The sequence below is a fragment of the Peromyscus californicus genome, unplaced genomic scaffold (genome assembly GCF_007827085.1).
Source record: "Peromyscus californicus insignis strain IS unplaced genomic scaffold, ASM782708v3 Scaffold_4__1_contigs__length_199733344, whole genome shotgun sequence".
NCBI lineage: Eukaryota > Metazoa > Chordata > Mammalia > Rodentia > Cricetidae > Peromyscus > Peromyscus californicus.
This window is the reverse complement of record NW_026294562.1, coordinates 14,591,356-14,652,303: the sequence shown is the minus strand read 5'-3', so window position 1 is coordinate 14,652,303 and position 60,948 is coordinate 14,591,356. Positions and strand designations below refer to the sequence as shown.

Below are 60,948 nucleotides of genomic sequence, written 5' to 3'. Positions count from 1 at the left end.
AACTCCATGCAGATCCTATTTAGCCGAGACCCTTCCGAGCACAGGGAAGACAGCTGGCTGTGTCATCCCTGTGAGTGAGGCGGCACCAGAGGTCGGAGGAGGCCAGGACAGGAAGGGATCTCCAGTTTGAACTCTGGCTTGTGACTGTAGAACCGCTCATCCACATAGGGTGGAACAGCTCCTGGGCCCGAGGGATTTCCAGCTGAGCCATCCCGACTCTGTGACGTCAAAAGCCAGCACAGCAGACTCAGGCAGATGTACCCTCTGTGAAATGACTGTAATTAACTCCAAATCTCTCTCCATACTTTATTTCTGCTGGCTGGATCTACCATTTGATGTTAGAACAAGCCTACTACATAACTCAGATGTTTTCTCTACCTTGTCATTCTGAGCAAAAGTACGACTCCGCCACCTGTCTGGGCACATACCAAGTCTTCGTCTGGATGGCAAGTTCTGCACACTCAGCAGCAACCTGGGAAATAACAGCACCAGCCAGACAACCAGCTGGCAGCCTCTTCCATCTTCAGGGGCACCAAGGGACCACACATTCAGCTGTGCACCTCCTGGAGTGCAGGAAAATGTTCTGAGACAACTTTCAAGTCATAGGGAAAGAATCAAAATGCCAGCCGAGTCTCAGATCCTTTTTGTGTCCAGGGTAGATCTGAAAACCTCAGCATCCCAGGTCTTCGGCCTCACTGCTAGTGCTGCAGCCTCAGGAACCAGAGGCAAATGTCAATCACTCCAGGAGACTATGTCCCTATGTCAGCTTTTAACACACAGGGAAGCCAGTGGGAATGTATCTGGTAGCACGGAGTCTGAAAAAGTTTTCAAGCAATGTTGTCTGGCCATTGCCTCTCCAGTTCCAGATGTGCAGGAGCCTCTACCCTAGGATGTCCCTCTATCAAGATAGGGTCCCTAAGTTCAGACACAGTGATTAAGCCAGCAACACTGTTTACTCCCATTCTGTTCTGAGTGACACTAAGTCCAGCCAGGAGGTGACAAGGACAGCTTGTGTATGTCATGGCTGATATCAAAGCCATTTATCCCAGGGACATAGCAAGTAGAAGGAAGCCAAATCCTATTTTCCCAGTGACTATAATAGAATTTATTATGAGGTTAAATATATACACGTAAGTCCCTGTACAATGCCTGTGAGTAGAACCCGGGGTAAAGCCGCCTAGCTTTGGTCCGCAGTTCTGCTCAGAAGGCAGTATAGTAGTGAGCTCCAGTGCTCACGATGTCACTCTGGTCCTCCAGGAACTCCAGCACCTGCTGCAGCACAGCCTTGTTCAGGTCCCAGCGGAGGTTCAGGTGCACGCAGCTCAGGATATGCATCAAGTGGCATCCCTTCTCCACATCTATGGGCAAACACGACCGTGATGTCAGGCCCTCCTCCATCCCTTTCCAGGCCTCCTGAGCCAGCACTGGCATCACGGCAAGATCCAGGATGATTCTTCTCGAATCAAGGTCTGAGGTGTACTGGTCTATGTGATCACACAGCCAGAACCAGGTCCAGGCTCTACATGCATGCCTCCACACTGACAGAGCCTACTTCTCAACGCTCTGATCCTCCATATTCAAGGACTCCAACCAGTAACTGTATGTCCTGACAAACCCTTTCCTCTGGTACATGGCACCGCACCCCTGGCTTCACAGGAAGTGGCCTCTGGAGACTCACAGCAGAGCTGGTCTTTCTTAGAGGTCCTGACTTGATGGGGTCCCACAGCCAAAGGATTCCTACGTTTAGGAAACATGCCTGTCCATGTTTCCTCTCCTGGCTCCCACTGGGTCATATCTGTAACAACTATAGTTTAGTGACCTTTGCCTTTTGACCCCAAACTAAGGCCATTGGGTACCCAATGATGAAAGCTGAGGGCTGACAACCCCCTTCCTTGGCTTTCCTCCTGAGAGTTGGGGCCCTCGGGGATCATTAATTCTACTTTCATGGGTTAGCATTCTTTTTTTTTCCTACCAAGGAGACTAGAATAGACTAGAACAACAGAAAGTGAGAATGCACTGCATTATGTTTTGTCACGTTACTTAGTGCAGATGTCTTGTGACATAAACATTATCCTGAGTCAAAAAGAAAGGCTGGAGAGATGGCTCAGAGGTTAAGGGCACTGGCTGCTCTTCCAGAGGACCTGAGTTCAATTCCCAGCAACCACATGGTGGCTCACAACCATCTGTAATGAGATCTGGTGCCCTTTTCTGGTCTACAGGCATACATGCAGACATAACATTGTATATATAATAAATAAATCTTAAAAAAAGAGAAAGAGAGAGAGAGAGAGAGAGAGAGAGAGAGAGAGAGAGAGAGAGAGAGAGAGAGAGAGAGTCCTTCCCTTGGAGCTCCAGCTCTGGCATGAACCAGCTGATGGGCATTCATGTGGTAACAAAAGGGCCTGAGGTCCCAGGATGGCACTCAGTGAAGCATAGTTTGACCCTCATGTGCTTTGCAGCTTTGAGCAAGTCAGAGCACCCCACAAAACCAGTTCTCTTCTGTTTGTTGGTTGTGGGACAGGGACAATCTTTTTGTGGTCCTCCCATGGGCTAAGGTCCTGAGCTAACAAAAATTAGATTGCGACCTCTAGTGGCTGTGCCCACTCATTACTCCCCAAATGCTGTCATTTTAGAAGCCCCAGCAGTTCCACTGTCTGGATACATGGGTGTCCTTGGGTTGAAGGGCTGACGTCTTCCAGTGAATCTAAATGAGAAGAAGCTTATGTGCATGTTTTGTGCTTAGTTTTTCTACTCGTGAGAACATTTTCTGAGTAAAAAGACATTTTCAATGTAGAACTCTTTTTAGGATAATTTACCACTGTTATACCACGCTTAAAGCTGAAATCCAGGGTTTTTAACCTCTAAGCCACCTATAATAGAGAAAAATCTACACAAAGATTCCGCCTGAAATTGCTAGTCCCTGTTTCAATATTCAGCTAAGGGGTAGAGAGCGAAGATGACCCTTCAGGACCCTAGGCTAGAGGTAAGGGCTATCAGTCACTGTCCCACGGGCAAAGAGAACCTCACTTTTCTCAGCTCTCTCCAGCCTAAATTAGGACTCAACAACTTGTGACCTTATTCTCATAATGATCCTTCAGGTAGACACCACTGTCACCTGTTCTGTAGCTAGGTTCTTTCTGATGCCACATGCTGCCCACTTTCAGACAAACCCCTCTCAAGGGGACCTAAAACAGGTTTAGTGTAGACACTTTCCCTGCTGTGGTCTCAGCCTTTGTTCAGACACCATAAATGAACAAGGGGCTCCAGCCCAATGCTTATTTTATATGAAAGGTAAGAGATGAACTAAAGGCCCAGCAGGAATGACTAAACAAATGGCCAGCTAACCTCTCTGGACAACCGTGGAAACCATGCAGCTGTTTACAAGTTTGAGGCCCTTTTCTATGTACAGTGGAATTGCCAATGAGCTCTAGAAGTCAATGCTGGGTGGAAAATGCAAGGTGGAGACAATACAGATTACAGGCTAACCTTGAGTTTCTAAAAAAAGACAGACTCTGTGTTTGCCAGTGCCTGGAACATCCCTGGATGGATGCTGGCTTGGTGCAAGTGCACGGAGATCCCTGGACAGATGCTGGCTGGGTGCAAGGGCACAGAGCATCCCTGGATGGATGCTGGCTGGGTGCAAGTGCACGGAGCATCCCTGGACAGATGCTGGCTGGGTGCAAGTGCACGGAGCATCCCTGGACAGATGCTGGCTGGGTGCAAGTGCACGGAGCATCCCTGGGTGGATGCTGGCCTGGTGTGGAGAGGGTATGGTATCTGACTTCTCTGTGCAGTTTCACACTGTCTGACATTTTAGGATCTGCATACATTATTATTTAGGAACAATCCTCTTTAGTGCCACCAGTCATGACAACAGGAAGACAAGTGGTCACAGCCAACACTAAGAGTTTCTGTGAGGTCTTGCACCAGGACTTTGTAACCTAGAATTAAGTTGCTGGCTACACAGATAGTGTAAGGGTCATTTGGACTATTAGGTGTCTCCACTCCTGGTTGTGAGCTTAGGAGAGCCCCTGACTATAAGGGTCATTTAGATTACTAGCCACTGCAGTCTTGGTTGTAGGAACTTGATGTAGCCTGCCCCAACAGATAATGTCAATCACTGGGATGTTATTTGAGCTAGGTGATTGGCCTATAGCTCTTAGAGGCCCTCATGTGTTGGGAGCACAGCATGAAGGTCCTTGAGCCCACAGATCTCCAGGAAAACCAGAATGTTAAGCGTGCAGGATTGTCTATCCAATGAGAAAGATGTAAAGCTTGTTTTTCCACTCAGAAATCAGGGAATTGGAGGAGATTAACAGCCCAGTGACTGGCATTATCACCAGGCTGTAGGTCCACCCAAGAAAGAAAGTGTGAATCCCTTTCATTTACTTTACAGGTGCCAAGCTATAAGCTTTTCGTCTCAATTTCAACCTAAGCTGAGGGGCCTGGGATTCAGAGTAGAGGGATGATTCTTGGGACCACAGCACCTCCTCACCCCTTCTGGCTGGGAACTGTGCAAAGCACTACTCCTTAGACAGTGGACATGCTTCCTCTCTTAACTAAAGGGGGTGGGGACAGAGACTGTAACCCCAGCACTGTGTGAGTGTGTGTGTGTGTGTGTGTGTGTGTGTGTGTGTGTGTGTGTGTGTGTGCGCGTGTGGAGAGCGGGGGTGGGGACAGGAGATAGCTGGAGCACGTTGGTTGCCAGCCCACCTCCAGATTTAGGGAGAAAGAGAGAGAGCAGGACACCGAGAGTCTTCTTTGGAGTCCATGCACACACACGTGCACACACGGGTGCACACACACCCCAGAACGGGGAGGGAGGAAGAAGGAGATGGGGAGGGAGAGAAAGAGAGTGTGTGTCTCACTCTGTTATCCCTGGCTGCCCTTGAGCACTCACCATCCTGCCTCAGCCTTCTCAGTGCTGGGGTTACAGGTCCACACTACCATGCCTGCTTTGGGTGCTTTTATTATTATTCTGAATAAACTGAACAACACTCATTTACTAAAATAAGAGATTGCTTTGAGTTTTTTTGTTGTTTTTTTAAATATTTACTTATATTTTATGTGAATTGGTATTTTGCCTGCATATATGTCTGTGTGAGGGTGTCAGATCCCCTGGAACTGGAGTTACAGACAGTTGTGAGCTGCCATGTGGGTGCTGGGAATTGAACCTGGGACCTTCGGAAGAGCAGCTAGTGCTCTTACATGCTGAGACATCTCTCCAGCTCTGGTTGTTTTATTAAAAGACTGGTTGTTACACACATTGGGTTCTGATCTCACTGGGTCCTAAACAACAGGGTGGGTGACGCAACCCCACTCTACCTGTGACTCAGCCTGTCTGTCTGGGTCTGAAGGGAGTGATGTCTTCTCCAGAGAGAAAGGAAACAGGATGGGGGCCTAGGGCTAACAACCCTTCCTGTTTCAGGATCATGATGACATAAGGATTTGTTACTGGCATATGTTTACAAGGTAGGCTCTGAAAAGTCACCTTGAAGACTGACAAATCCATACAGACTCAAAGGTAAGACCCATGTTTTCTTTGTAATGAGCGTGAAATTCTTAGCCATGTTGTCACACTAGCTACAGTGTCGGTGTCTGGCCGCTAGAGGCTGATATTTGTAATGAGTGTGAAATCTGTACCCATGTTGTCACACTAGCTACAGTGTCAGTGTCTGGCCACTAGAGGCTGACCTAACCCCACAAAACCAGACTACTTTCCAAGCCATTTCATTTATAACTTACCAGTTTCCAAGATGACTGAATTTCATTATTCATGAGCCATAATATCGAGAACCAGTCTGCCCCACCCTAAAAGGCCTTGATGTTTGAAATGAGGGGAAATGTCAAGTTAATGTTTAAAGGCACGGGTAACAAACATTGCAACTGAAGACATGGGGACGAGGAGCCCATCTCAAAGCTAAGCATGGCGGCTCGCTTCAGTGTGTCAGAAATCCCGGGGAGCTTAGCTGTCAGCCTCCAGCTTGTTCCCTACAGGATCAGAAACCCCACGGGTGTTTAAAGGTGCTCTAGTGTTGACTTCTCCATCTAACCAAAGTCCAAGTGACTATTCGAGGAGAACGTGTGTGTTAAAGGAGAGGAAACTGAGGCTCGGAGAGGACAGAAGCCCTGGCTGTCTTCTTCCTGAACATCCTGATTCCATCTAGTTCTGGGGAGGGAACCCTGGATGCACCAGCTCATCACCATCTGTACCTTATGCCACTTACGATTTGGTTTCTGGCACTCTTCCTTAACGATCTGGTAGATCTTTTGGTGCAGGTCTTTGTCCTTGTTGGTCACCTGGAGAGTCCAGCAAGAAAACATGGTTTGGGAACACAGCAGTGTGTCAATCAGAATTCAAATGAACATGAGGAACAGTTCTGCAGATTCCATGAAAATTACTGCCCCCGCCTGCCTCCCCACCCCCCCACCCCCAGATTGTGGTCCTGATGTTAGGCTTGGGCAACTCAGCTCTGTCCCTAGGTATCTGAGTCACTCTCAGGAGCCAGTTCATCGGGGCCAGAAGGTAGAGAACAACTAGAATTCTGTGCCTTGAAGGGGCAGTTTTCTTCGTACACACTTGTAACCCACTCACAACATTTCCCTTATTGCTGTGGTGTTTTTGAAGGAGCACAAGTGCTCAAAGCCTCTGGCCTTCATCCCAGCACTCCTCCCTCTCCATCCCCATCATCCCAGCACTCCTCCCTCTCCATCCCCATCATCCCAGCACTCCTCCCTCTGTCCCCATCATCCCAGCACTCCTCCGTCCCCATCATCCCAGCACTCCTCTGTCCCCATCATCCCAGCACTCCTCCCTCTCCGTCCCCATCATCCCAGCACTCCTCTGTCCCCATCATCCCAGCACTCCTCCCTCTCCATCCCCATCATCCCAGCACTCCTCCCTCTGTCCCCATCATCCCAGCACTCCTCCCTCTCCATCCCCATCATCCCAGCACTCCTCCCTCTGTCCCCATCATCCCAGCACTCCTCCCTCCGTCCCCATCATCCCAGCACTCCTCCCTCTCCGTCCCCATCATCCCAGCACTCCTCTGTCCCCATCATCCCAGCACTCCTCCCTCCGTCCCCATCATCCCAGCACTCCTCCCTCCGTCCCCATCATCCCAGCACTCCTCCCTCCGTCCCCATCATCCCAGCACTCCTCCCTCTCCGTCCCCATCATCCCAGCACTCCTCCCTCTCCGTCCCCATCATCCCAGCACTCCTCCCTCTCCATCCCCATCATCCCAGCACTCCTCCCTCTGTCCCCATCATCCCAGCACTCCTCCCTCTCCGTCCCCATCATCCCAGCACTCCTCCCTCTCCGTCCCCATCATCCCAGCACTCCTCCCTCTGTCCCCATCATCCCAGCACTCCTCCCTCTCCGTCCCCATCATCCCAGCACTCCTCCCTCTGTCTCCATCATCCCAGCACTCCTCCCTCTGTCCCCATCATCCCAGCACTCCTCCCTCTCCGCCCCCATCATCCCAGCACTCCTCCCTCTCCGCCCCCACGCCTGTCTTGTATTTCTTTAGTTTCTCTTCTTCTAAACACAAGGAAGAATTAAAGAAGAAGTGGGCATGAGAAAGCTAGCAAGGCAGAACATCTAGTTTATCGAAAACGCCCTCTGTCCTCGTAGGCAGACACAACCATGGTTCTTTCTGAATGAGCAGCAGGTTTCACGCTCAGGTCCAGCAGGAAATACAGTAACAGAAGAGACGGGGGGGGGGGTGGGGGGGGGCAAAAGGGAAGGAAGGAAAGAGGAAGAGGGAGGAGGGAAGACAAAGGGAAGGCGGGGGAGGGAGGGAGGGAGGGGAAGAAGGTAGGAGGGGAGTGGCGAGGAAGGACGGAAACAGCATATAAAAGGGGGGAGGAAGAGTCCAGCCTGTGACAGCTCAAGCCCTGGGCGGTAGAGAAGCCCACGGACGGACGCCTGTGAGACCTGACTTACAGAGCAGGCCACGGGATGACTTTTAACTGAGGAGGTTAGTGTGAAAAGAGTGTGCGGGCAGACAGAAGTGTGGGTACTGCTATGATAACTATGTCCAGCAGGGCCTCAGGAGAAAGGAAACGCACAAATCAGGCGTGAGTGGAAGGGGAGGGTCAGTCACAGAAGGGGACACGGGATCTGTTCCTGTTTGACTACCCTTCCAGCTCACGGTGATTCACAGGAGGAAGTGCCCAGCCCTGCCACACCTCGCCTGGGCAGCTGCCCTGGCTCCTGCTGCTTCACAGGGAGGGCTGCTCTCTACAGACCCTCAGAGAGGCCACCCCAGAGAGCAAGGAGGCACAAGTGTCCAAGAGGACTCCAGCTGAGCTTCCCTGCTTGGCTTGACAACGGCCAGCCGCCATGTCCTCCCATCCTTGGGTGGACAGCACTCCTGTAAGAGCAGACTGCCTCCCCCACAAGTTACTCAACACAGTGGAAAACCCCTCCCACTGAAACAAAGGAAGAGGAAATGCCCTGCTGAGGAAACCCCTAGTGAGTCTGACAGCAGTGAGGCCCTCCAGCCTGTCTCCAGGAGGTTCCCCTTCAGCCACCTCTGCAGAGGACATGGGTGGTTCCAGGAGGCCTAGCATAGTGCCTCCAATATCAAAGGTAGGCAGCAAGAGGCAAACTTTTAACTTCAAAAGAACGAGGCAAACGAGCAGCCATGCCCGTTCTCTGTGGGGAGGCAAGGCCTTCAGGGAGGCTGACCGGAGGTGCCACCCGAAAACGCTCTCCTTCCTGGGTCAGTCGTGGGAATTCTGACTGAATTCACAGAGACAGCCACGGAGCTAGGCCAGGCAACACTATTTGTGATAACAAAAGTCACACAACACCCTAGTGTTTGTCAAAAAAGAATGGCTAGAAAGTCCTGGTGAATACTCATAGTGCAGAACCAAGGGTATCAGGAAGAGCGGGGTAGATTCACAGGTACTGGCGTGCCAGGGTGATGGGGGTGGACCACGGTTCCAAAAGAGGTGCCGCGTGTTACTGCAGCAGTGGGACATCTCGTAATGCCTAAGGCCGGTTTTGGTTGTCCAAACATGGGAGATGCTTGGTGCTGAGTGGGTAAGGCCAGGGATGCTGGTACGCACTCTACAGTGTGCAGGAGAGTCCCTGACTCTCATCTGACCAGTGCTGCTGAGGATAAGGATTTCTGAGTTAGAAGATGATTGCTTTTTCAAAAAATAAAACAAAAAAGCCATAGGAACATATTTCTAAATTATTCATCTGTCAATGCACAAATAAATATTTAGAAGGATACTAGGTTTCAAGAGGCTGCATGGGTCGGGTGTAGTGGCACATGCCTACAATCCCAGCACTGGAGAGATGGAGGCAGAAGGTTATGAGTTCAAGGCCAACCTGGGCTACAGCTCAAGACTGTTTCACAAAACCAGTGGTAAGAGTTAGATTTCGAAGAGGTAAAAGCTAACATGCACTTCTGACTTCTACGCCTCCTGAAGATTATTTTAGAAACAAGTAGGTAGGCGTTCCTAAGTAGCAATGTGTATGTAATGGAAACTACAAAGAGGAACTTAAGCTGCAGATCTCTTACGTAGTACAGCTTATCATAGCCACCATCTTTCTGGAACAGGAGTCCCTTTTCCCGCAGCAGCTGTATAGCATTCTTAAACACACTGTGAACTGTGTTGGAAGTGGTGCTGCTCTTGGATCCCACCTGCACAGGGAGGAAACAGAAGTTAAGTTTCATCTTCCATCACCTACGACTAACTCCCCAGACTGACTGGTTTATGAATTCACCCAACAGGCTTTGCTTGTGCTGAGTCAGCGCACTCTAGGCCTGTGTCCGCTGAGCAGGCCGGTATTTAGGCACTGCCGGAAGTCTCTCTGGAGGGTCACACCTGCTAACTGTTCCGTGCCTCAGTTTTGATGTGTCTGTTCACAGCTTTGCCTTCACACTGCTGGACAATCTCACATGCGCATCAGCTCCCTCCTCTGAGAGGCTGGGATAGCCGGAGGAGGGCATGCAGGCCTAGGGGAGCAAAGGAGGCTCAGCCGTGACAGGGAGGGCAAAGCAGACTCCATCGGCTCTCGGCAACTACAAACAACACGGAAACATCCTTCCAGAGACACTTGCCTCACGTGACTTCAGGACGTGCTTCCCAGGCTGGTTTAAAGACCTCCGTCCTGGGAGCAGGGCCTCCAGGGGTCTCTTCTGGAAAGCCAGCAGCTTCCTGGACTGAGATCTGTGTTTTGCTTGTCATTTTCAAAGGAACAATGACAGACATGTGCGATTCAGGAAACCAAAATTGCTCACAGAGTGAAGCAGTGTCTTGGGGCTCAGGCCCTGCAGGAACCGGGTGGCTTCCTGAAATATATATAGTCTGCACTCCCAAACAAACTCAGCATTCATCCAGCTGTCAGAGAAACAATGGTTTTGCAAGATCTGCTTATCAGGTTTCTGGATTTGCTAAGAAGGGTGATGCTTAAAAAAAAAAAATCAGAAGAAAGAAAGAGAAAGGGACTTGAGCTTCCGTGAGTGATAATGGGACCGCCCAAGGCTCTCGGGTTTCTGTGTCGTTGTGAGCATCTGCGGTCTCCCAGGGTGCTGCTAAATGGAATTCAGGTGAGTGACACTGACCTCCCAAGCAGTGCAATTCAACCGACTGATTCATAATTGATGGAAGAAATCGTTTTCAAAGAAAAACAAATGCAGCACCGGATTGGATTCCTTTCTTTTTAAATACGCAGCACTGGGCAGGCACAATTTTCTGCCCTAAGCTTCTTCTAAAAGATACCACTCCACAACTCCCCCATTGCCCATTCTGACTGGGGGTCCTTAAGTCTTCCTAGTTCATTGTAGGCATCGTGGCTCCACATGAAGGTGGGCTTCACTACTTAGTAATGTTTCCTCGTAGCGGGCGTGGTAGCACATACATGAAGTCCTAAAACATAAGAGGCTGATGCAGAAGGACCATGAATTTGAAGCTAGCCTAAGTTATATAGCAAGTTCCAGGACAGCCTGGACTATAGAACAAGATCATGTCTCAAAAGAAAAGGAGGGCCTGTGAGATGCTGAGCGGGGAAAGGTGCTTGCCTCCAAGTGAAGGTGTAGTAGAATATTGTTTGAAGGGGTGTGGCTTTTGTTTATGTTGTATTTGTTTAACTCTGTGAAGCTGTGTTACTGTGCCTGTCTAAAACACCTGATGGTCTAATAAAGAGCTGGCCAATAGCAAGCCAGGAGAAAGGATAGGCGGGGCTGGCGGGCAGAGAATAAATAGAAGGAGAAAAGTGGAGTGAAGGGAACTAGTGAGGAGCCAGAGAAGGAGGAGGACTCCAGGGGCCAGCCACCCAGCTACACAGCCAGCCACGAAGTAAGAAACAGAGAAAGGTATACAGGGACAGAAAAGGAAAAGTCCAGAGGCAAAAGGTAGATGGGATAATTTAAGTAAAGCTGGCTAGAAACTAAGCCAAGCTAAGGCTGGGCATTCATAAGTAATAATAATAAGCCTTCGTGTGTGATTTATTTGGGGGTTGGGTGGCGGCTCCCATCCCTGAAAAAGAAACAAACAACAGCATGAAGGTATTTGCTGCCAAGTCTAACAACATGAGCTTGATCCTTGGGCCCCAAATGGCAGAAGGATGGAGTGGAGTCTTGCAGGTTGTCCTCAGGCCTCTACACACTCATTGTGGCATGTGCACAAGTGTGTGCACGAGTTAGTGCATGTGCACACACACACACACACACACACACACACACACACACACACACACACACACACACACACCATGTAATTGAAAAGATGTTTTAAAAGGAAAAGGGGAGAGAAGACAGGGAGGGAGGGAGTTACTGGCCACACAGTGAGAGCCATCAGAAGTCCTAGGGGGTCTTTGGCTCTGAGGATCTTCTAAATGATAAAATGGAAATATGGCCAATGGGAAGTGGACAGCTGGAGAGACAAGGCTGTTTAGAGGCAACCTTGGCAAAGAACAAAGCTCTCAGCCATGACCTTCTCCACCTGAGTGTTTTCTGAAACACTAGCCCTCATATCTCTGTATGAAATCCTGGGTCACTGGGCACACAGCCTGTTGCCAGGAAGAGGTAATTAGGCGTGTGAACAAATCCAAGAAGCAAGGGTCAGGCAGGAGCTGGGGTGGTGAGATGGTACCTGTTCCCCCAGCAGCATGCCGAATGAGATAGGACACTCAGAGCAGCCTGGCTGGTGATTGGAGGACTGGAAAATGTCAGGACAGCTGCAGAATGGAGACTGAGTATGTGTGAACTCATCCTTGGGTACAGGTACTGAGCGTTTAGATGGTGGCAGACTCTACCAGGAAAGAATGGAAAGATGAATGGAAAGACGCACTGCTCACTGAAGACCTAGGTCTCCCGAAGAAGACCACAGTGTGCTCCCATGTGGATGAAAAGAAGGGCTGTAACCACCACTGCCAATATGGGCTCAGCATATAGCCAGGTACATGCTCAGGAGACTAGGATGGTGCTTGACCCAGAGACCAGGAACAGGGTGGGGGAGAGGATGGGAGGGAAACACACTTGTCACTTTCTGGGACCATCTGGATTTTACAAAACTGTCATTCATTAACTATAGTCTGCTTTCTCCAGTCCTGTTGGAGGCTGTGTAGAGAGCAAAGAATAAGACAGAAGGTCCTTTGCTCTCACAGGCCTTACATTCTGGTAGATGAATAGATATGCTAGTGACATCACAGACCAGGATGTAACTGACGGAGGGCGAGTACCCATGGCGCCGCACACAATGGGGTCAGAACACAGCAGCGCAAGTGACATTCAGATACAGATCTCTGAAGACAGTGACAGGCAAGCAGCAATCAGAGAGGGTGAGGAGGCCAGGAGATGATCTGTGAGCTGAGACTACACAGTTAAAAGGAAATACGTGAGTCACACACAACAGCAAAAACCCAAGAACAGAAAGGCAAGGAAAGCCTAAACCCACAATTTCTAGTGAGTCTTGATTGCATATGACAGAAACACTGAACAACAAACCAGCCTGGGGACATGAGGAACGCAAGACTGGGCAGAGGTGTCACCAAGAGCAACAGGAAAGTTCTTGAACTTTTTAGTTATGAACGTGACTGAATGCAGCTTGGCCTTCATCTGAATTCCTACAACACGGCAGAGTAACCTTTTCAAGGAAAAGATCAAGTCATTAAAGCCCTGGTTCAGGCATCACCTTGCTGGCCAATCATCATCTTGGAGGGAGGATGATTCTCTCCTCTTACCTCCCTACCCTCCTTTACCTGCTCCGAGATTAAATGCCCATCTCAGGGAGTACTGACAGCGAGGTGCTGTGACCTCAGCCTGCTGCTTTCTCCTCAGACATTAAGTGCAATGTGATTAAGGAAAGGGCGGACAAGGGCAGACCCAGCCGCATTTCAAATTCCTAGTGGTCAGTGACCTTTCCAGAATAGAAATGGCACATGCTAGAACCGGGACCTCTGCTTTTGGATTCCACCCCTCGAGTCTTCCCGCCAGTCACTCATGCCCTCACCCTTCAGGTGCAGGCTGAGTCCCCCATGAGCATGCCACACTTACCTGGTCCGAGCAGGCGCTGTGAAGCACAGGCTGGCTGGCCAGGGACTGCAAAGACTCCACCATTTCCAGTTCCTGCTGGTAGAAGGTCTGCACTTTCTTATCCTGGAGGAATTCTTTGATTTTCTCACTCAACAAAGACGTGAGGCCGGCGAGATCCAAAGTGCCCGTATTGCTGCAGGGGCAAAGTTTTCAAACGCCTTGCAGAAACCATCACCTCTGCTCCTCTTGGTGCATAAAACCAAGAGCTAGCTAGGAGACACCATGCTACACTGGTGCTTGTTTTTTGCTGCTGTTGTTTGGGGGTTTTGTTTGTTTGTTTCTTTACAAAAGGGCCATCGTGTGGCTATGGTGAACTGCACATATTGACAGCCATTCAGGATAGAGTATAAAAACAGGTCAAGAACAGCATGGAGGGGTGACCATTACTGTGAGGGGGAGAAGAAATCCCACTAAGTAGCTAAGTGAAATTCATGCTGTGTATGCACAGAATAAAGGCATCTAAAGGGAACCATGGCAACCCAGGAACACTGCTAACCTTTGGACGGTAGTGGTTGGAGACAATTTCCACTTTCTGTGTTATAAACATCTACTGTTTGAAAATATGACTGATTGTATACATAATATATTTACATGTTAAAAAAAGTTAAAGGGCTATAGCTCAGCAGTAGAGCACTTGCCTAGCATGAGTTTGGTCCTGGTTCATTCTCTAGCATGGCAAAAAAAAAAGTGTGTGTGATGGCTATGTGTGTGCCTGTGATGGATGTGTGTGTGTGTGCACGCACGCACGCGTGTGCACACATGCGTGCATGTGTATGTGTGTGCGCATGTGTGTGTGTGTATGTGTGTGCACTGTGTGCACGCAGAGGCCAGAGGAAAACACCAGGTGCCCTGCTTTATTGCTCTCTCCCTTATTCCCATGAGACCAGATCTCCCATTGAATTTAGAGGTAAAGAAATGGACAGCAAGTCCCAGTGACCTTCCTGTCTCCACCCCTACACTGCTGGGGTTACAGGTTTGCTCACCAGCCTGCCCAGATTTTAATATAGGGCTGCGATCTGAGCTCAGGTCATCACACTTGGGGAACATGCACCTTTACCCATTCTGGCTTCTCTGCCCCCAACCCAATGAAAAGTATCCTTCCTGTGATGGCTTGTTTTCTGTCAGCTCGACACAAGCTGTAGTCATTTGAGAAGAGGGAACACCCCAGCAGAGAAAAGGCCTCCCTAAGACTGGGCTGCAGACAAGCCTGTAGAGCATGTTCTTAACTAGTGATTGATGGGGGAGGGCTCAGTCCTTGTGGGTGTGGCCACTCCTGGGCTGGTGGTTCTGCATTCTACAAGGAAGGAGACTGACGAAGCCATGGGAAGCAAGCCTGTAAGCAGCAGCACCCCTCCGTGGCCTCTGCATCAGCTCCTGCCTCCAGGTTCCTGCCCTGTTTGAGTTCCTGTCCTGACTTCCTCCAATGATGAACAGTGATGTGGAAGTGTAAGCCAAATAAACCCTTTCCTCCCCAAGTTACTTTGGTCATGGTGTTTGAACACAGCAATAGTAACCCTGACTAAGGCACCTCCTCACTTTGCCCTCCCAGCTAGAAGCCACCAGGAAGGCACTGGTAAGTGATTTTCTTTATCTCATTTCATATTTTAGCCAATGCCTATATATTCATATTCCTCCTAGGCTCTGTTTGTTTATTCCACTATATAGGAATAAAATCTGTCCTGGTTGAGAACAACCCAGTTGTTTTTGTTGTTGTTTTATGGTGGGAGCTGCAGGATCAGGGTCGTGGTAACCCGTGGCACAGTATTTTGACTGTGAAAGGCCTTGGTGCAGTTTTATCCATGGTTCTCACCTCAGGGTTTGCCATGTTTCCTGATCTGTGAGTTAGAGTATTTCCTCTAATTTGAAAAAGTTTCAGCTACCATGCAAGTATTCATCTGTGCTCCCCTCCTTTAGAAACTCTAATTATAATATACTTGTGTTTCCTTCACAACCCTAGAACGTCTATGCTACAGTCACCTTCACTTTACAGGAGAGGAACTGAGGCAGAGAGGACTGGAGCCCCACAGTCCTCAGTCGAGTATTTGTGGATTTATCCTGTCACCAGCATCCGGCTCCTACTGCTCGACTCGCTGCTGCCCTTGTGTTCTGAAGCAGTGACGGGGAACTTACCTCGGTGCCTCTTCGTCCTTCAGGGCTGGGTTGCGGAACGGCTGGTCATACACTCTCTTGTAGAGCACAGGCAGCTCAAGCATCCTTGCAATTTGAATGTTCCACACTGGATCGTCCACCTTATCTAACACCCCAGGAAAAGATGCCACAGAAGACACTGAGAGTACTTCTTTCCACATCCAAATCACTGACAGGACAGTAGTCCAGAGTCACAGAACAGCTCCCAGCCATCCCTTGAGAGAGAAGGCAATCCTCATGTGGGACAGGCACATCTGGGGTGGGGCAGGGCTGTTATCATCAATTTCTGTGCTATGCTGATGTCCTACAGGGCCAGCCCTTGAGATCTATGTATTTATTTAAGACAGGGCCTCCCTATGTAGCCCTGGCTAACCTGTAATTCATTATGTAGACCAGGCTGGCCTCAAATGCATGGGGATCTGCTTGCCTCTGTCTCCTGGGTGCTGGATTGAATATATGCATCCCCCATGCCTGGCTGCTTTTGAGATTTTCCACTGAAGACCAGCCAGCACAGTGCAAAAGGGTGATCCGGGACTATTTCTAATTAGCTATTTTCATTAAAGTTAATGGGCTTAATGGTGCTCAAGACGTTTCCATCCTTTTGAAGAACTGGAACGCTCTGCCCTAATGGACTGACATTTAGAATTTCAAAGTACTTCAGAAACGGTGGTGCTGTCCAAATAAACTCACCAACTATATAGAGTCAATAATTCATTCTTTCCCAATCTACTTCTAATTAACATTCTTCAAAATACAATTTTAAAATGCTGTTTTCCTAAAAACAGCATGCTAGGCATAATTTCCCCATTAGAATGAAATCGTATGTGAACTTCTGCAAGTCTGACTTGGAGCTAAACAAGCGTTTACAGAGCACACACCCAGAAGAGCAGCTCGTCTGGCAGAAACTCCCCGTGCTTACAATACATGGAGGCACGGATTTCTCGCTCTTCTCTGAACATGTGCACGTAGCCTCTGACGCGGATAACATCCCCAATTTCTATCTTGGTTTTCTGCTCAATGGTCTCCTGCAATTTCTTAAGCTGTGAGGTCACGCTCAGCTCTCTTGCAGTGCTTGGAGCAACTGGGTCTGTCGGGGCCAGGAGAAAAGAGAGGTGTAAGCAAGTGTCCCTCCATGCTGGGGACACAGTAACCAGCACATTGTTCTCCTGATGAAGTGCTCTATCTCATGACATCTCCATATCTTTTCAAATCCTCTACCCAGAAGCATAAGCTCTAAGTATCCGAGAGCAGAACACAGGGAGAGGACTCTGGAGTGAGGCCAAGTGGGCAGGTTCCAGGGGGGCTGCACTGTGTCTTCCACCCCGCACCACCAGTGCAGAGGGCTCTGTGCAGCCCTGAGCACCACGTGCTCAGGAGCAGTTGGGGGCCATAGCCCTGCACAGCCCTCTTATTCGTCGACTTTATATTGTTTTGCAGTACTAGTACTGGTGCAGAGACCTTGTCCCATCTACCGGCGTTCTCCCTCACATTGTGCGGGCTCTCTCCTTCCATCTTTAACCTTTACCTCACGGTGATGAGAAGCTAACGTACATTCAACCCGAAATAATCTCTGCCACTAACTTACTTCTAAATCGTATCAAATAAGAACCAAGTTAAGTAAGAAGAACCCTGACCGTGTGGTGTACAGGTGTTCTTCTACGGACTTTATAATATACCAGCACACCCTGACCGTGTGGTGTACAGGTGTTCTTCTACGGACTTTCTAATATACCAGCACACCGTGACCGTGTGGTGTACAGGTGTTCTTCTATGGACTTTATAATATACCAGCACACCCTGACCGTGTGGTGTACAGGTGTTCTTCTACGGACTTTCTAATGTACCAGCATACCCTGACCATGTGGTGTACAGGTGTTCTTCTATGGACTTTCTAATGTACCAGCACACCCTGACCGTGTGGTGTACAGGTGTTCTTCTACGGACTTTCTAATGTACCAGCACACCCTGACCGTGTGGTGTACAGGTGTTCTTCTATGGACTTTATAATGTACCAGCACACCCTGACCGTGTGGTGTACAGGTGTTCTTCTATGGACTTCATAATATACCAGCACACCCTGACTGTGTGGTGTACAGGTGTTCTTCTATGGACTTTATAATGTACCAGCACACCGTGACCGTGTGGTGTACAGGTGTTCTTCTACGGACTTTCTAATATACCAGCACACACTGACCGTGTGGTGTACAGGTGTTCTTCTACGGACTTTATAATATACCAGCACACCGTGACCGTGTGGTGTACAGGTGTTCTTCTACGGACTTTCTAATATACCAGCACACCCTGACCGTGTGGTGTACAGGTGTTCTTCTACGGACTTTCTAATGTACCAGCACACCCTGACCGTGTGGTGTACAGGTGTTCTTCTATGGACTTTCTAATATACCAGCACACCGTGACCGTGTGGTGTACAGGTGTTCTTCTATGGACTTTATAATATACCAGCACACCCTGACCGTGTGGTGTACAGGTGTTCTTCTACGGACTTTCTAATGTACCAGCATACCCTGACCATGTGGTGTACAGGTGTTCTTCTATGGACTTTCTAATGTACCAGCACACCCTGACCGTGTGGTGTACAGGTGTTCTTCTACGGACTTTCTAATGTACCAGCACACCCTGACCGTGTGGTGTACAGGTGTTCTTCTATGGACTTTATAATGTACCAGCACACCCTGACCGTGTGGTGTACAGGTGTTCTTCTATGGACTTCATAATATACCAGCACACCCTGACTGTGTGGTGTACAGGTGTTCTTCTATGGACTTTATAATGTACCAGCACACCGTGACCGTGTGGTGTACAGGTGTTCTTCTACGGACTTTCTAATATACCAGCACACACTGACCGTGTGGTGTACAGGTGTTCTTCTACGGACTTTATAATATACCAGCACACCGTGACCGTGTGGTGTACAGGTGTTCTTCTACGGACTTTCTAATATACCAGCACACCCTGACCGTGTGGTGTACAGGTGTTCTTCTACGGACTTTCTAATGTACCAGCACACCCTGACCGTGTGGTGTACAGGTGTTCTTCTATGGACTTTCTAATATACCAGCACACACTGACTGTGTGGTGTACAGGTGTTCTACGGACTTTCTAATATACCAGCACACCCTGACCGTGTGGTGTACAGGTGTTCTACGGACTTTATAATATACCAGCACACCCTGACCGTGTGGTGTACAGGTGTTCTTCTATGGACTTTATAATATACCAGCACACCCTGACCGTGTGGTGTACAGGTGTTCTTCTACGGACTTTCTAATGTACCAGCACACCCTGACCGTGTGGTGTACAGGTGTTCTAATGTACCAGCACATCAAAGCCTCACAACTGCTCCCTTCTGCTAACTCCATCTCAGAGATGAGAAACTTGTGTCACTGAGAAGTCAAACAACTTGTCCAAAATAAAACAGCTGGTTAACAAGGTTGCAGGCTGTTCTGCAGTGCCTGACTGCGGAGACTCTGTGGTTATACTATGCTCTCTGCTGCCTGCCTCATAGGATATGGCCATTTTCTGGAATCAGAGTGGCTAATTAAAGACCCAATGCTCTAGTCTGCCTATTGTAATTCCAATATATCTGAAGCTACACAACTCAGCATTTTGTTATTGCTTTGGTTTTTGAAATGTGGTCTTGCTATGTAACCCCAGATGGCCCTGAACCCTCTACCCCTGCTTTAGGCTTCGGTGTGCTGAGAATAACTCAGTCTTCCACACAATATAATATCCTGTCATGTTAATATGGCAGTTACACAGCTGCATACTTCTTCCCTTTTGAAGACTCCATTTTGATTTTTACTCCCTGCCTAGGGCAGGTTCAGCATGGAGACCTGCAGTCACAGACGCCTGACTTGCACATCAACTGGGCCCTTAGCTCTTGTGACACCTCCTTGTGCATGCTGCTTCTCCACTCTCAAGTCCCTCTCCCCTCAACTGAATGAATCAAGGAGACAAAGGTAAGGGCAGTCTATTGCACACACACACACACACACACACACACACACACACACACACATACATGCATGCACGCTCACATGCATACACATGGCTGTCATGCATGACTCAACTTTGCATACCATGGACAGAGGAAGTGACAACCATGTGCTATTTGTGACAATCAATGACTGAGTGCTCTAGACAATTTTTTTTCGTTGGGGACTTTCACTGAGTTTACAACCTGTCACTTGTTACAATGTTTGACAGAAAAACCTCACTCTGCATTCACACACGACATTAGCAAAGCATGTGTGCTCACAGCATCCTCACTAACCTGTCATAGCAACCTGGACAAAAATGAAACAAAGCCCCATCTGTCAAGTTTTCTTTGGCAAAAGGAACTGGGTGTGGTGGAGTCTGGTGTGACTCCAGCACTGGGGAGGTGGAGGATCAGGAGTTCAAGGCCAGTCTCAGCTATGCTGTGAATTCAAGACTAGGTAGGTTACAAGAGACCCTGTCTAAAAACAAAACCACTAAGTAAATTAAAACAAACAGCAAAAGAAACCATGTATGATATTTGATGTTTTGTTTATTAGGATCTAATGTAGCCTAGTCTAGTCCAGAACTTGATACACAGCAAGGGTGAGTTTGAACTCCTGATCCTCCTGCCTCTACCTCCCAAACGTTGGGGTTACTGGTTTGTCCCAGACACTGAGCTGTGTTTATACAAGACGACAGACTCCGTGTATGTCTTGTTGCAGATGAAGCTGCTCCACTGGTTTCATAAACTTGCAGCAAACCGTGTACATCATGTTCATCACATACACTGCCCACTGCTGTATTTTAACATTTATTTCATTCCATTCTGTTGCATAAGTACTAAAAAGAATCCTGATTTTTGAATCCACTCTCTTGTTGCTCCTGACTGTTTTCAGTGATCCAGCAGCTGGGGACTTGCTAGAACATCGCATATTCACTGGGATAGCTACACAACATGTTGTCTTCAGGTTCCTTTATGTGAGCTGAAGGACAGGAATCATGGCCAGCTCTTTCCAGATATTATTCTCTACCTGAAAAGATATTTGTTAAATGCTGATTTATTTCCTGTGCTCTAGTTTGCCCTTCCATAGGAGGAGTGATCTCTCTTTGGTCTTTTGAACAAATTTTCTGCTTTCTGACCAACCACAGTTTCGACAGTCACGGTTTTGTAACATGTAGCAAGCAGCACCAGAGTACACGTGCTGGACCAAGGCCCATAACACAGAGAGCACCAAGAACTGCGCATGCGGCAGCTGACACCTCGGAAACTAGATGCCAAGTATTATGGCTGCTTAGCTCACTGGGTTTCCATTGAAGATACACAAGAATCGCCTCTTTAAAGGCTGCTCCCCATGTTCCTATCTCCAGGCCCTCTTCTCCTCAATCTGACATTTAAAGGTATTTATAAACTTCACTGCCACTATGCAGACATCACAGGGATAATAAAAAGCCCTGGCAGCACCACTGACATTATCAGGCCAACAGCAGATCTGAGAAGAGAGACCCAGGCTTCATTTAAAGAGTGAGCCAAATTGATGAAAGAAGACTCTAGCGTGTAATTTAATGAATGTAATGAGACGGCTGGAGCCTGACAGAACTTCATTTTAGTAATCTATTCCATCCTGAAGATAACATTCTAATAGTGAGGACCAAGCTTTCTTAACTTTGCCCATAAGCTAAGTACAAATGGTACATTCAATGTAACATTCACAGAAGCTCACATTATATTCTTTATTTAACTGACTGGAACATAATTTTGACTCAAATTAAATTTTGTTTTTAAAAAATTGTCTTTTTTGGCCACCTTCCAATGGAAAGCTTTTAAACTTGGGGCAATTACATTAAAAGGAGAGAATGAGTGAGTTGGGAGCAATTTAAAAATACCTCTTCATGTGTAACATGACGAGAACCTTTCTAGGCTTCCTCCTGATACGCTTGCCATTCTCTTTATACTTGCTTCTAAATGAAGACACCCTGTAATTGCTCAGTGGTTCAACAACTCTCCAACTTTAGACATCTTCCTCTCGGTGTGTTCAGGAACAGCCATTCTGCTGATCTAAAACATCACTGTTACTAAGTACAGGAATTACATAGTGTTCCTGATCATGCCACTTCTTTAAAATGAGTGAATTAATCTGGATGTGGTGGCACACACCTTCGATCCCAGCAATGGGGAGCCAGAGGGTCCAGTGTGAGTTTGAGGTCAGCCAGAGCTATATAGTGAGACCCTATCCCCCCAAAAAGTTAATTTAGAAAACAAAAACAGTATCTAAACCACAGACCAAATCAATCTATAGCCTGTTTAGAGTTTCATTGGGACAGAGCCATGCCTGATTGTCCCATGTATCATCCATGGCCACTTTGTGCTAAAATGGCAGTGTCGAGGAGGTGAGGCAGATCATTTCTACAGAAAATATTTACCCTCTGTCCCTTAATAGAAAAAGGTTGCTCACCCTCCATTTAATTCAGGTATGGCTAGACAAACTGCACCTTCTGATTAAAGATTGTGAGTAATGCTATAAATCTGCAAATGACTTATAATGCTTCTGTGGTTTGAATGATTTTCTACCCTTCAAGTCACATGTGTTGGAAACTATATCCCAAACTGTACTAGCAGCATTCCATCACGGTAATGAAACACTGATTCAGACTACTTATGGAATAAAGAGCTGGGTTTTGGCTCATAGTTCTAGGTGTTCCAGTCCAAGGTCAGGCCATCTCTACAGTGTGTGATGAGAGTAGCATGTCATAGCAGAGTGTGTGCCAGAGTGAAAGTCACATACTGAGCCAGGAAGCAAGAAGAGACTAAGGCAGGGTATCATAATCCCCTTCGATGGCATGTCCCTAGTGACCTATGACCTCGCATTAGTTCCTATCTCTTATATGTCTACAATATTTTCCATTTCTGCCAACCCTGGGGACTAAGCATTTACAGGGACCTTTGAGAGACATTCATTCAGACCATAACAACAATACAAAAGTATTAGGAGGTGGGACTGAACGGGAGGTATTTAGAGGACAAGGACAGTGTGGACGAGTCAATGGTACTGCAAGCTCTTCAAGGGACTTCTTTCTTTTTGCTATTTTGCCATGGGGGGGAACATTCCAGAGGGGGCAACATTCAAGGAGCCATCTTGGAGGTGGAGACTGGCCTCTACCAGGCATGAGACCCTTCCATGCTTTACCTTGGATTTCCAACCTCCAGGACTGAGAAACAAATTGTAATAAATTACCTGCCTGAGCATTCTGTGTAACAGCACTGTAATGGTTAATCTTCATTGTCTGTAGCAGAATATTTTAAGGTTTTGTTTATGTTGCATTTGTTTAACTCTGTGAAGCTGTGTTACTGTGCCTGTGTAAAACACCTCATGGTTTAATAAAGAACTGGCCAATAGCCTTGATAGGTGGAGCTGGCGAGCAGAGAATGTATATAGGAGTAAACTGGGAGGAGAGAGCTAAGATCTAGCAGCCAGAGGAGGAGGTGGTCAGGGGCCAGCTACCCAGCTACACAACCAGAAAGCCATGGAGTAAGAATAAGGCTTACAGAAATAAGAGAACAAGAAAAGTCCAGAGGCAAAAGGTAGATGGGGATAATTTAAGTTAAGGAAAGCTGGCAAGAAGGAAGCCAAGCTAAGGCCGGGCATTCAAAAGGAAGAATAAGCCTCCATGAGTGATTTGAGAGCTCGGTGGTGGGTCCCCCAAGAAAAGAGCAAAAACCTCCAAAATATTCTGGCACCCCACGCTGGGCGCCAATTGTTGTCTTTTTTAAAATGGTGGCTGCCTTTTAAACCACAGCTGTCTGAATCAGCAACTGCAACTCCACTGCTATCAGCAGTGGTTAGACTGCAAGGGCTGTAGCTGGAGGGAATCTGTTCCCTCCGGCTCCAACTCTCGCAAAGCTATGAAGAGAACTTAACTCAACCTCTCTCCCGCTAAAGAACTCAAGATTCAAAGGTTGAGGTGGAATTCTACTCTTCAGAGAGGCTGAATAACAAGTAGCTCACCACCTCTCCTTGCTCTCATCCTCCAAAAAGTCCTCATGTGTCTACTCACCCCTCCTTATTAAACCCTTTCTTTTTTTTTTTTTTTTTTTTTTTTTTGTTGGTTTTTCGAGACAGGGTTTCTCTGTAGTTTTGCGCCTTTCCTGGAACTCACTTTGTAGACCAGGCTGGCCTCGAACTCACAGAGATCCTCCTGCCTCTGCCTCCCGAGTGCTGGGATTAAAGGCGTGCGCCACCACTGCCCAGCTATTAAACCCTTTCTTACCTGGCTCCTTCCTATCACTCCCTGTCAGCTAGTTGCTGACTCAGCCTCCTAACTGCAGGTGAATTTTTTAAAAAAATAATCTATTTAACTTTTATTTTATGTGCATTAGTGTGAAGGTGTCAGATCCCCTGGAACTGGAGTTACAGACAGTTGTGAGCTGCCATATGGGTGCTGGGAATTGAACTCAGGACCTCTGGAAGAGCAGCTAGTGCTCTTAACCACTGAGCCATCTCTCCAGTCCCTGAATTTTATTTAATAAAACACATCTTTGCATCATTAAACAAATATTCCAGAGCATAAACAAAAATAACACACCTTGAAATAATATTCTACAACAATTGTCAACTGGACTGGCTTTAGAATCCCCATAGAAACACACTCTGAGTGTATCTACAAGGATGTCTCCAGAAAGATGTAACCAAAGAAGGAATCCATCCTGAATGTGAGCTCTATCACCCCCCAGGCTGGGATCCCCAACTGAAGATGAACAAAAAGGAGAAAGTGAGTGGACAGAAGCATCCATCTTCCTCTGCTTCCTGCGGATGTAGTGTGACCAGGTACATCACTCACCTGCCTCCATGCCATCCCTGCCAAACTGTGAACTGAAACCTAACAGCCCTTAAGTTCCTTTTGACTATGCATGGTGGCACTTGCATTTAATCCTAGCAATCAGAAGGCAGAGGTAAGTGGATCTCTATGAGTTCAAAGCCAGTCTATACAGTGAGTTCAGGCCAGCCTGGGCTACACAGGGGACCCATGCCCCACACCCAAGTTCCTTTTGTAAGGTATTTTGTCAAAGCAATTGGAAAAGTCGTTACATAACCACAGACTAAGATTAGTAATCAACTGTACAAGAATCCCAATATCTGGTTGTCGTACAGGTTTATTTCTTGCCTTAAGTCTATCTCTAATGCCTCCAAGCAAAGCAGAGCCATGACCTTAGAGAGGTTCTCAATTAGGAGTAGGAATGCTAAAGTTACACAAAACTAGCTAATTTCTAAATCTAAGTACATTGGGAAACTAAACAAATGAGCATGCCATTGGTCAGTACAGCCAGAGGCAAGCTGGGAGTCTGACACATGACGGCAAAAACAAAGAGGAAATCTCATAAGCACGAGACATTCCTGCGCAACATACATCACAGACCAACAGAACAGGAGGTTAGATACTGGAGCGAGAAACCTGACAAGCCCACATGGATGCCATTATTTCCTGTATGTTACAAACAGAACAAAAGAGAGTCCCAGAATCTGTGACTTCTCAGAGCCTAAAATGATCGCTAACATTGCATAACACCCTTTCAGTTATTATGAACTGAATTTAATTTTTTAAAAATTAATTTTATGCCGGGCAGTGGTTGGGAACACCTTTAATCTCAGCACTTAAGAGGCAAAGGCAGGAGGATCTCCAGGTTCAAGGCAGCATGGTCTATATAGGGAGTTCCAGGACAGCTAGGGCTACATAGAGAAACCTTGTCTTGAAAACAAATTTTTTTTTAAAATATGGGTTGTGTGTACTAATGTTTTGCCTGAGTGCATTTGTATGTACCACACACACACCTGGTGCCTGGGGAAATCAGATGAGGGCTTTGGATACCCTGGAACTGGAGTTATGGATGGCCGAGAGTCACCACATGGGTGCTGGGAACAGAACATGAGTTCTCTGCAAGAGAACTTTAAGAGTTACTTAAGGGGCTGGACACATGTCTCAGTGGTTAAGAGCACTTTCTGCTCTTGCAGAGGACCCTGGTTGGGTTCCAAGAACCAACACGGTAGCTTACAATCCTTTGTAACTTTAGTTCCAGAGGACCCAACAAACTCTTCTGACCTCTGTAGGCACTGCATGTGTGTGCTATACAGATATACATACAGGTAAAACACCCATACACATAAAATAAATTAAACAAACCTTAAAAAATTACCCAAGAGGGCTGGGGGCTGTAAATCCAAGGTAGAACACTTGCCCAGCATGTTTATGGCCCTAGATTTTATCCCTAGCAACACAAATACACACAGACCAAAACAACCACGTGTGCGCGCGCGCACACACACACACACACACACACACACACAAAGCACCATTGAAATACATTCATGTAATTCCAAATGCTTCAGTTAGTCAGTGTGTTCAAAGTATAATTTTAAGATTTATGTTACTTAATGGCTAACTTCCAAAGGAATCCTACCCTCACAAGCTTTGGATTCTTGCTTGTTTGAACATGATAGTTTTTAGAAAATCTGCATCATGACAGCAGAGACATTAGTGGAAACCTTGTCGGAGGAACAATCTTCAAAATCTTTGGTCAAGGATTCTGACCTGATGGTCCATTAGGCTACAATATCTTGACTTGCAAAATAATAATCGAGGTAAAATTTGTAGTGTAGAAATTTCCAGGAATCCTTTCTCATTTTCTATGCTTAGGAGAAAGTTATGAGCAAACAGGTAGGAGAGAAGCCCTTCCCTACTATGACATCAGGTTCTAGAGCAGCAGAGCTTTGGGTGCAGTGTGTTAGGGCCACCAAAGCAACCACCAGCCAAAGCTCTGGGGACAGTGTGTCAGGGCCACCAAAGCAACCACCAGCCAAAGCTCTGGAGACGATGTGTCGGGGCCACCAAAGCAACCCAGCATCAGCTTAGTGTGAAAACACTCTGACAGTTGTTTGATGAGCTACCTTGAGCAAAATCCTTTGTTTATCAGAAAATCAAAGGAATGTGGCAAATAGAATTACCTGGCGAAGACTCAGGATTGCTCCCCTTTTTCCAGCAGGTGCAGTTGACAACCCCAGTGGCATCATCCACTGAAAGAGAAGCATCAATGGGTAGGTGAGAGACTTGGGCACGCTGACCAACACTCAGTCAGACTGAAAGAGGGCAGTTTCAACAGCCTAGTGGAGCAACTCCCTTCAAAAACTCTCCCTCTGAGTGGATGGGGGCGGGGCAGAGGGGAGGCAGGAGTGGGAAGTGGGGGGGGCGGGGAGTGGAGGGTGAGGGGTGGGGAGGGGTGAGGAATGAGACGAGGGAGGGGAAAGTGCTGTTGGGATGTAAAATAAATGAAAACATTTAGTTAATAAAAAGAAAAAACAAAACAAAACAAAAACAACTCTCCCTGTCTTCAGAAGCAACCTTTCACTACACACCAGTATGAACTGCTTACCTGTAAGCATGTAACACATGAGGCCAATGGACACTTTCAACATTTCCCTCACCCTACCTCAATGGTAGTGATGAGTCTTATCTGGTCTGGTAACAGTGCATCCTCAGGAAGTTATGTGCGAAAGAACCTCAGTGAGTGCCCACATCCATAACCTGCCTCTCTTCTCTCTCTCTAACAAGAAAGGACTGGTGCTCTGTGGTCAGAGGAACTGGCACTCTGGGCTCAGCCTTCCGCCACCTCCACTTTCACTAGCTTGCTCATTGCCCAAGCAAAGTGGTCCGCATCACCTGGCTCAGGGGCTTCTCTGTGGAAAGGATTCTGCCCAGTCCTCCCCTCTGCAGGTCAATCACAGCTCGTCACAGAACCCAGCTTTAGTTTTACAACAGAAAAGAACTATACCCTGGCCATAAAAAATAGAACTGGTCTGGCTTATTTTATTTATAGTGCCAAAAGGAAAAAAAAAAAAAATCAAACAGTTCCCATGAGACTAGGACTTGTGACTGGAGAGGAACTTGGAGATCTTTGCTGAGGGAAGACAGGATCTTCTTCTCTGCCTGAATTCTGACTCCAAACATAGGTTGCTAAGCACAGAGTAGTGGACCTCATAATTAAAACAAAGCAAAACAAGTAGACTGTTGTAAAGGCCCATGCAATACAGAATATAAGGGGAAATGTTTTACTGTTGGCTTAAATCTCTGTAGACAGAAGATTAAACTGTCCTTTATAGTGAAATAAGTTCATTTTTTAACATAAAATAGGTGAACGACGTGAGACAGGGATATGGTGAGCATCTTTTAGCTCTGGATTTAGAATTGGAGGAAAAAGACTTTCTAAAGCAGAATCTGAAAACTGTAACTCATTAAACAAAGCTTGATACATTTGCTGACCTAAAACCAATAGCAGACAACAACTTTTCCAATACATGTTACTGCTTTAATATATAAAGAGTTACTACGAACTAGTGAGAAAAACACCAAAACCACAGAGAAGCAGCACCAAAGAAAAGGGATGTGCAATGCATGGAAAATGTATAAGTGGCACGTAAATAAATGCCAGCATGCTAAGAAGTCCACTAACTGCCATGGAAAATCAAGTTTAAGTAATTCCTCAACTGCTAGCTTGACAGTTAAAAACACTGATAACCAGGGTGAGGATATGGCTCAGTTGTATAGTACTTGCCTAGCATGCATGAGGCCCTGGGTTCAATCCCCAATACGAAAACAAATAATGAAATATTGATACCCTCATTGGCTAGGAGTGAGGGTATAAGTCAGCAGCTCATTTCTAAACAGCAAGATTGGAAGCATGCATCAGATTTTACGTGCACAGTCCCTTTGACTTGGCAATTACTGCTAGTAAATTATTCGGCAGAGAAAGACATAACAAGTGCACAGATATCTACATCTTGCATAACATTGCTCACTAAAGTAGTGCTTATAACGTTGAAAAGAGGAACATAAATATACACAACATTTGTAAGTGTGTAGCTGGTTAAATAAATTGTAACAACATAGTATATGAGATTAATGGGATATAATGAAGACCTAGGTCCTCACTGTTGAAAGATACGCATGCCTTACAGTAAAACACAAATCCCTATACCTTATAAATCTTACATATATAAAAACTAAATAGTATATTTCAATAGAAATGATTTTAAGACATTAAATGCTAGTAGCAGAATCTTTTGAAGTGTGAGGGAAGACACCTACAATCAATGTGAACATTAACTGTCAGATAAATTTTAAAAACAGAAAGAGACAGGGGCTTACTCTGTAGCAGGCTTGGACTCACTGTGCAGCCCTGGCTGGCCTCCAGCTTGCAGTAATCCTTTGCCTCAGCTGCATGAGTGCCAGGATGACCAGCAGGAGCCACTGCAGCTGGCTGGAAGTGTTTGTTTATATTGGAAGCAAGACTAATAGCAAATGAGTGAACATCTGTTCTAGGGGATGTGAGGCTATCCTGGTCTAACCTGAGCCTCTTGAGAGCCACCTCAGAGCTCCAGTTGCTGCCAGGACTCTGTGTACTGCGGGCACTGCCACCGAACCGACTTCTCTGGCCCTGTCACTTCTCATGCAGCATGGTTCCTGAGGCCTGCTGCTGAGTGCCCTAGAAGAGGAGAGAATCATTACAAAGCCACACCACATCCTTCCTCAGTATGATACCAGGATGAGTCAGTGTGGCCAGAAACACCACAGGACAGGCCTGCCGTGAGTCAGAGGGACAAGAGGAAAGCCGTGCTGGGCCTGTAGACAGCAGGGAGAAAAGCGACTCTCTGCTTCAACTGGCCACACAAGAACTGAGTGCAAAAACCTTTCTGCTCTTAATTACTTCCACATTGCTGTTTTCCTGCAGCCCACAGACATGTCATGCTCTCACGACACCAACTTGGAGGGAAAGGCTTCTTAGGGAAGAGCCAAACATATCTCCTTATATGTTTCCATGGTGGGGAAGTGAGCTAAGTGAAGTCCCTTTATGTCACAAGCCTAAATCAGACCCAATTCTCAGGCCAGAACTGAAATCCCCAACAGTCTTTTATATTTGATCTGAAAAACATCAACTCCAGATGACTGGGGTCAGGGGAGCCCACAGAGAAGGGGATACAGGAGAGAAAAGCCATGTGATCTCTATGCAGACAACAGTGCACACCAGGGCCAGTTACCCATCAAATGGGCTCATAAACCTCTCCCAACAGAACCTCAGAAAGTCAAGTGAGTCATAGCTTTCATAGCCGCAAAATGGAAATACTTGTCTTTCCTATTTCTAAACAAAACGAGGAGAATAATATGAAATGATGAGTGTAAAAAGTGCTTTGTAGCTGAAAGACATGATTATGTCATCTCTGGGACTTGGAGAGCAGCACCGTATTGTACTAAAGACAATGCACTTGCCCACAGCTGGGTATACCATAGGAGCTTAGACCCGCTTGCTGAGCTGTCCTGGAGAAAAACAGGACCAACATCTTTGGTAAAATAAAGCAGAGAGAGTCAGGAGAGGGATGCCTGGCAACATTTAAAATACACACACACGAGGTGGGGGGAGCTTGCCGAGGGGGAGATGTCATCTCAAAGATGTCATCTCAAACATGCTCTTTTCTAAGCACAGGGACACTCGCCTTCAAGGAAACAGGCACATGTTGGAGAGATGCGATGACACTTGATAGTGTCAATCAAACGTTCTTGGACACAAAATTCAACTCCTACTATTTATTCCCCATGTACATCAAGAGAACAGTCCGCAGGAAATGCCACAAAAGGTGATGACATCAATCAGAGCAAAGGTCTGCACCTCAAATCCCGCTCCCTCCAAACATCTATCATGGCCTCTTAGGTCTGAGAATCTCAGTTGTTGAGCTAATGTGAGAATGTAACAAATTAAGATGCTTGCATTGGGGTTAAAGAGATGGCTCAGGAGTTAGGAGCCCTTACTGCTCTCCAGGGGAGCAGAGTTGGGTTCCAGTTCCTAGCACCCATACCTGGTGGCTCACAGCTGCTTATAGCTCCAACTCCGGGGAATCTGACACCCTCTTCTTGCCTCCTGAGGCACCTTGACTCACAAGCACACAACCACGCACACACACACATATACATAATTAAAAATAAAATCTTTTAGAAATAGATACTTAATTAACGCCCCCCCCCACCCCCACCAATCAAGACCTACTATACTAAAGCACACTCTAGCAATTCGTTGGTGTCCAAAAGACAAAGGCTCTGTATTAGTTCAGGCAAGTCTGATAACAGATATTTACATCTTGAGTAACAAAAAGGTTTTTTTTTTTCCTTCTTCTCTGACTGTTCTGGATATAAATCTTTAAAAATGATTTTTACACTCTCCTGAACAGGTCAGTTTTTACATTTACTGGGCCTCTTTTCAAAGGGGGTCTCGGTAAGCACGTCCTGTCCTTGGCCCTGCACAGCTGTGTCACGGGTGTTGGGTGTCTTCTCTGACCACTGGTGACCCAACACCGCAGCATTTCAATTCTTCCACCTCCTCCCTCCCCAGCAGCGGGCACCTCACAGCACCACCAGTATCATTTTTACCTGTGGCCTCATTTACTTCATCCAGACACAGGACTCCAACAGAGCGCTCGGTTTGGTGAGGCCCTAGCTGCTTGCAAACGTGAGGGCCGCTAAAACTTCACCTTTCAGCGGAGTGGGGACTGTCTAGGTAAACTCAGTTTCTGAAGTGATTGCTCTTACCTCCATAGCTGTAGAAAGCATCCCTTTCTCTCACGCTAATGACAGTTCCCATGATATCCACTCGTCTTATGGGATGCCCGTTGTAAAGATATATACCTAAAAACCGAGAAGAAGTTCATATAACACAACTACATTTTCTTGCATTAAATGTCTTTTAGGCATTGGGTGTCACAAGTCAGTGGCATGCTGTGTGCCCAAATTCCAGTCATAAGAGTCAGTCCTAGGCATGTGGCAGGCTCCAAGAAGTTAAGTGGTCTTTTCAAGGAGCAGAAGCAGAAAACTGGACTCTTGAGAGCCTGAACTAGCACAGCAGAGAAAAGCAGGGTCACCCACTAGGGTTGGTTAATTCACTTTCCACTGTGAATAGGAACTGTGCTTCTGTGATCAAAGCCCACAGGGCCGGAGAACAGCTGCCACCCAATGACAGAGCACTGAATTTGAGTGACTATAAAGGAAGCTATGCCTTTTAACATTTTTTTTTAGATTTATTTATTTTACTTTACATGTATGAATGTTTTGCCTGCATGCATGTATGTACACCACATGCATGCATGTTGGATCCCCTGGAACTGGGGTTTGGATGGTTGTAAGCCATCACGTGGGTGCTGGGAATCAAACCAGGGTCCTCTGCAAGAGCAAGTGCTCTTAACCTCTGATCCCTCTCTCCATCTGCATGTTTTTTGTTTTTTGTTTTTTTTTAACCAGAACTTTTCTAAGAAACCAGTCATCATTTCTCTGAACCAGTGAGGAGAAGATACAAACACTGCCCACTGGGGCCAGCTGATCACAGCTCAAGCACTTCTTTTTTTTTTGGTTTTTTGAGACAGGGTTTCTCTGTGTAGCTTTGCGCCTTTCCTGGAACTCACTTTGGAGACCAGGCTGGCCTCGAACTCACAGAGATCCGCCTGGCTCTGCCTCCCGAGTGCTGGGATTAAAGGCGTGCGCCACCACCGCCCGGCTTTTTTTTTTTTTTTTTTTTTTTGGTTTTTCGAGACAGGGTTCAAGCACTTCTTAAAACTGTGTTTGCAGCCGGGCGGTGGTGGCGCACGCCTTTAATCCCAGCACTCGGGAGGCAGAGCCAGGCGGATCTCTGTGAGTTCGAGGCCAGCCTGGACTACCAAGTGAGTTCCAGGAAAGGCGCAAAGCTACACAGAGAGACCCTGTCTCGAAAAACCAAAAAAAAAAAAAAAAACTGTGTTTGCAGAACCCAGGCTATACAGAGGCTGGGAGGCGAGCTTCTGCCAGTGAAGAAACCTGAGAAGAAACGCTGCCACGGACACCCAGCATTTTTTTTTTTTTTTTCCAGACCTAGAAACACAGACCTGGGGGCTTTAGAAGTCACAAGTTCCTAATTGCTGCTTTCATTCCCAGGGCTTCCTGGCTGCTTCAGAGCTCCTTGTGTGGACCTCCGCATGTACCTGTAACATGTGTAGTCTCTTTGCCTTCAACCTCCCATAGCACCTGCGTTCTTTACTTTCAGATGCAAATGACATATATATATATATATATGTTCCTTTTTATTCTATTTTGAAGGTAATACATTATTTTTAAAGAATTTATACTACTACTACTACTACTACTATTATTATTATATTATTTACGCATGTGGATGTGGTGAGGGTACCCACAGAAGAGGGTGTCACATTCCTTGGAGCGGAAGTTAGAGGCAGTGGGCAGTTACCCGACTGGGTGCTGGGAACCAAATCTGGATTCTCTGCAAGAGCAGCAAGCACTCTTAAACACGAAGCCATCACTCTAGCTCCACATACTTGTTTTCAAATAGCCTTTTCCTTTGTAAATAAATATAAGGATTGTAAACAAAGAAGCCCTGATTACTTCAGGCATTTGTGTGAGTGTTATGGCTAAGAGGAGAAAGGTTTCCTGGCAGTCGGGAGCCAAGTAATACCACAAAGTCACAGAGTATAACAAACCTCACACAAGAGATTTATTGGGAGGGAAGAACCCAGGAGGGTGGCTGCCTCTGCTCCTAAGAAAAGCAGCAGAGAACTGAGCAGAAGTGAGCAGAAGGCAGGCTTTATATAGGGTTTTTTGGGGGGTTAGGGTGGGGGGGTGGAGCTTTCCAGGATAGCCTGGGATTGGAGTTATTCTGTGGCCTGATCTTGGGGCAAGCTCAGGGATTGGTGGGATTCTGGCTGATCTTGGGCTTTTTTTCCCCCTGTAGTGCAGGGCCTGGCCACACTCCAGCTTTGAGGGGCGGGGCCTACCCTTTAGCTCCATGAGGGGTTCACAATGGTCACTCTTTGCTCCCATCAAAGCTGGTCAGAACCTCTGGATTTCAATCTGTTAGGAAACAATGGCTTGACCTTTCACACTGACCACTGCTGATGAGCGGTTCTCTGGATTCCCTCGAAGACAGGGTAATGGGATGGGCTGACTGGACAAGCTGCTCCTGAGCCTATCTGCCAGGGGGACACAAGGAAAGTGGGTGTGGCTTGGAGAAAGACGCTTGCAAACTCAGCCCAGAGCTGGTCCTTCCCTCTTTTGTGGGGCCCATGTTGAGCTGATGGATGGGAGACTCTCCTTAGGGCAACCTAGGAGGACAGAAGCTGATGGCAAGGCCCCATGGAGGAAGGAGCCCACTTTTACAGTGTCACCCCTGAATGAGAGCTGCTCCCATTCACAACCATGTGGGCTGACTGGGCATGACATGGATCTACAGTCAACAGCTGAAATATTATGACCTTTAAGCTGGGGATGTTTCCAAAGGCAGTAAGAAGACTAGACTAATGCACAAGCCAGTGTCCCCAGGTCACCAATCCTCATGTGACAAACTATATCTGGCAACAATAAAAAAACTGAATAGGTTTTCATTTGAGAATATACTATACCTCCTTGAAAAAGGATAAACATGGACCTCATAAATGTCTACCTTGGGGACTAACAATGGTTCGCTTTCAAGAGCACTCACTTGAGGTGCACAAAAGTCCTTCTAGTCCGAGGACTCAGCAGAAGAACTCTTGAAGCATTACCGAACAACAGAGGACTACAGAAACAAAGAACAGATGGTTTGAATTGGGGGGCCGGGGCCGGGGGGAACTCTGAGGAAACTGGCTGAGGAAGACATACACTGCTTCAAAACACAGAAGAAACTTCTCAAAAGCATATTAAGACACGAACCACAGACTAAGAAGCCAGGCTTCTACAAGATGGCTTACGACATAAGAAAGGAAGAGAGAACCACTTCCTTCTACCGCAGTGAGCTCTCGTCTGCAGCTCAAGGGCACTGGGTGACTGCTCTGTCCACTGAGAAGAAAAACAACAACAAAGTTCAACAAGCTAAGCAAAGCAAATGATCAAACAGAGAAGCACCAGCTTACCCCAAGCTCTTGTTCCAGCCTTTTCCATGTAGCCCACAGAGGCCTAGGGGATCCGGGGTGTTTGTACTAACTACATCTAGGCGCTCCTGTATGTTCAGACTCCCAAGAAGAGAAAGCCAAGCCGTGAAGGCTTAGAGTGCCAATGTCACTGGCAAATTTGATTCAGATTTTAAGCCACTGTCCATGAATATCCACAACCCCAGGAAGATATTACCTGTTTTCTGTCTTTAAAAAGTACTTTTATGCCGGGCGGTGGTGGCGCACGCCTTTAATCCCAGCACTCGGGAGGCAGAGCCAGGCGGATCTCTGTGAGTTCGAGGCCAGCCTGGACTACCAAGTGAGTTCCAGGAAAGGCGCAAAGCTACACAGAGAAACCCTGTCTCGAAAAACCAAAAAAAAAAAAAAAAAAAAAAAAAGTACTTTTATAAGCCAGTTGGTGGTGGCGCACACCTTTGATCTCAGCACTCGGGAGGCAGAGGCAGATGGATCTCTAAGTTCTGAGGCTGACTTGCTCTATAGAGTCCAGGACAGCTAGGACTACACAGAGAAACCCTGTCTCAATCTACACACCCCTCCCCCCCAAAAAAAGTACTTTTATAAGAGATCCCATCTTAAGACACAAAATCAAAAACATTCAAAGCCAGGCCGGTTAACGTGGTGAGTATCAGGCCAGACAAGGCTACATAGTGGTGAAATCCTGTCTTACAGGGAGGGTATCCTCCACACACAAGCAGTTTTTAATGCATAAAACAAATGAGCAAACAAATAAACCACCCACCTAAATACCTCAACCTTCACATTTCTACCAGCCAAACCCAAAGTTCAGATTTCTGGAGATGGTATTTTACAAGGCAAACCAAATAGTACCCAGTTAGTTTCACCAGCGTAGGGCACTCTCTCCTAGCCTCAAGCTTTGCTGGGATCCTCTGTCCAGTCTGTTATAAAGCTGTTTCTGCGACTCCTTCATCTTTGATAATTAGCTAAAACTCAGGAAGGTGTCATACTTGATTACAGCTTTATAGCAAAGGGCACAAATCAGAGTCAGACAAATAAAGCACAGAGGAAGGTGTGGAGAGTTCAAAGACTCCTCGACACATCCCCTCTGACACAGTACACTTACCTAACCAGGGCAGCTCATGCAAGCCTAAACATCAGGGTTTTAATGGGTTTCACAGTGTGGGCATGATTGACTCACTGGTCATATGAATGACTGACCTCAACCTCCAGGGGATCAGACTGACAATTCATAAGGTTGGTCTCTTGGGTACAGAGAGGTCTATTCTGAAACTAGCAGCCCAGAATACCATGCTTCATTGGCATAAGCAAAGGTATGGCCCCCACCTCCAGTAACAGAGATACTCCTGTACTCAGGAAATTCCCAAGACTGAGGCTATTGGCCAGAACCAAGGGCAAAGGGCAAGCAAATTCACTACTACAGAACACTTGTATTTCCCGTTTTGTGTTGTTGCTGTTGTTAACCTTTGTTATTTTGTTTCAGATATTCTTTGCCATTTAAATATTTCTAAATTTTACGGAGTCACAGGCATCTTGTTTGTTTTAGATTTGGTTTATTTATTTTTATTTTTTGGCCTTGAACCCACATTGATCTGCCTGCTTCTGCAACCTCTCAAATGCTAGGATTAGAGGCAGACATCATCACACCCTTTTGTCCAGTTTTCAGAGCCAATGTCTCAGGTAGACCAGGCTAGCCTTGAATGTAATTGGAATGGACAGCCCTGAACTCTTGATTGTTGTGGAATATTATTTTAAGGTGTGCTACATTTTTTTACTACTGCTTTTGTTAACAATGGAAAGATGTGTTACATTTGCTTGATAAAATTCACCTGTGGTCAGGAGGCTGAGTCAGCAGCTAGCCGACAGGAAGTGGTAGGGAGGAACCACGTGTAGCTAGGGTTCTTAAGTGGTGGCGGAGGGAGCAGAAGGTTGCTTGGTTAGTTGGGGAGACGTGAGCAAGGAGAGGAGGTGAGCTACTTGCTATTCAGCCTCTCAAAGCAAGCAGAATTTCACCTCAACCTTTGAATCCTGAGTTCTACATCGGGATAGAGATCTAGATAAAGTTTCCCTTAGTAGCCTTAAGAGAGCCGGTGCCTGAGGGAACAAAATATCCTCTCACAAGAGAGGATAATGGTTTTCACTGGATTTCTTTTAACACACCGTCATATCCTTTGCCCACGGCAAGAGTTAAACTCCTGGGCCGCCCCTGCTATGTGGTTGCTCACTCACACATCTTTTAAGCAAGGCTGGCATTTAGAGTGAATTAATTTCTTCCCAAGGAGATGAGCTATAAAGAACACCAGCTTCGGCCCTTGTAGCCAAACTGCTGCTGGAAGCTGCAGAGGTGCAACTGCTGATTAGGACAGCAATTGCTTAAAGGGGCAGCCATCGTATTTAATAACGAACAACACTTGATCTTCATGCCTCCACCTCCTGAGTGCTGGATTACAGCTGTGTGTCACACCTGGCTCACAAGTATTCTCTTTATGGTAAACTAAGCTAAGCTCAAACCAAAAACCTAGTGTGGCGTTTCTTACTCTCTTGGAAACCAACAGTATAGTGTAGCTAGTCTTTCTCTGTCCTGCCAGCCAGCTCCCAAATCACGACATGGAGACTTATTGTTAATTATGAAAGCTTGGCCAATAGCTTAGGCTTGTTTCTAACTAGCTCTTATAACTTAAATTAACCTATTTCTATTTATTTACGTGCTGCCACATGGCTCATGGCTTGTTACCTCATCTCCTACATGTCATGCTTCCTCTGCGTCTCCTCCCGACTCCACCCTTCTTCTTCCCAGCATCTTCTGTGCCAGGAAATCCTGCCTAACTATTGACTGTTGAGTTTTTAATTAAACCAATCAGTGACATATCTTCAGAGTGTACAAAAAGATTTTGCCACAATAGCATACTCGAAGGAAAACCATTCTAAAATTATGATGTCTGTTTCATCCATGAGATTTCCTCTTACAAATGAACATCTGAAAGAGTCTCACAAGAGAGGATAATGGTTTTCACTGGATTTCTTTTAACACACCGTCATATCCTTTGCCCACGGCAAGAGTTAAACTCCTGGGCCGTCCCTGCTATGTGGTTGCTCACTCACACATCTTTTAAGCAAGGCTGGCATTTGGAGTGAATTAATTTCTTCCCAAGGAGATGAGCTATAAAGAACACCAGATAATTCTGGAAAACTCTGGAGGAGGCTGGCTGCCTTCCAAGTAGGGGAAAAATCCGCAGACCGAGTTCAACAATGAGTAGGAAGTAAAGGTGTGGTGGAAACAATTCTGTACAAAAGGCTTGTAGAAGGTCATCCAAATACATTCATACATAAAACAAACTGCATAAAACCTCATCTCGTTCAAACTGTGGTTATTTGAGATCTTGACTTTCTTTTTTGACTCAAATCTTGTCATTCAGAAGGTCCTTGATTGGAAAGCTTCACAAAACAGCAAGGACTTTAACCAAACTTCTCACCCAGCACAGTATTAAACTCCTGAAGGACTACCCACAGCCACTCAAAATCTACAGATTTGTTAAACTCTTAGGTATGATAATTATATCTCTCGCAACCAGTACTCTAATTTTAAAAGTTGTGGCTAGGGAGATGGTTTGGTTAGTAAAATGCCTGCTGCACAAGCGCAGTGGCTTAAATTCTGATCACCCACACCCACATCAGAACCTGGCTTGTCTGCATATACCCGCAACTCTGTAGGGAACCAAGCAGAGACGAAAAAAGATCCTTCAAGTTTATTGGCCAGCCAGCCTACCTGAATTGATATGTTCCAGGTTCAGCAAAAGGCCTTGCCTTAAAAAAATAAAGGTGGCTGGACAGTGGTGCTGCATGCCTTTAATCCCAGCACTCCCGGAAGCAATCCGATCTCTGAGTTCAAGGCCAGCCTGGTTTACAGAGCGAGTTCTAGGACAGCCAGGGCTACAGAGAAGAGACCCTGTCTCAAACACCTGCCCCAAAAGGTGGGGGTCGGAGAGATGGCTTAGTGGTTAAGAGCACTGGCTGCTCTTCCAGAGGATGCAGGTTCAATTCCTGGAACCCACATGGTGACTCATAACTACCTCTAACTCCAGTTCCAGGGAATCCCTCTTCTGCTCTCTGAGGGCACTGCACACACATGGTACATAGACAAAACACCAATACACATCAAATTAAAATAAAATTCGTTAAAAATACAATTTAGAAAGCAAAAACTCTAGGCAGACACCTGGAGGTGCACAGGTGACTCCCATGAACATGTACTTATACTACACACAGGCACAAAGTTACATACACAATGCTTTACCCCTCCCGGTGTTTCTCCAGGGCACCTGCTGCAGGAGACGCTGTTGCTGCGCACGGACAAGCCAGATGATGTCCTTCCTCCCAGGAGTTTCCATTATTTTGACTCTGATTAACTCAAATCAAAACCAACCCCCACATTTTATGAAGCGGACACCCAATCTTTGCAGGAAGTAGGTCACATCCCCAGAAAGCTAAGTACTACAGCAAGGCCTAAGCCGGCTTAGTCCAGTGATCTTTCCACTCAAGAGAAGGCCCAAAGAAAAGAATCTAAGTATTTTAAAATATGAAATTCCTTAGCATTTTTAAAATTTTTTTTTAATTCATTTGTACAGTGTTCTGCCTGCATGCCTGCACACCAGAAGAGGGCGCCAGATCTCATTACAGATGGTTGTGAGCCACCATGTGGCTGCTGGGAATCGAACTCAGGACCTCTGGAAGAGCAGCCAGGGCTCTTAACCTCTGAGCCATCTCTCCAGCCCCCTTAGCATATTTTTTAATTGAGAAAAGGTCTTATGTAACCCGAGTTAGATTTGAACCCCTGATCTTCCAACTACGAACTGTTGGGATTACATCTGGTTTGAAGGGAATGGGATCTGGTTTGAAGGGAATGGGGCTCAGTGCAAAGGTTGAGCCCTCAAACTTTATTTAACTTAAAATATTTAGATTATTCTTTAATTTGCACAGAAATGAACTCCTTCCAGGGTTGAGGCTTGATAATTTTAAAAGCTTTCAGACAGTTTCCTGATGCAGCAAGGCTCTTCCTGAAGCCTTAAGGCCCCAGCTTTCTGTATCTTTGGGGAAAATGTGCGGGTAGGGGGCAGCACAGGGCACTCAGTGGCGGGCCACATACCTGATATTTGGTGGGACTCCTTCATCTCCAGGATATCCTTGATGTAGAGTTTTGCAAAGGCTAGAAACACAGGATCCAAACCCCAAAAGAGGGACGGGATCTCCTCTTCCCTTGGACTGGATTCACACTGCATCAAGAGGCTGTGTCGCGGCACCCGCTAACTCGGAGAAGCTCGCTTCAGAGCCAAGGCTCTATAAGAGACATAAAAATAAGTTTTCAGGGTGTTTAATATGGGTGAGGGTCATCCAGAAGTCTTAGGAGGGTAAAACAGGGCTTCAGGATTCCGTCAAGCTCTATGCGTTGCAGGTGGAAAAAGAGGCCTTGTGTGAGGCTCCTTCCCACGAAATACCAACTCAGAACCAGTTTAAAACCAGTTTCTTTCCAGACAGTGTCTCGGGTAGTCCAGGCTGGCCTTAATCTAGCTTAATGTAGTTGAGGGTGATCTTGAACTATTGCTCTTCCAGCCTCCTCCTCCAGTACTGGGATTACAGGCATGTACAGACACGCCTGGTTTATGCAGCGCTGGGGATTGAATGCAGGGCTTCGTGCACGCTAGGCAAGTGCCCTCTACCCGTGAGCTACAACCCAGAGCCTAAGCACTCACTCTTCATTTTGGGGATAACCATCCACACAGGCGTACCCCAAAAAGAGCTCTAACAAATGAGTCCGGAGAACAATGGCGCCCCTGTGGCTGTGGGTTTTGGGCCCTGGAGGTGAGTCTATCCACGATTCGACCTTTCACCTTCCGGGAAGAGCGGAGGAAAGGAAAAAGAAACAAAATCTGAGCAGTTTGCAGCCCTTCCCGGAGCAGGAGGAGTTAGCTAAGATTGCTGCTACAGTTCCGGTAGCGAGGAGGAGGGAGCATACTCCAGCCGGCGCATTTCCTTCCCGCCACCAGCGCCTAGCTACCACTAGCCCCTCCCGCCGAGGCCACGCCCCGATGTCCTCCGCACAGACCACGCCCGCCACCGCGCAAAGGCTCCGCCCACGCAGTGTTTCTAGTCGGAGCCCAGCGTAAGCTGTGCTGCGGCCGAGGCGCCTGTCACAAGGCTAATCCCGGAGATCCCGGAATTCCTGCAGCTCAGATCCCGCCTTCCACATCACATTTGTCACTCCGATTCCTTCAGACAGTTCCAAAAAATTGGGACGGGATCAAACTTTAATTTTTTTTTATTAGAGCAGGGGGGTTGTCCTGACTTATTAAACCAACAAACAGCAAAATTAAGCAGTGGAGTATTTTACTTGTTTCTTCACAGCTAGTAAATGATTCACTGACACACCGTAGGGATGCTGCGGTCTCGCTTGCAGATGTTATGATTTAAACTGGAGACCAGAGTGAGTGTGAGGTCTTGTCTCTAACGGAATCCATTCCTGTAAGACCAGAACACGGTTTGTCTCCTTTCCCCTTCCTTAAGGTACAGTCCGGGATGTTGTACATTTAAGAACTCTTGAGAGTCTGGCGTTTTTGCAAACCATGACCATCTTGATGGAGCCCTGTCCACAGTGGTTCTGCTCTAAATAAAGAAGCTGTGTTACCACAACGCAGGAAATAGAGTTCTTCCTAACTCATGGGGACTCTGACAGGACAGGGGGAGGGCAAGCTACTCACTCCAGCGGCAAAAGAGGCAGGTGGCCAAAGAGATCATTGCTAAACTATCAGAGAAGGAACTTCAAGGGCTAGAATGGAAACTGTGTGTCATTAGAACCAGGGCATCCAATTACCTGCCTAGCCACAGAAGGAGCAGAAAAACACAGTATCTCCCAGAGTCTGTGGCACTAAACAGCTGGGTCTGTGGAGTTTAAGATCTACTTAAGTCAAAACGCTCTCTAATAAAGAGGCTCTCCTCAAGGAAACCCAGCGGGTAGGACTGATGCTTCTTCCAGTTTACCTGTCAGGTAGAGACAGACAGGTTGGGTGACATTCTCCAGACTGCACACATCTGCTCTAGGGTGGAACCCAAGGAGAAAAGGACTCTTAGATGTACTCAGGACCTGAGGTGTTTTCAGGAATGACTCTTAGGGATAGAGTGCCCGGTAAGAGCTGTTGGGTGAGGACTTGGGGAGGGCCACACCCATTGGTATAAGTAGAAGCAGATTCCCTGATGTCATCTTTTACAGTGATGGGAGCATTCCTTGGAGGGGAATGGGCCTCTTGATCTGAGCCCCAAACCGTGGGAGTGAGTGGCAATGAAACTGAAGGTGAGATACACAGTAGGACTTCCGAACCACATTGAGGGATTTTAGGGGAGCTTCATAAAGATCTCATCCTATCTCTGGAGATCCCAGGCTCCCCAGGCTTGCCTGGATGCTCCTGAAATCATCAACCTCGGAGGGCCCCAGCACAGCACCCCACAACACTCAGACATTTTAAAAGTCAATGCTAGGAACCCTTTCTTTTGACATCTTGGTGCGAAATAACTTGAGTTTTATAGACTTTTTTTTTGAAAGATCATATTCTCTTCTGCAAGTTAAGATTCTAGCAAATTCTGGAAAATAGTGAGCTTGAACAGTATGTCTCAAAAAACCTCAAAAAGCTCAAATTAGCCTGCTTCCATTGTGATTCTCAGCTTTACAAGTAGAACAGGGTTTCCTCTACTTGCCAATGGTTTTCTCTTTGAAGTTTGTAATCCATCAAGATGTTCTTCTTGATCAAACCCTAATCAGGCTCCACTGAGCTCTCTTCTCAACTAGGCCTCAACCTTGGCCCGTCAGGGTCTAAACAAACACTTGCGTGGCTTACCACAGCTCAAGGCCACATTCTAGTACCCAGTTTCTCTTAAAATGCCTGAGAAAAATCCAGACTGCTAAAGAATTGTTTGTTCTAGCTGACACTCAACCACAGGGAGCCATCCCCCAGCCTCTGTGGGAGGGTAGGAGCCTGAATACCACAGGCAGCAGTTAACAAAGTTAGATTAGTTTCACATGGGCTACATTCCCTTCACACTTAGTTAAAATTTCACTTCTCTGACTGCTGAAGCCGGGGTCTTTCCTCAGTCCTACTCCCTCATTTTCTCAACAAAACAAAACAAAACACCCAGGCTGAATGAACCCACTTTTTCTTCTCGTCAGCAGTCACTGAATATAATGTTTTCACTAACTTCATACTATGCTGATCTTTGCCATAATAAAGACGCCTTACCCTGAGGGCATCTTCAGCTTCTCAGCATCCCTTGAGCTCTCTCTGTGGGCTTTGGTGTGGGGTGTGTGGAGGAATACTAAGCTTGGCACTGTAGCAAAGAAGAGGGATGCAAGAAATAAATAACAAAGCGAGGTCTGGGGTATAGCTCAGGGGCGGAGCATCCCTCTAGCTGCTATAGAGTAGAATCTGCAAGGTCCTGGGTTCAATCCACAGCACGGAAAACAAAACACAAATACCCCGAACAACGAAAACAAGCAAGAGGCTGACTGTGGCTTTGGAGTGTGTGGCCTGGGTTATAACTACTCTGAGTCACGGGAGGTAAGTGGAGGGGGCCCATTAAATGAGATAATGCAGTATAGTAACAGCTAGAAGAAAGGAAGCACAAGACATAGGAGCTATTATTTGTGTTCACTGTGGAGGTGGCCTTCAAACCGGGTTTTTAAAACTGGAGGAGCTGTTCATTCCTTAATTTAGGAAACGTATTTCCAAGGCTTCTGTCTAAGCGCTGTGCTAGACACAGGGAAGGAAGGAGACAAGGGGTAGGGCATGAGAAGAGCCCTCAAGGAGCTCCTGCTTTGTGAGAGGACAGAGAAAGGACAATGGGCAAAGGAAAATGAATAAGTTCTAGTATCACTGCTTAAGAGGATGGAAGAAGTGTTGTGTTTGCACCTCATGTATACAATCTATTTTCATCAGATGAGATGACCGAGATCTGGGCTGGGACCTGCCAGATAAGGAGTCAGTGGCACCAAGTACTAAGAAAAGAGCATTCCCAGGACAAGCATGGATGTCTGGGGGCAGGGCTGCAAAGGACTTCCTTGTTCTAGGAGCAGGAAAGAGTGGGGGAGTGGGGCAGCTGCTCCATAGGAGGGAGGTAGAGAGCGGGTCCAAATGAGCTGGTAGGTCGTTTGCACAGCAACACAGGTTTGTGGGGAATCGACCCAACAGCCTGGCTGGCTGGAGAGGGCAGGGAGACCAAGATTTGAGTCAGGCTCTGAAAGCTTGAATAAACTTCTATTTTACTCCCCATCAACAATGGAATGATGTTGCTTTTGATCAGAGGGATGATGTAACAAGTTAAAATACCAGGATCATTGAGAGCTCAGCAGGTAAGGGTGCTTGCCTGACAACATGGCCCACCCTCGCCTAAATAAATAAATGTAAAACAAAACAAAATTAGGACTACCTGCCACAGTGGGCATACTACAGAAATATGTAGAAAGTGTTCTTTACCTGATGCACTGAGTCAATCTTGAGATTTGTATCTCGGGGACATCCACCAATTGATGGCAAAGGAGCACAAATAAGATGCTGGGGACCTACTTCAGTGGTCACCTCTGTGTCACCTGCTCTGAGTGCTCCCTCTCCCTTCCCTCCTCTCCCTTCCCTCCTCTCCCTTCTTCTCTCCCTCCCTCCCTCTCTTCTCCCTCACCTTCTTCCTCTCTCCCTCCCTCTGTGCTCCCCCCTTTCTGGCTTATATCCACTTTGAGAAAATGGCTTCTCTGGAGACCTCCACCCCTTTAATTTCTGCCCTGTGGCTCACAGCCTCCGTTCAGAGCTAAGCTCCTTGAAGGAGTCCTGGGCACTCCCTATGTACACTTCCTGATGGTGGCTGTCCAATCCAACCCTCAACAATCTGACTCACTTTAAGCTTCAAACAGGCCCAGCCCAGCCCTCCACTCCACTGAATCTGCTCTCCTGTGGTTAGCAATTATATTCAAACTCTCCAATGCAAAGGCTGCTCTCCTTACCATTCCCCACTATTGTCGTGTTTTTTTTTTTTTTTTTCCAGCATTGGGTATTGAGTTCTCTCCTTACCATTTGGCTTCCTCACTGCATCCTTTCCGGTTTCCCTTGTGTCTCCTTGTCTCTTTGCATTACTCTTGTCTACTGTCGATCTCTTACGGCATCCGGCCTATCTCACCTGGTGCACACTAAGAAGCCCCATTCAAACCTAGGACTCAACCAAGCCAATATTCCAGTGACGCAGCTCTCTACATCTAGCCAAGGGCTCTTCCTGAGCCCCACATCTCAGTTTTCAGGGGACTTTCCTGGGTTACCTCAACCTCAGCCTTGCCCTGGGACTGCTCCCTCCCTGCACTCTGTCTGTCTTCTCCCTACCAAGGTGAATGCCAACTTAATCTGCCAACTTGCTAAGGAAGAAACCAGGAAGACTTCAAGGGCACCTCACCCTCTATCACTCTGAGATACAATTAGTCACAAACCTATCAATTCTGCTTTTAAAGAATGTTCCCTAACTTAGCTCTCTCCTGTTCTTGTCATAGCCTTAATCCAGGCTTTCACAGTGATTGCATGGATTGCTGATGTCACCACCTAACTTGCTCCTGGACCTCCAGCCTTTCCTGCTTCCATCCCATCATCTAGGCTACAACACAGATTCTCTTCATAAAATGCAGAGTAGACAAGCTGAGTTCCTTGTCTAAAGTCTCTCGGTGGCTTTATGCGGAGGGCAGAAGTTTGGCATTCTTTGCATTTCATGCCAGTCTTTCCCAGCCTGGCCATGACTTCCCTCTCTAGATTCATCCCCCGCGGAGCTCCATGGTTCTACCACCCTGCAGGTAGCATCTCCGCATGCTGGTCTGAAGAGACTTTTCTCAAGATATTGGGAAGTCTGACTAAATAAATTTGGGGTTAAATCCAGTAAACTCAAACTCAATGCACACTGAGAACATCTGAGAAAGGAGCAAGCAGTGTGGGTAAAGTCTGAGCACCAAACTAGCACTTCAGTGAATTCAACTGGGAAAGCACACTGAAGGCATTTGGTATATACAATTTCTAGACTGTATCAAGCTGTCTTTTGCCCCTCCCCTTCTGCCTGAGCTGCCAATCACTTATGAGTTACAAAAATAACTTCTATATGTGCAGGGGATACAGAAAAAAAAAAAAACCTGTTATATTGTGGAGGCCCACAGAGGCTCCCTAGTAAGGCCTTACTCAAGGTCAGAGAATCTGAGCTTGCTTTACCCAGCAGGGCTGCATAACGAAGTGATTTGGCCACAGGCGTGGTTACCAGGTGTTTTGAAGGGGTTACACTTGGCTGTATATTGTGCTTTGATCTTGAAGGGGGGAGGCCTTTTGCCTTGCCCCTTGGCATTGTATAAAAAGCCTTTGGAATAAACCTCAAGGTGGCTAGGCGACCCAGGGCCCTCCCGAAGCGACCCTGTGTCTTTCTTGTCATCTCTGCCTATGTTTCTATTTAATATTTCCTCATTCCTCACAAGAACCCTTCGAAAGGTAGGAGCTGGTCTCCCATGGACCCTGACATTATATGCTTGACATATGGCAGGAATAGAAGCTCTAGTGAGACAAACACATGATCACAGTGTGTCAGAATGAAGTGTATCTTGGCAACACAGGATGGAGACCTGCGTTTTGTGATGAGGGCACAAACTCTGCCCTTCTTCACCTGGCCTATTGCTAAAGTGCGCCTCAGTTTCACCTCCCGTATTTTGAGCTTAGTTGTTCTGTGCACATTTACATGTTATATCTTTTTGCTATATTAACTCTTAGTATGAAATGTTTCCATTTTTTCTCTAATGAATTGGCTTGTTTTAAAAGTCCATTTTGGGGGATAGAGAGATTGGCTTTAGTGGGTAAGACTGCTAGATGCACAAGTGTGAAGACCCAAATTTGAATCCCCAGCACCCACATAAAAGCTGAGCGTGGCTGTATATGCCTGTAACAGTTTATGTTATGCATGGTTTATCATAGTTTTAAACGTTGAAAAGAACATCAAGGATGAAAAATATAGAGGAATTTTTTGCTTGTTTTTGTCTTTTCTTCCTTGAGGATTCACCTTCATCATGAATGATGCAGTAATGGTCTAGACCAGGAACCTAACGACTACTTCAGAGGAAAGCAGCAGTTATTGATGTCCGTCAACCTGGGACAGCGACAGTCCATAGAACAGAACTCTGGAAGAAACTAGCCAAAATACCAGATGTCATCTCTGTATATGAATCCAGAACCCACTTTGGTGGTGGCGAGATAATCGGCTTTGGCATGGTTTAGGATTCCTTGAATTATGCCAAGAAAAATAAGCCTAAACACAGACTTGCAAGACATAGCTCTATAAAAAGAAAAGAGAGTTTAGAAAACAGTGTAAGAGGCAAGAACAGGATAAAGAAAGGCGGGGGTCGGTGGTGGGTGGTGAGTGGGGTGTCTGCAAAGGCCCAGGGTGGTGCTCCAGAAGGGACCCGAGACTGGCGATGGCAGGAGTGAAGGGTCTCCGGTGACTTGATCTGTGGTGACTGTTAGGAATTATGCACGAGTGGGGAACCCCCAGCTGGCCAGGCCAGGGTATCCCACTCGTGAGGGAAAACATGCCGGCATGCTGGGCTGATGCCGGCTAGCCGGTGACCCATGCCATGCAGTGTGAATGCGGTGGACATTCACAACCCAGATACTGCATCTTCGTGGAAATGGTTTACTAAAATAGAGACAAAGAGAAGACAGGGAAGAGGGAGAGAAGAGACAGAGGGTCGAGGGGTGCACACCTCATGGGAAGAAAAAACGGAAGAGAGCGAGGAAGGGGAGGAGTTTTCCTTAAAATGAGGCTTTTACGTAAGGATGCAGGGTGGCTCCAAGGGGTGGGATCTCAAGGGGTGGGTCAGAATATTCAGTGACCATGGACATCTCTAAGCAGAGGGCTAATAATCTGGGAAATTTTAACAAAAGATTTTTAAACAGCACATCCCAGGGCAATGCTGAGCATGGCTTGGTGATGTGTTGTGGTGGTTTGAAAGAAAATGGCCGCCAAAGGGAGTGTCACTATTAGGAGGTGTGGCCTCGTTGGAGGAAGTGTGTCACTGTGGGGGCGGGCTTTGAGGTCTTTTTCTCAAGCTTCCCTCAGTGTGACTGTCAATTGACTTCCTGTTGCCTGCATGATGTAGGACTCTCAGCTCCAGCATCACATCTGCCTGCATGCCGCCATGTTCCCCATGATGACAATGGAATGAACCTTGAAACTGAGACTCCCCAATTAAATATTTTCTTTATAAGAGTTGCTGTGATGATGGTATTTCTTCACAGAAACTTACATGACGATCTGTGTTCTGTGTTATGCATGATCACTAAAGCCACAGGCTTGCACTGCGTCTTGCCAAGGGTAGAGGTTCTCATAGTTACTGGCAGTTTATGAGATGGGTTCCATGAACACCCCTCTCCTGGTAAAGGCAAAGAGGGCTTCTGTGGCAGCTGGCTGCCTACTCAGGGCCAGAGCTGGCAACACCATCACTTCCCTAAAGGCTACCAGCTGTAGTGAAGTCACAGCTGGGAATCACCTGGTTCTTCTATTAGAAAGCATTTGGAGCTGGATAAACGCTAAGTGGAGAAATTGGATTAATAATCACAATGGCGGGCCAGAATAAAGAGATTAAGAAAACTCAAAAAAGAAATCAGAATTTTTCTTTTGAGGCAAGGCATTAACAAAAAGCTTGTAATTTTGGCCAAATGACTTATACACAGACAACTTGCAGGGGTCAGTTGTCTCCTCTTTACCATGTGAGTGGTCAGGATTAGCAACAAGAGCCTTTCCCTGTTAAGCCTAGCAATACATATTTCAATAAAATATTTTTTCAACTTATAACCTTAGTATTTAGTTGTATCTTTATTATTTTTAATGATGCGTATATGTGTTTGCCCGTGTGTAGGGATGTGCACTTGAATGCTATTCACAGGGAGGTCAGAAGCATAGGATCCCCTTGGAGCTGGGAGGTTGTTCGCCACCACATGTAGGTGCTGGGACCTGAACTCTGGTCCTCTGGAAGAGTAGTCCTGGTTCTTAACTGCTAAGCCATCTCTTCAGCCCCTGAAGTTGCATTTTAAGTTGAGAGAAAATAGAAAGTGAACTTGTGAAGTGTGTTAGGACCCCACATTTTGTGGTCCTGTCACTTAGTGGAGTAGATCATTTTTCTGGTAACATAATTCAGAGAAGAGATGGAGCACCTTGCAATACTTATCTTTACCGTTTGACAAGAGTCGTGGACTCAAGTAGCTGTTGATGTCATAAGCCTTAGCATCCAGTGCACAACTGAATGGAAGTTTGTTTTTCTTATCAGTTTGTAATTCTCCCAAGAACTGCTTTCAGTCAAAGAAAAGACTAACTCCCAAATGGTGTTAAAGACAACAGCACATTCCAGAGCGTAATTAATGAAGCACTCAGCAAAGATTGAACCGCTATTACGTTGACACCTTTAAGAGCAGATTGGTTGGAGTGATATTATTTGCAGTAGTGTTTAGTGCTATATTAGCCTGATGGGGAACAGCTGCTCTGCCCTGATGATTAAACTAGGAAGGGGGTGGGGAGCGAGTGCTGTCAAAAGCCGACTTTACAGAGCCGGGGTGCACACAACTAATTAACTCGCCCTACCTAGGGTGCACTCATCGTGTCTGTGTCTGTTTATATGCATAGATCTTATCAAGCCCAAACCAAGCCTGGCTCCCAGTTAGACGCTCCAGCTGATGCTGCCTGACACTGCTCCCCAGAGCATCTCTGCTGACAGCATTGCACACTCAGGGCTTACTCTCTGCTTACTTCTGGATCTGGACCTGATCCCCCAACTCCACAATTTGCTATGGAAAGACATTAAGTTTTGTTCTATATTCTAACAGCATGCGGGATGATAGAACAAATTTTAATTAAAAAAATAATTGTCCAGGGGCTGGAGAGATGGCTCAGTGGTTAAGAGTGCTTACTGCTCTCGTAGAGGACTCAGGTTTGGTTCCCAGCACCCATATCAGGAAGGTCACAGGCACCTACAACCCCAGTTCTAGGGGATTCAATGCACTCTGGTCTCCATGAATACTTGCACACACAGGTGCATATAAACTCGTGGAGGCATACAATACACACAAGTTAATTAAATATTTTAATAACTATCCAAAGAGCAGTGTAATTATGTGAGGATCTGTTCTAGTATCCTTTCTACTTTTCAATGTTTTGAAAATTCCCTTGACTGCAGGATAGCCAGGCTAAGAAAAACAAAATCCAGATGAGTGGCTGAAGAGATAGCTTTGGCCAGTTAAGAGCACTGGCTGTTCCTCCAGAGGACTTAGGTTCAATTCCTAGTTCCCAACAGTGGGTCGCAACTGTCTAACTCCGGTCCCAGGGGTCTGTCTGTCTTTCTCAGGCGCTGCACACATGTGTATAGACATACATGCAGGCAAAACACCCACACACATAAAATATTAAAAATGTAGCATGCTCAGTTCAACCTGAGATTCTAACAAACAAAAATCTTTCATAATTTGCATGTGTTTTATTATGATACTACTTATAATGTTAATACCTATTTAATTTAACCATATACTTTGTAACAATATTACAGTCATTCATTGCTTAACAAAAAGGATATATAATGAGAAATGTGTTATATATCTTATATTTCTTCTGTGTAGAAGTCACGGAGTATCTGCACACAAACTGAGGTAGCTATGACATCATTAGGAGATACTCTTTTTTTCCTGTGTCTTACCCTCCCCCCTCTGCCCTCCCCTCCACCCTCCCTCCCTTCTTTCCTTGAGAAAGTCTCACTCTGTAGCCCTGGCTGTCCTGGAACTCACTATGTAGACAAGGCTGGCCTCAAACTCACAGAGATCCAACTGCCTCTGCCTCCTGAATGCTGGGATTAAAGGTGTGTGCCACTGTGGGAGTCTGCCAGAGTCCAGCTCCGACCTGCTCCCATCTTTTGAAGGGTACTTGGGTGGAGGAGAGAGGAATGAGGAAATATTAGGTAGAAAGGCAGACATAGACAACAAGGAGAAAGACAGACACAGGATAGTTTCAGGAGGGCCCTGGATCAATATCCAGCTGCCCCCAGAGCTCTATTCAAAAGAGATTTTTATAATATACCAAGGGGAGAGACAAAAGACCTCCCCCTTGCAAGATCAAAGCACAATGTACAGCCAAGTGTAGACCCTTCCAAATACCTGGTAACCACGCCCCTGGCCAAATCATCCCATTATGCACCCCTGCTGGGTAAAGCAAGCTCAGATTCCCTGACCCCAAGTAATTTGGGACTCCACACACCACCACCTAGTTTGTCTAATTTTGTCTTTTAACTGTTTATAACTAGACTTATTTGGGCAGCTTCTACTCTTTTTATGCCAAGGACCTGACTTAAGAGATGTGAATGTTTCTGCTGGATGACTCACTAAAGATGACATGTCACATATATTTACATATAGTTTTGTAGTGAAACTACTACTTATTCTTCACCCAATGCTCCAGAATTATAGCTACTAATATAGCACCTACTGATATATAAATTCACTGTTACTGGGTACTTAACTGGGAAACTTGTAGCACACATCAATATGCGAAGGCTAGACTCCTGGAGTGACTGACAGTCTATTGTACTGAGGACAGTTTCAGTGTTGTTTGGTATTCCCATGTCCAAAGCTAGGTCTCAGTCCTGGATGGGCCTAACCACCTTAGCTGTGTGTCTTAGTTAAGGTTTCTATTGCTGTGATGAAGCACCATGACCAAAGAGCAAGTTGGGGGAGGAAAGGGTTTATTTGGCTTACATGTTCACATTGCTGTTCATCACTGAAGGAAGTCAGGGCAGGAACTCAAACAGGGCAGGAACCTGGAGGTAGGAGATGATGCAGAGGCCATGGAGGGGAGCTGCTTGCTGGCTTGCTTCCCACGGCTTGCTCAGCTGCTTTACTTACAGAGTCAGGACCAGCAGCCCAAGGACTCAGCCCTCCCCCACCGATCACTGAATGAGAAAATGCCTTACAGCTGGATCTCATGGAGGCATCTCCTCAGCTGAGGCTCCTTCCTCTGATGACTCTAGCTTGTGTGAAGTTGACACACAAAACCACCCAGTACAACTGACCCATGTCAACTTGACACAAACACATCACTATTAAGCCACAACTCTTCCTTTCTTACTCATCCTCATGATCTTAAATAACTTTAAAAGTCTCACAGTCTTAAATTCAAGCACATTAAAATTTCAGTTCCTTTAAAATAGTCAATCTTTAAAAATCCAAAGCCTTTTAAAATTCAAAGTCTCTCAACTGTGGGCTCCAGTACAATACTTTCTTACTTTAAGAGGGAAGAATCAGGGCACAGTCACAATCAAATCAAAGCAAAACCAAATTCCAACCGTCCAATATCTCGGATGCTCTCATGATCTCCTGGACTCCTCCAAAGGACTTGGGTCACTTCTCCAGCTCTGCCCTCTGCAGCACACACAGCTCATCTTCTGGGCTCTGCCTGGCTCCACTCCACTGCTGCTGCTGTTCTTGGTCATCCCAGGGTGCTGGCATCTCAAAAATGCTGGGTCTAAGCCGGGCGGTGGTGGCGCACGCCTTTAATCCCAGCACCCGGGAGGCAGAGCCAGGCGGATCTCTGTGAGTTCGAGGCCAGCCTGGGCTACCAAGTGAGTCCGAGGAAAGGTGCAAAGCTACACAGAGAAACCCTGTCTCGAAAAACCAAAAAAAAAAAAAAAAAAAAAAAAAAAATATGCTGGGTCTTCTGCTGCAGCTGGGCTGCACTTTCACCAATAGCCTCTCATAGGCTCTCCTCATAGTGCCAAACCTCACCTTCACTGCATGACCCCTTCAGTCCTGGGCCTTCAGCTGCCACTTTGGCTGCACCTTCACCAAAGGCCTCTCCTGGCCTCTCACAGTGCCAAGCTTCAGCTGCTCTCCATGACACCTCTGTGCCTTCTAAACCAGCACCACCTGGGTGACGCTTACACATGACCAAGTCCAGCTGCAACATGAGGTACAACCTTGGCCACCTCTGAAACACAGCTTCTCTGTGCCCTCAGGAAGCACACTTCCCAGAAGATTTATTTTCCCTCAGTGATGCTGGTCTCTTCTTACTCACAGCTAATGCCTTAGCTCCAGCTGACCAGCATCAGCTGTCCCAGTACCGTAAAGGTTTTGCTTCAGCAGTTCTGGTACCTGGTTAATCACAGCTGATTCTTTAGTTCCCAGCTAACCAGAACCACAGAATCTTAAATAAAAATAGCAAATGGCCCTGGTGGAGTCTTTAATCTTCTTTCTGAAACTTCACAAGCCAGGCTTCTGTTATCTGCACCGCTCTCAACATTATCTTCCAAGCTCCTACAGAACATCCCACGGAGGTCTCAACACTCAGTGGCTTTTCTGGGCTAAAGTTCCAAAATCTTTCCACAGTCCTCCCAAAAACATAGTCAGGTTTGTCACAGCAATATCCCACTATGCTGGTAACAATTTGTCTTAGTTAGGGTTTCTATTGCTGTGATGAAGCACCATGACCAAAAGCAAGTTGGGGAGGAAAGGGTTTATTTGGCTTACATGTCCACAATGCTGTTCATCACTGAAGGAAGTCAGGACAGGAACACAAACAGGGCAGGAACCTGGAGGTAGGAGCTGATGCAGAGGCCATGGAGGGGAGCTGCTTACTGGCTTGCTTCCCATGGCTTGCTCAGCTGTTTTACTTATAGAATCCAGGACCAGCCCCCCCCTGCCACCCCCTAGGGATGGGACCACCCACTATGGGCTCCCCCCTCACCCTCCACCCCCGTTTATGGGAAATGCCTTATAGCTGGATCTCATGGAGGCATTTCCTCACCCGAGGCTCCTTCCTCTGATGACTCTAGCTTGTGTCAAGTTGACACACTAAACCACCCAGTACACTGTAGCAGAAGCCATGGCATGTTATCCGTTCAGAGCCAAAATACCAATGATTTTCATAGCTAATATATGAGACCTTCTTCAGTGAACTGCTTCCTCGCTAACTATGTCCTGTGTTTGACGGCAGAGGCCAGTTGCTGTAGTGACATTTGTGACGTCTCCAGAGTGCCCGGTGCCCTGTGCTCGGCCTGTTTCAGTGGTTCTTAGCTTCTCCTTCCTCTGCCTCTTTATGTTTCCCCCTCTCTCGTGCGGTGGGAGCTCCTGAAAACACCCCAGTGTTTCCTTCTGGGCAAATCTAGTGTCTGGGAATCCAAGGGAACCCGACCTAAAGCTGCTAGACAGGACGGATGTTGGAGGAAGGGAATGTGATGGGATGAGGGCAGTCCCGTGGACATGCCAAGGTGCAGGAAGTATCAACTTTAAGGACAGTGAAATGGGACAAGTGTCACTGAGTAAGCAATGCATGGGAGAGAGACCAAAAGGGCTATTTAGGGTGGTGAATCACCACAATTTAAGGCTGAGCATAGAAGCCAAAGATCCCTTTTGCCACTTCTGTCGCTGAAGCCACTGTTTCTGAGGATGAGACCCAGAACTGAGCTGCCAAAGGGCATGGAGACGGAATCCTTATCACAGTCCTAACAGAGAAGGAATTAGATCCAGGGTCACAAGACAAGGACTCTGGTACTAATAACTTATGAATCCTGACTCCCCAGAGTTCCCCCAACCTCTCTAGGCCTACAAAAAGGGCCTGTTCTGTCAGTGTATTCAAAGTCAGTGCTCTTTACTTTTCAAGTTGGCACATGGAGACCTTTGCCTTGAAACTCGAGGGCTTGCTAAAGAGAAAGGAGGAAGCTACAGGGCTCAGACCACAGTGCTAGCAGACGCTAGAAAGGTGAACATGGTCCTTGGGAAAATTTGACTTAATGATTTCTTTAAACTTTATGACAGTGCAAAAGTGGCATTTCTCTTTTTGAGATAGGGTGTTGTTGTTTTGCTCTTTCTTTTGGGGGGCCCACCACCCAGCTGCCAAATAGATCACATGGAGGCTTATTCTCAATTATGAATGCCCGGCCTTAGATTGGCTTGTTTCTAGCCAGCTTTTCTTTTATTATTTCATCTACCTTTTGCCTCTAGGCCTTTTCCTTTTCCTTTTCCCACTTCTGTAACCTTACCTTCACTCTTTCTCCGAGGCTGGCTGTGTAGCTGGGTGGCTGGACCCTGATGTCCTCCTCCTTCTCCGGCTACTTCTTCTTTTCCTCCCAGATTTCTCCTTCTATTTATTCTCTCTGCCTGCCCATCCCACCTATCCTTTCTCCTGCCTTGCTATGGGCCATTCAGCTCTTTATTAGACCATCAGGTGTTTTAGACAGGCAAAGTAACACAGCTTCACAGAGTTAAACAAATGCAACATAAACAAAAGTAACACCCCTTAAAATCATGTTCCCCAACAATAGGGTCTTATGTAACTGAGGCTCACTCTCCAATCCCCCTGACTCTACCATCCTAACAGCTAGGACTACAGAAGTTTACCACCACTCCTGGCTTATACTTTGAGTTTTCATCTTTTTTCCAGGCTAGTGATATGTGGCAGGTTGGTGTTTCACATGTGGGGCAGCAGCTGCAAAGGAGCTGAAGCTCCTAGGTAGCCATGCAATTGTTATGATGAGCAACCCTGCAGTGTTCTGTGCTGCTCCACTGTGGTGCTTGGTAGGTTAGGTGCAGTAAATATATTTCAACTTAAGGTAGTTCAATCTACTATGGCATCTTAGTTAGGATTTTGTTGCTGTGAAGAGACCCCATGACTATGGCAACTCTTATACAGGAAAACACTTAATTGGGGCTGGCTTACAGTTCAGAGGTTTAGTCTGTTATCATCATGGTGGGAAGCATGGTAGCACACGGGCAGACATGGTGGTGGAGAGGGAGCTGAGAGTTCCACATCTGGATCTTCAAGCAGCAGGAAGAAAGAGTGACACTGGGCCTTGCCTGAGCATTTGAGACCTCAAAGTGTGTCATCCCCAGTGACACACTTCCTCCAACAAAGCCACACTGACTCCAACATGGCCACACCTCCTAATAATGCCACTTCCTATGAGCCTATGGGGGCCATTTTCATTTAGATCACCACAGATGGGTTTATCTGGAGTAATCATTTATAAATATGGATATTAAAAATGCATATTGAAGGAAGTGTGGAGACCCACAGAGGTTTCCTAGTTGAGACCTTACTCAGGGTCCAATAATCTGAGCTTGCTTTACCCAGCAGGGTACCAGCGGTTACCAGGTGTTTGGAAGGGTCTACACTTGGCTGTGCGGTGTGCTTTGACCTTGCAAGAGGGAGGTCTTTTGTCCCGACCCTTGGCATTGTTACAAAAAGCCCTTTTGAATAAACGGAAAAGACCATTGGGTATTGATCCAGGCCCTCCTGAAGCTATCCTATGTCTCTGTCTTTCTTCAGTCAGCTAGGTTTCTCTTTCTATCTAACATTTTCTTATCCCTCTCTCCTCTTCCTAAGAACCCTAGAAAAGGTGGGAAAGGTAGGAGCTGGACTCCCACGGCCTCCCATAAGGAAGTAGAATATAAAATTGACTAAGTAATAATTTAGTGACAGAGAACATTCTCCCAAAATATAGGTGTTCAGTTTGGCAAGGATCCCAGGAAATGGTGCCATTACACTGCCAGGATAGCTCTTGGAAACTGGATAACACATCACCAGAATCAGCCCACTATATCAGTAATAACACTGATAAGTACCCGAGGTACACAAGGTACGAAAGTTTGTGGGGGGCCTTGGTAAGACAATTGTGGGGGCACTGTTCTACATCACTAAAAATTTCAGGTCACACACACTACGTCAGTGTAAAGGCTGGCCTCTCCTGGGACATTTCCTTCAAAGTAAAGGACAAGCAGTTGCATTTCATAATTCGTCCACTACTCAGAGGGAAGCAAGATGCTTGGTAGGTTCTGGAAGCAGTGTTTTCCTCTTGGTCTTCTCCCTGGTAACAGGAGAGATGTTTTAGCTGTATTTGGGGCTTTGCAGAAAGTCCAGGATGCTGGGAGAGCAGCCCTGTGCCATGGGCCCTTCTAACCAGCAACTCTAAGCATTGGAAGCCTTTTGCCTTGCCACATAAATTCTTCTACCACTCCCCGAGGTCCCACTACAGGGAGATACGAATTTCACTTCCAGACTCATGTGCTGTGAAGGAGAGACTTTAATGTGGGGATTTAAACCTTGAGGCTATGAAGAACTTCAGTTTGTCAGGAAATGTTCAGAAACCCAGGGAAAATGAGCTGAGGATGCAATGAGCAGGGGCCCCAGTTGATAACTGTTGCACATCTAATTGATCATTATACAAATAAGGAAGATGGGGAGTTGTTAAAAACAGAAAGCACATCATTTAAGAGGCAACACAACGCTCACGCTCTGTGCAGTTGTCCTCAAGAAACCTGAATGAGGGGCTGGAAACATGGCTCAGGGGTTAGGAGCACTGGCTGCTCTTCCAGAGGACCTGGGTTCAATACCCAGCACCCACATGACAGCTCACAACTGTCTGTAACTCCAGTTCCAGGGGATCTGACACCTTTACACCAATGCACATAAAATAAAGTTGAATAAGTTATTTTAAAAAAGAAAAGAAACCTGAATGGTATAAGTGACTGCGAAGGCTTTCACCCATGTTTCCCCCACCCTCCAGCTCAATGGGGACACAGTTGGGACACTCCTTTGAAACCATGTTCCCTTGGCTTTCCCACTAATTACCAGATGATGCCACCATGGGCCTCCTTCTGCCCTGCCCCAGCTCCCTGGGAGTCTGTCTGCAGCTAAGGCTTCCAAGGCTTGGGCCCAAAGTGCCTGACTCCTATGCCCATGCTGACAGCATGCTCCTCCTGCCACAAGGGTGGTGAAGCCACCGCCCCGGCTGTTAGTCCCTGTGCTGCTGCCATAGCTGCTGGCCTTCGTGTGCTCAGTGCCTCCGGAGTCCGGAAAAACTGCCTTCTCAGCCCGTCTCCCAAAAAGGGAGTATGTGGGGGATAACCTGGGGAACGCACACTCAGTGGGACTTCGTAGTGATATTTTCTTTGTGCACCCCAATAAAGTTTATCTGAGGATCAGAGGAAAAAGTCAGCCACTATAGTAAACACAGAAGTCAGGCAATGGTAGCACATGCCGTTAATCCTGCCACTCGGGAGGTAGAGATCTGTCTGGATCTCTGTGAGTTCAAGGCCACATTGAAAACAGAGCCAGGTGTGGTGGCACATGCCTTAAATTCCAATGCTAGTTAACCATAAAGGTCTGGAGGTCTGTACAGACAGACAGGAAGTGACAGAGCTGGGCAGGAAGAGGAAGTGATGTAGCTGGGTGGAGAGAGGAAACGAGATGACAGAACGGAAAGGCATATAGGCGTCGGTATACAGGAAGTAGGTGTCTTGGGAGACTGAGGAGTTGGTGAGGTGAGGTTGGCTGTGGCTTGTCCTGTTCCTCTGATCTCTTAGTTTTTCACCCCAATATCTGGCTCTGGGTTTTTATTAATAAGACTGTTTAGCAATTCGTGTTACAGGACTTAGTGGAGTTATATCTAGTGATTAGATGCCCAGAAAATATACCCTTCAAAGCTTTATTTTACTTTTAGTTATGTGTATCTCAGGGGTATATGTGCACATGAGTACAGATGCCTGAGGAGGCCAGAAGAGGGTATCAGGTCACCTGGAACCAGAGTTACAGGCGGTTGGAGCTGCCTGATGGGGGTGCTGGGAACCAAACCCAGCTCAGTGTGTGCTCATAATCTATGAGCCATCCCTCTAGCCCCAAGAATATAATTTTTAAACACCTTTCCATATAGCAAAACACTTCCACTTTGGCAAAATAATTTTCAGTTGTGATCATGAAGAGAAAAAGAAAGAAAAGAATAGCAACAATTCTTTTTTTAAACTTTGCATATATAATCATGCCCCTTAAGTAAAAAAAAGAAAAACTACAGCACAAAAAGAAAAAATGAGAAAAATTCTTTCAATTATACCAATGTACTTTTCCCTTGAATTATGTATATTTTCAAGCATTGCAATATTGGAGAATATTATGGTAAATATTCATATGCCTGGCACCTAAATCTTATGTTATACTTCATCATATTTGTGCTATTAAAAAAAAAAACTTTTCTTTGTTATTGTTTTACTTTGAGGCACAGTTTCATGTAGCCCAGACTGGCCTCAAACTCACTATGCAGCCAAGGCTGGCCTTGAACTCCTGACCCTCTGACTCCACCTCTATCTAGAGTGCTGAGATTTTAAGTACACATCATCACACCCAGCTGTACTCCGTGAATTCTTCTGTATGGGAAGTTCGTCTCTCCTCACCATTAATTGATTGACTTGATAGTTATTTATATCAGCAAAAACTCCTGGATATTTCCAGATTTTCCAGATCTGACCTTTGGGAGCCGTGAGTATGTGTTGCTGGCTGTAGAACCCAGGACCAGAGTTACACTCCCGTCCCTCCATTGGAAGCCTCCTCACTTGGTTCCTGGCTCCCTCTGTCAAAATCTGTTCTTTTAATTTTTGTGCCTTTCCTTACCTTCTGACACTGCAAGAAATTTCGAGTTTGTTAGCCAGTTCCTCAGGAAGTCCTGGTTCCTTTCATTGGAAAAATGGACATGGAACCCATGATCTGGGCACAGGTGTGTTTGCTGTTTCTGGGGCCCTTGGCGGACAGGGCTAAGAAATGCATAATTCATGTATGCATGCATGTATACTAACTTACATGCACACCTTCCTTTTCCTTTTTGTTCTTCATGTCCCTCCCCTCCCTCCCTTCCTCTTTCCTTCCCTCCCCTCCTCTTCCCTCCCTTCCCCTTCCTTTTCTTTCTTTTCCCTTCTTTTTATTCTGGTGCTAAGGACCAAATCCGGAATCTTGCTAGGCAAGTCTGTTGTGGAATATTATTTCAAGGTGTGCTACATCTGTTTATGCTGTGGAACATTTGTTTAATGATGCAAAGATGTGTTGCATTCCTTTAAGTTGTTGCATTTGTTTAACTGTGAAGCTGTGTTACTGTGACTGTCTAAAACACCTGACGGTCTAATAAAGAGCTGAACGGCCAATAACAAGGCAGGAGAAAGGATAGGCAGGGCTGGCAGGCAGAGAGACTAAAGAGATGGAGAAATCTGGGAGGAGAGAAGAAATAGCCAGAGAAGGAGGAGGACTCCGGGGACCAGCCACCCTGCTACACAGCAAGCCACAGAGTAAAACACAAAGAAAAGTATACAGGAATAGAGAAAGATAAAAGCCCAGAGGCAAAAGATAGGTGGGATAATTTAAAGTTAAGAAAAGCTGGCTGGAAACAAGCCAAGCTAAGGCTGGGCATTTATAATTAAGAATAAGCCTCTGTGTATGATTTATTTAGGAGCTGGGTAGTGGGCCTCCCAAAAGAGTAAAAACAAACAACAGCATAAATCCTCTACCATTGAGCTTCATTCCCATCCCAAATCCTCCTAATTTAGCCACTAACAGATATTTTGCCTTCTCCCTTTTCCATAATCTTTGCTTTCACCAGCCCTCCAGTTCTAAAGTAGAATCTGTAATAGCTTCTGTTTGCCTTCATGATTATCCATGTGCCAGATAGTCACTGATATTTTCGATTGATCAACGCTTGCTTCCCAAACAGGACGATAGCTCATGGGGGCAGAGAACAAGTCTGCTATATGATCATTGTATCCCAACTTAGAATTGTTTGTTGAGTGAGTGAATGAACACGATTATGGGGCTCATTGATGAAATATAGCTGTGTATATAGTGGTGGTTTATATATTTATACTGAGGGGATTATGGGTTGGGAAACTTAGAAACAATTGTGTTCTTGGCCAAAGAGTCTAGAAACATGGAAGGCTTTTTTTTTTTTTTTTTTGCTACAGGCCTCCATAAATTTGACATATATATTGAGAATTATCAGCCTTGGTGCTCCATTGATGAGGCACAAGACTCTGTTAGTAGCAAACTGACCAGTTCTCCTCTCCGTAGAGAACTTGGCTCTCTCTCTTCTGCCTGCTGTAGAAGAGCAAAGGGCTTCTATTTAAAGCCATGAGGTCAAAAAAGACTGTTATTTCCGATGCTCCTCCCTGGAGCAAGCCTGCACAGGCTGAGCCTGACTCAGGTGGAGTTCATGGCAAAGTTTAACTTCAGGCATTTCCTGAAATAATTCCACAGAAGCTCAGCTCTCATAATGGAAGCTGTTACTGATGTCGTAGGCTCCCAGTGCACATTTTATAGCTTTCTGGGAACTGAACCATACCCCTACCCCACCTCACTCCCACCCCTGTGCAGAACCTGGATTCAGTACCTGGG

At 46.4% G+C, this 60,948-nt stretch overlaps 1 protein-coding gene across 4 annotated transcripts; it reads right to left on the bottom strand.

Moving 5' to 3' along the window:
* Positions 1-292: 292 nt before the first annotated feature.
* Positions 293-40,733, bottom strand: Stn1 (STN1 subunit of CST complex). 4 transcript variants are annotated; one of them, XM_052763453.1, is made up of 10 exons: positions 40,425-40,733; positions 39,821-40,011; positions 31,325-31,420; positions 26,698-26,766; positions 16,623-16,790; positions 15,686-15,809; positions 13,517-13,688; positions 9,539-9,661; positions 6,228-6,300; positions 293-1,358 (listed from the first exon to the last, which is right to left on the bottom strand). In XM_052763453.1, exons 2-10 carry the CDS (start codon positions 39,951-39,953, stop codon positions 1,201-1,203), a joined length of 1,116 nt encoding a protein of 371 aa, XP_052619413.1. In that variant the 5' UTR covers positions 39,954-40,011; positions 40,425-40,733; the 3' UTR covers positions 293-1,200. The 4 variants fall into 4 exon arrangements, with proteins under 4 accessions (XP_052619413.1, XP_052619412.1, XP_052619414.1 ...); XM_052763452.1 differs by having other exon boundaries at positions 40,461-40,733; XM_052763454.1 differs by lacking the exon at positions 31,325-31,420 and having other exon boundaries at positions 40,461-40,733.
* Positions 40,734-60,948: the final 20,215 nt, after the last annotated feature.

Bases quoted from the DNA above. Each gene is read 5' to 3' on its own strand.
- Stn1 (XM_052763453.1), bottom strand. From the start codon at position 39,953: ATGCAGTGTGAATCCAGTCCAAGGGAAGAGGAGATCCCGTCCCTCTTT. The intron at 15,810-16,622 runs GTAAGCACGGGG...CTGGGGTGTTAG, and splicing joins AATCCGTGCCTCCATGTATT to ATAAGGTGGACGATCCAGTG. The intron at 13,689-15,685 runs GTAAGTTCCCCG...TTGCCCCTGCAG, and splicing joins AAGGACGAAGAGGCACCGAG to CAATACGGGCACTTTGGATC.